The sequence below is a fragment of the Dipodomys spectabilis genome, unplaced genomic scaffold (assembly GCF_019054845.1).
Source record: "Dipodomys spectabilis isolate Male_0828 unplaced genomic scaffold, ASM1905484v1 ptg000489l, whole genome shotgun sequence".
NCBI lineage: Eukaryota > Metazoa > Chordata > Mammalia > Rodentia > Heteromyidae > Dipodomys > Dipodomys spectabilis.
The window spans coordinates 126,505-198,593 of record NW_024871166.1 but is presented as its reverse complement, the minus strand read 5'-3'; positions in this window follow the sequence as shown (position 1 = coordinate 198,593).

Below are 72,089 nucleotides of genomic sequence, written 5' to 3'. Positions count from 1 at the left end.
CAAAAAACAAAGATCACTTTGTTCCTTGATTTTCTTTTATATTTATATATTTTCATGAAAACAATGTGTACAGTAGTGTGCCCAAATCTGCAGTATGTGGCTTGATGGACTTTTCCAATGTGCCTTGATCCCTTCTCCTTCCAGGTCTTTATCAATTTCAGTTTGTTTCCTTTTTTTCCCTAGTCTACCTTTTCAGTAGAGTCTTACTAGAATAATCCTTAATATAATAATCCTTTGGTATTTTAAGCTAGCAGTTCCCTTTAGGAAAATCTGTTTAACTCTTTTGTATATGCTTTGACTTTGAAACATATTGCAAGATTCTTGTCCCTGTGCTCTTTCTTGAGCTCAAGGCGAGCACTCTGCCGCTTGAGCTATAGCGCCACTTCCAGTTTTCTAGTGGTTTTATTGGAGATAAGAGTCTTACCGACTTTCCTGCCTGGGCTGGCTTTGAACCTCGATCTTCAGCCTCCTGAGTAGCTAGGATTACAGGCCACTGGCACCGGCACTAGTGGTAGTTTAAAAATAAGATTTTGTTATAATTAAATGAGTACATTTCTGTTTTGGAACTTTGTCATCTCTTCCTATTAGCAGTACTTTTGAAAATAACTTAAAATATTTGCCTAACATGTAGTAAGCGTTTGAACAAACTCTTAAAGCTGTTTACTAGCAGAAAGAAGCATATGAACCAACATAATAGTATAAGGATGGAGGGGACAAGTAGAGAAATTAAGGTTCTTAGAACTATTGTATGATTTATTCTGTTATTGTCTGAAACCCTCATTATTATAGATTATGAGTCCAGATTTTCTATTCTGTAATGCTTACACAGATAGATACTAGGGTCAGCTCTTGTATTTGCAGTCAACTTGTTTTCTAATTAAAATGTTTTGTATTTGTACTCCTCCTCTCTGAGATTGGGACTCAGACCCTAGTAATCTGATACTTTTGTTCATTGGCTTGGTGCTCTACCACCTGAACCACAACTCCAACCCCATGTTTTTGAAATTTCAAATAGAAATGTTATTTAACTCTTGGAACATACTAGTGTTTGGTGGCTTGAAAGATTGAAAAGTAATAAAGGAACAGGTAACCCCATGTGATTCAGCCATACAATTGAAGGATGTTTTCATTATACATTTCAGAGTGGGAAGTGTTGCTTTAAACTTTTGTTAATGTCAGCTTTTACATTACTCTGTTTATGCTTTCTAGAATGTCATTTAGAATTGTGAAGTACATTGACATTCTTTTTTTTAATAAGTTTTTTATTGTGAAGATATTGTACAGAGGGGATACAATCACATGAGCAAAGGTAATAAGTACATTTCTTATCAAGCATTGTTGCCTCCTCCTTTGTTTTCCCCCACCATCCCTTCCCTCCCAACTATACCACTACACCCCCCCTCCAAATTGTAAAGTTCGTTTTTCTTTTTTTTTTGGGTCCGGTCATGGGGCCGGAACTCTGGGCCTGGGCACTGTCCCTCAGCTCTTCAGCTCAAGGCTAGCGCTCTACCACTTGCGCCACAGTGCCACTTCTGGCTTTTTTCTTTTTGCTTATGTGGTGCTGAGGAATCGTACCCAGGCCTCATGCATGCAAGGCAAGTGCTCTACCACTGAGCCATCTTCCTAGCCCTTAAAGTTTGTTTCTTGACATAGCATCTTGTACATGTCATTGTTGCAATGGGTCAGCCTGTATCCCTGTTTAAACAATTTATTTTTTCCCTTCTGCTTCCCAAATTATACCAACATCAAATACAGTGAAAACAGGTTATGCCGTGGGGTAGGGACATACAAAAAAACAAAAAAAATCATGTGGTACCTTATAAATACGTTACAAACAATAGCAAGAAAGAAAAAAAACACTTGATTCCTTATCTTGGGGTTCATTTCACTTAATATCATCCTATTTGACCTTTTCTGCTAGTCTCAGATATATACTAGTTATAGCAAATAAGGGAAACCAATGGGACCTATGTTTCTTTGCACCTGGCTTACTTCACTTAATATAAGTTTGTTTGTTTGTTTTTTTGGGTCCAGTCGTGGGGCCTGAACTATGGATGGGACTGGGCGCTGTCCCTCGGCTCTTCAGCTTAAGGCTATCGCTCTTCCACTTGAGCCACAGCACCACTTCCAGCTTTTTTCTTATGTGGTGCTGAGGAATCAAACCCAGGGCCTCATGCATACAAGGCAAGCACTCTACCCCTGAGCCACCTTCCCAACCCCTAATACAATTTTTTTCCAAGTCTTTCCATTTCCTAACAAATGGGGCAGTGTCATTCTTTCTGGTAGAGACAGAATTCCATTTTATATATAACACATTTTCTTGATCCATTCATCTACTGAGGGGCATCTGGGTTGGTTCCTTATCTTAGCTATGGTAAATAATGCTGCAATAATCATAGTTGGGCTGGTAGCTTTTGTATAGTCTTGTTTGTGATCATTTGAGTAAATGCCCAAAAGTGGGATTGCTGGGTCAAGTTTACACTCTCACCAACTATGCAGTAGGGTTCTCTTCTGTCCACATCCCCTCCAGCATCTGTTGTTATTAGAGGTCTTGATTATAGCCATTCTAAATGGGGTGAGGGGTCTTTCAATGTTGTTTTGATTTGCATTTCTTCTATGGCTAGAGAGGTTGAGCATTTCTTCATGTAGATTTTGTGAAATACTTTATGTGAAATACTTGGAGTAAGATAAGTTTAAGAATTGAGAATTTGGGGATTTGAGGAAGTTAATGGTGGTACATATTCCATGTGTTTTGCTACTGCTAGCATGGCACATAACTTTCTGCAGAGAAATCATAGAAACATGACTGCATAAAAGAAATGACTGAATTAGCTTTGATTTTGCAACAAAGTGAGTTTGAAAAAGACACCTTTGTTTTATGGAACTTCTTTGGTTTCATAGTTGGGAATATGATTTGGAACCTGTAATATGTCCGATTTTATATCTTCAGCTCTCTTGAATATGTTATCAACTTATTTTGATGTGTTGAAGTGTATATGACTGAATGATGGTAATTTTTTTTAATGTTTCTTTTAGGTAGATGAAGTTCCTGATGGAGCTGTAAAACTACCTACAAACAAACTACCCATTTTCTTTTTTGGAACTCATGAGATATAAGTCCTGTTAGCTTTCAGATGCAAATTAGAAGTTTCAGGATTGTGCATAAAATGAAAAAGTAGAGATTAATTTAAAGAGGAATAGGAAAGAAATACAAAACTTTAAAATTATGTTTGAACTTTAGAATAAAATTTCAAGCTACCTCTTTGTGTTGAGGAAGCACTATGTATCTTTTACTTTTAGATAGTAAAGGCACTGTAGGTTTAATTTTGATTGTAAGTTTAATTTTCTTAATCAGGGAAAGAAGCAAAAGAATGGGGGAAAGTTTGTATGGGAAGTTTTTACAGGACATTCAATATTTCTGTTCAGTAAAATTACATGGACTGTTTCTCCCCCTATTCTGGGATTTGAATTCAGTGTCATGTACTTGGTAGGCAGGTGCTCTACCATTGAGTCATGCCTCTGGCCCAACTAAGTGATTTCTTCTTTATTTATTTTTTTTTTTTGTCAGTCATGGGGCTTGAACTCTGGGCCTAAACGCTGTCCCTGCGCTCTTCAGCTCAAGGCTAGCACTCTACCGCTTAAGCCACAGTGCCACTTCTGGTTTTCTAGTGGTTTATTGGAGATAAGAGTCTCACAAAGTTTCCTGCCTGGGCTGGCTTTGAACCTCGATCCTCAGATCTCAGCGTCCTGAGTAGCTAGGATTACAGGCGTGAGCCACCAGTGCCTGGCCCAACTAAGTGATTTCCATAAGGATTATCTTATGTTATGCTTTAGGCCTTAGGCTATATTGTACGAGAAGATGAAATCTGGACAGTTCCTTTGAGTGTACTAGAGGCTTATGGGTAGTAGAGCCACTCTTATTTGTTCTACTGTTCCTAATGGATATGGGCACAAATTGATTTGGTGAGACAATTTTAATTTATCAAAAATTAGCTGAAAATTGAGCTGTTACTTTTATATGCATAAGATTTTCTGGGAGCTATCTAATGGGTTTCCAATGATTATATTCATATATACCTATCATTTAATAGCCTTCTAAGTACTATATAATTTGACTGGTTTTGAACTTAAAATAATTTCTGTAGCTTAGGCTTGCTTATTTGGGATGAAGAGAAACAAAGCTTGGTATTCCTCTTCTAATTATAATTATATTCCTAGAAATGGCTACAATGACAATGTCTGATTTAATGCTTCTTAGCAACCAACTTCCAGTTATTAATGTGTATATGTGGTACTGAGGTTTGAACTCAGTCTCATGCTTACTAATCAATTATCCTTCAGCCCTTTTAAATTCTGGTGGTTTTTGGAAAGGGAGTTGTATTTTTGCCTCAGGCTAGCCTTGGACTACAGTCCTACCTGCCCCTCCAGTAACTAGGATTATAATCCTGTACAATTATCCTAGCTCTCACATAATTTTTTCAACAGTTATGTTTCACTGTGATAATATACACAAAATGTATACCACTAAGTTGATTTTAATACATATTTCATTAGATTTTAGCAGTTTCTTGTATTCATGATCATTCCATTCTCTTCAGTTCTAAACAACCATTAATCTACACGGTTGAGTTACCATTTCTGGCCATTTCATGTTAGTGGTATTATAAAATACCACAAATTATTATTTTTTTGAAACTTAAAAAATTGTCTTTAGTTGTACAAAGGGATTTCAGTTCAACAAATTGATAAATTTATAAGTACAATGCATCTTTTTTGTGGGGGGCGGCCTGAACTCTGGGCCTGGGCGCTGTCCCTCAGCTCCTCAGCTCAAGGCTAGCGCTCTACCACTTGAGCCACAGTGCCACTTCTGTTTTTTTTTCCTTGGCTGCTGCAATTTGTGTTAAAAGGACACAAAGTGCCCCAGCCACAGCGATTGTTAAAGCACAGAGGGACCTGTCTCTGTCCCCTGGTTGATACTACTTTGGGATGAGGATGTCCAAGCAGGTAAGGCAGACGCTGGGGAGGAGCAATCACTGGGGGCTCATGTAGCTCCCAGACCTGTGCACGCCCCATACCAGGTGCAGGATCACAAAATAGTCACTGAATTAAAACATACACCATGCCAAGGAAGGAAGCAGCCTAGGGGAGGAGGGTATCAGCTGTAAGCTGGTGTCTCAGCTACTCCTTCAACAGGCCTTTCTACGGCTCTATTAGTCGCTCAATTTATTTGCCACTGTTCCTTCCGGGCAGGCTGGTGGGAAATCATGAACACCAGAAGCTGATAGGATGTTTTCTGGCATGTCTGATCCGTTCATCTTCTTTCCGGCTATATTGTGAAGGAGAAGTATGGCTTGTGATAAAGGTGTGTGCACACACGTGCACACGTGCTCCAGTCCATTTCGTATGAATGCAAGCTGCTTCTCACCCTACTCCTCCATGGGGATGGAAGCAAACACATTTTCCCAGCTCAGTGGTTGTCTATCTACTGTTTGCATAAGGCTGTGTCTGCAGCACAGATCCTGGTTCTGGAAACGTCCATTCCGGCGAGGTTACCTTTTCCCCATCACAGCTGTCCACCTTGACCCGCCTAACTCTCACAGTAGCTGGAGTCTGGGAAGCATGGAGACCCTGCTTTCAGGTGAGCCCAAGAATTGCTTTGCTTTAGTCTTAGCCAAAAGATGTGGTTTAAAGAAGATTCTAATGGAATACATTAGAACAGACATGTGGGTCCTCCTACTTGTCAAGTATGGCTCCTCCAATTGCACATTTAAGTGTCATAAATAATCGGGCTGGATTGGGTTAGGCCTATTTCTTCTTCTAAAAGGCCCTAAGTGACTCTCCACTACACAGCCTATTACATCCAAATGCATGTATTCCGGGCCTTATCTCAGCCAGTCAGCTTCTTCTCTAAGAGGAGAGGGTTGGTTACTAATTGTTTCTCAAGTGGACCCCCTCTCCCATTTTCTGTGGCTCTCTGCCTAGCATAGATGGTCTAGTTTCTGTTTAGTTTATATTTGCTATTTTTTTATAACAAATACCTTCACCAGGATACAAGCTCTCTGAGGACAGGAACCTTGTTGGTCAGTCATTTCCCAGGTTCCAGTGCCCCAGTGGGTAGCACTGGGGAATGGCTCAGGGAACATGTGTGAACTGGGTGGATATGTGTAATGTCACTGTCTAGACGTGTGAGGCTTGCAGAGTGTTTCCAAAATCAGGAAGAACCATGGCTGTGCTCTGTCCTCTATGCTGCTGAGAACAGGGGCAAGTGTCAGGCTCAAGAAAGAAGACAAATGTGTGCACAGACACACACTGTGACACTCACACACACACACAAAGACACACAGACAAACACACAGAGACACATAGACCCACATAGACACACAGACTCAGACAAACACAGACACATAGATCCACATAGACACACAGACTCAGACAAACAGACACACACAGATACACATAGATATACAAAGACAGACATATACATACACTGAGTCACACAGACATATATACAGATGTACACACACACACACACACACACACCACAGACATAGGCTAAAGGCCCCTGGGTGAGGTCATGGCAGACTCAGGCACTGGTTATGGCCCAGGTTTTACCCTCTTCTCTGAAGGGTGGGGGGAAGACTCTTACAACTCTCATGTGATTGTCTTAGGGTAAATGAATAATATTTTTATTTTACCCCCACTCTTGGGATAGCGACAGGAAAGTTGTTTAGCCTTTGCAAACTGATTTTTTTATCTTAAGTGCTGAAAAGTTAGTTTGCTCTTATAATAACATAAATAAACACTCTTGGAGCAAGAGCTCAGTTTTATTCTTCCCTCTTTAGCAAAGCATTAAAAACAAAATCACCTCCATTCTAAACACAGAAACCTAGAATTACAGGAAGGACATCTCATTTATTTAATAGTGGTAAGGAAAATACTTTATAGAACAAGGACCAAGGACCTTAGATAAGGGGACTAGAGCCACAGCTTCCTGCAGCTGTGCAATGAGTTACAGGCAGGGAGGGAGAGGTGGAGGCCTTGCTATTATGTGCACAGAAACACCTTTCAGTAATGCAGGAGCTCAGGGCTGCCCAGCATGCTTTGTATTAGAGTCTGGGGACACCATATTTCTTTGTATCCTTAGAGTTTCTGTTGCCTTCTGAAACTCTGATACCTCTGATACAACACAAATTGTGTGTGTGTGTGTGTGTGTGTGTGTGTGTGTGTGTGTGTGTGTGTGTGTGTGTGAAAGAGGAAGCACTTTAGTTCAAATGAGCACTTAATATTTGTAATTTGATCTAATTTTGATTAATTATATATGGGAAATACTGAAAGGGCCACAAAATATTTTATTATTACTATTTTTTAAAATAAAATGTTTTTCTCCATTTCTTCTGTCCCACCTTCAATATTTTGTTGCTTTTTTTTCTTATGAGCAAGAATTATATCTTCTCAGATTCTCAAAAATTAATCTACTTTAAAATGTTGAGAACATCAGGCCTCCTGTCAGTAAGCAGACAGGGGAAGTTAGGGAGAAGAGCATTGTTTGAAAAAGAAAACTTAGTCATCCTGTCACCTGAATGCATATTTGTATACTGCTTAGATATTGCTGCTCCAAGTGATTCTGAACAGCTTTTCAAAGTGTGTGTTGGTATGTGGCATTTCAGAGGGAGATGAAGCTTAAGTCCACAAAAGGACACATATTAATTGGGGATTTTACTTTATTTTGGCAGAGAGTTTTTTTTAAAAAAAATCACCCGGGTGGATTTTAAGGTATAGACAACGTTTCAGATCTGGTTTTGGAAACCTGATTGAGAAAGTTCTTTCTCCCCAGCATTTAGGACAGCATGTTCTCTCTAAAGAAAGCTGTCTATTTTTCTTTTCTTTGATGGACCTTCAGTTTAGAACAGACACAAAGCTGGGAACACAACCCAAGGCAGAAAAAATTCACTCCTATGTACTGTTGGTCATGTTGACTGTAGGACACAACCTCAAAGGTTATGGATAGGTGGTGGGGCCTTGTCCCTGTGTGAGCATGTTTTCTGGACTTTGGCTGGAGCTGAATTCCTGACTTCTGAAAGGAGGGATGGGTCTGGGTTTCTAGCGGGAACAGCCAATGGGAAGGAAGTAATATTCATTAAGAGTGTCTCAGGCAGGCCACACCGCTAAGGCATGCTCTGAACACACCCTCCTGCACACTGTTCGCCTGTATTTGAAATCCTTCCAGGATACTGGGGTTACTTTTTTTTTTTCCAACCAGGAAGAATACACATGATTGGATTCTTCTTTTTATCCCTTCCTTCCTTCCTTCCTCCCTCCTTTCCTTCCTTCCTTCCTTCCTTGCTTCCCTCCCTCCCTCCCTCACCCATCTCCCCCTCTCCCTCCTGCCCTCCTCTGGAGCTCTTCTTTCCAGCAGGAGCTTGAGAATAAGATTATTTTCCAATCAATTCAATAGCAGCCCATGTCAGTGTCCACATGAGCATCTGAGCCAAGAAGAGATTCATTTGCGACCTGGAAACTGAAGTCTGTTTAGGTCTGTAAATATGAATAAAGCCCATTCTCCTTAATGATGAAGGTAATTTCCAGTAATTTAATTGTCTTTCTTACACAAAAACTGTGCCTCTCATACAGTGATCTTTAAAAACACAGGGGAAATATGTCTTTTGGTTAATTGCATTTGAAAGAGCTTCCCTCCCCTTTTTTTTCTTTTCTTTTTTGTATGAGAGACTTCTTTCTCCACCACAAATTATGTGTTTTTCTAATAAATATTGTGGTGAGCTGCTGGGGCTCTTATGGGCTAACTGTGGAAGTGGTTGGTGTGTGTGGGACGCACTCCTGGCTTGGGTTAGCTTTGGTGAAAGTTACTGCTTTGGTTGCTGCTAGAGATGAAAGGCAGTTTCTTTCTGTTGCCATTGTTTGTGGAACTTTGGTGGACCTGCAGTGGATTGTGAGACGCCCCCTGCCAGCCCATCCCCTGTGAGCACAGAGCCGTTGTCTCTTTCCGTGTGTCATGTGCATTTTCCAAAACATTCAGCCTGCCTCTAAGAAAGAAGTACAGCTTCTTAAGATGGCCTAGGAGTGGAGTTGTTTTCTTTTCAATATGGTTTTGGAAAGAAATTATAGATGGAAGGTAGAAATCAAGATGTACAGAAGGACTTAAGTGTAAGCCAGGAATGCAAAGATTAGACTCACTGGTTTAGTTTGGGCAAATAACTTCACTTTGTATTATTTTCTTTTTTGAGGAAAAAAAAAGTAGATCTGTGTTGAAAGCAGTGTCTGAGGAGACCAGCTTATAACACACAGCAATTGTAGAGACAAGTTAGGTGTCACCAAGAGCAAGTGTGTCTAGGCAGTCCCTTTAAAAATACCCCAACCCCGAGGTTATGAAACCACACAGCTTCTTTGAGGAACAACGCATCCAGGGCTAAAGCAGCCTAATTTTATTCAAGGATTTGAAGAGTAAAAAGGGATTTGGTTCTTTAAAAAAAGGAAAAAAGAACAGCCTAGTGAGGATTATTGATCAGTGAGGGATTAAACATTTGCTGGAATACAAAGCATCAGGAATTATTAACATGGACATCACAGTGGCCGGCCATTCAGCACTTGGAAATGCAAACAGCCCAGTTGACCACTGATCCAATGGCAGCAGCCCGGAGCTCTTGATTCCCTGTGTGTCCACCTCTGTACCCCCTGCCCCTGGACAGGGATGAGGAGATGGGGTAGGGGTGAAAGGAAATTTACCTTGCTCTTTTAACTTCTGTCTGTGTCCCTCTGGAGCAGGCCAAGCAGAGACCAGAAAGGAAAAGCACTGAGGAGCCTAGGAGACGTCCTGAGGTCCAGAGAGGATCAGGAGAGCTACCGGGAAGCCTCAACTACCACTTCCTCTTGTTGCCAGGGCTGTGGTCCTGTCTGCATGCCGGCCCACACCTGCCTCTGTGGTTCACAAGGAAAAGGCACTTGGCACTTGTACAGTTGGCCCCAGGGAGCGGTGCTGGGGCCATCCCGCCCTTTCTGGTTTTGTCTTTTCCTTCCTGTCAGGTGCCACTGGCTTTGAACCATGTAATTGCATCAATAAGCCATCTCTGGGATGGGCGGTGTGTCTGTGTGTGTGTGTGTGTGTGTGTGTGTGTGTGTGTGTTCTACTGGCAGCCTGGGCTCTGCCACCCTGCCTCTTGGATGGCTTTGCAGGACTGAGGACATTGGTTTCGATCCTGAGGCTTATTTTTATCACCTCTGCATAAGGCTTAGCCTGTGAGGAGGGAAAGTGAGAGGGAGGGAAGAGGAAGTCTGACTTTGCACTTTCAAGAGCATGTGTGATTTTCCAGGATGTACATCATATACGTTGAAGCACATGTGTTGTGGGCTCCCTGGGGTTTGCCTGTTCTCAGTGCCGAGTGTTTGTGCACCCTGCATACATCCCACCTTTGGACTGGGGGAGGCAGTGGAAGATGTTGTATAAGAGGACCAGTGTCCTGACCCACGTGCTGGCTGGGTTAAAACAGGCGCACAGATACTTCAAGCTCCAGCCCACATCTCTACCTATCCCTGGGCAGGAAGAGCCTAGGGTCACCGTCTGCCTCTTGGAGACTCAGTTTCCCCATCCACTGTGAAGTTTTTGATAAAGGCCTTTATTTTGGGTGCCACGTTCTCATGCTAAGTCTCCTATTGCCTTCTGTTGTCAACTTGAGGAGCCTTTGAAACTTTGGGGGAGACATTCCCATCTTTTTCTTCCTTCTTCTTTTCCATACATTAGACTGTGTTGCTATTGTCAGGCCACAAGTGATGAGACTGAAATGTAAGTGTCTTGATGTGCCAGGTGGGGACATCAGGCCACCTGGCTCAAAAGCTGGAATTCTAGGCCATGTTAACTATCTGAACCGCAGAGGTGGAGAGAGCACACACAGGGCCACACTCCCTGACCCGCGAATGTCACAGATGTGGCCTTGAGACCATGTCAGCCCTGGTCCAGAGGAGAAAGGACACACTTCACCCACAGCTCTTCTTAGGGAGCTGGGTTTGAGTTCCATCTGTAAAACTGCAAAGTGTTTCTGGGTTCGGAGCCACTCTTTCTCAGACGTCAAGTAAAGACACACAAGGTTGCAATGAGGGTTATGCAAGCCTGTATGCTGGGGTTTGGCTCAGAACAAGCCCTAAAATGAGCACACTTTGCTGATTTTTGCTGTTCAAAATTTTGGTGATCCTAGGGTTAAACTCAGTGCTTTACACTTGTTATACAGATGTTTTACCTCTAGGCTTCCTTTGCTTTCTCCCAATGTTGTATGACTGAGTCTGAATCCACCTCCTCTAAGTTCACTGGTGATGTTGGACTTATGGGCCCATGTCACCGCACTGTTTTTCTCCCCCCAGAAACAGTGTCTTGAGGACCTTTCTGCCTGGTCTGTCCTAGAACCTTGATCCTCCTAATGTCAGCCTGCTAAGTAGCTGAGATGATAGTACCAGCCACCAGCATGTAGCTGAGGATGTGTTGTCCCACTGTGATCCTACTGAGCCCAAACCTTAGACGCACCCAGTGGTTGTATTGGTGAGTTGACATCATCAGATGAGCAGCATATATGGCTTATTTATTGACAGTCCAGGTCCAAGCCCTGACTGGGCCCAAAGCCTTAGCCTCACTCTTGGTCCATGGAGATGGAAGACTATCCAGGCAGATGTGTCTAAAAACAGCAATGCTGTTGAGTTTGGTGTGTGTGGTTGTTTGGGGTGTGTGTGGTTGTTTGGGGTGTGTGTAGTTGTTTGGGATGTGTGTGGTTGTTTGGGATGTGTGTGGTTGTTTGGGATGTGTGGTTGTTTGGAGTGTGTGTAGTTGTTTGGGATGTGTGTGGTTGTTTGGGATGTTTATGGTTGTTTGGGGGGGGTGTGTTGGGGGTGTGTGGTTGTTTGCGGAGGTGTGGTTTGGTTTCCTGCTCATCAGCCTTGGTGGGTGCCATCTTCTTCCCTCCCCATAGGATGCTCTCTGCTCACAGTGGTGTGACCTGTACCCCTCTGTATTCTCAGTGTGTGACCTGTATCTCCTCTCTGCTCTTGGTATGACTCTATCCCCTCTCTGCTCATGGTAGTGTGACTTGCACCCCTTCTCTGTTTTTGGTGTGACCTGTACCCTCTCTGCTCTTGGTAGTGTAACCTGTATCCCCTCTCTGCTCTTGGTGTGACCTGTACCCCAAGGCTAATTTAGACCATTGAGATTTAGAATGCAGTTGGAGGTGGGAAGGAGAGGGGACTGGAGAGGGAGGCTGGGAGAAGAGGTCCCGACCCACACCTGCTCGCTGCTCCTCAGGGCACCTCTGTGCAATCCACAGGGCTACTGTGAAGCCTGCTGGGGAGGATGGGAGCTCTATCCTGGCTGTCCAGGGTCCCGCGGAAGGAAAAGCAAGGGAGGAACGCGCTTGAAAATAACATCGTGACTGTTCATGGGGTAGAGTTATGCTTTCGCCAGCTTCATTTTTAATGAAAGGATGGAAATGTCCAGAGGCAGGGCGGTGACTAACGGAGTTGCATTGTCCTCTTCTGATTGGAGTTTCAACAGCAGGGCATCCAAGCTCACTTTCTGAGACTGCGTTCACATGGACATGCAATATGAAATGGAGTCCCTTCCACATTCACCTCTCTCTAGTCTGGAGCAGCAACTTAGTCTTCACCTGGTCTGATTTGAAGGGATGATTCTCCAGCGCCCTCTCCTTTTTTTATGTTGACAGTGGTGGTGGTGGTGGGGGGGAACACAGATTTACCTGACAAAGGACATAGATCACCTTTTTCACCTGGGAAGTACTTGTGTTTGTTTTCTGGGTAGATAAACTACATTTAAATGGCATGATGGATTAAATAAAGTGTTATCTTTATTTCCTTACCATTGTTAAGGACTAAGTACTTCTGGGTTTTCTTTTTCTTTTTTCTTTTTTACTATCTGGCAGCAAAAATGCCAGCTCATGTAGAAGTGTGGTTCAAGTGGTAAAATGCCAGCTTTGGAAGAAAAAGCTAAGGAAGAGTATGAGGCCACCAGATTGAAATCTAGGCTTCCAGTCCCAGAGGCAGGCTGTGTGTCACAGCCCATTGGGGTCACCCAGCCCAGCACTGCGTAACAGACAGTGAAAGGGTCAGGACATGACTGCCATCATTTTTTTTTTTTTTTGCATGCTAGGCTTTGAACTCAGGGCCATGCCCTTGCTAAACAGAAGTTATACTATCTGAGCAATGCCTCCAGCCATTTTTGCTTTATTTATTTTTCAAATATGGCTTCCAGGGTGACCCATAAGCACCTCTCATGCATAGTTGGATCATTAATGTCAGCTGCCCATGGCACTCATCCCCTCCCCCCTCAACTCCTTGGAGTCCAGCTGGAGGCTCACTGCGGATACATCCTCATGGCTGCTGTAAATGGAAGGGACCCTGGTCATCAGCAAATGCCAGTATGAGGCCAAGCAAGGTCAGAACTGGTCAGGAATCAGGACTGGTAATGACCCCTGTGCTTAGGGGCAGGCATAGCTCCTGATGAGTGGGTGGAGGACTGGACTATGTAGCTTCAGTGTATCTGTTTTTGGGCAGTGTGACTGTCATAGACACATCTGGATCTTGTGAGGTTTTTGAGCTGTGAGGATGGAAGTCAGCTTGAGACTCAGAGCTGTGGATGGGTTGGCTGGTCTGTCCCGTGTGCCTGAGACACCTTAGCTTGCTTTGGCAACTAGGTAACAAGACTTTCTCAAGTAGAGAGCATATTAAACTCCACAAAGGCACAAGGCTTGACTTGTCCTGGCCACAATTAGTTCCTCCCATTGTCTCCAGACAGAGCAGCACCTCCACAAATAAGGGGTGGGAGGGGGGCATGGGGAACGAGAAGGAAGGGGTGGCATTGCCCTGGAAGCATTGTACTTGTAACCTGACTTCTGGAATTGTTACCCTGGGTGCAACCCCATCAAAATACTAATAAAAAGGGAAGTCATGTTTTCTTATTTGTTATGAACAAATAAGAAAAATAATTTTAAACAACCACACTTTATAACCCATAGATAATTAGTTCTAATTTTTTTTAAAGAAACAATCATTGTTGGAGAGTTTTCTTTGAAATACAGAAACTCTCCTTGGAAGCTTATCTGTGCATTAGACAACGGAGCCCCTGAGTTTGAGTTTGCAAAGACTTGGAAATGGAGACTTTCAGGATGATTGCACTCCTTTCCGGCAGTGTGTTTCCATACCCATGCATTCCCACAAAAATTTCCTCCAGTCATTTTTGGCCCTCTAATCTTTGTTACCTAGTTTAGAAAACAAAAGTTGGGGAAAGTCATGTGAATTGAAAGTTGTGCTTTTCTGTATATGGTTAAAGAAATCTTCCTTTGGGAACTACCTACATTTCTTTGCTGTTTTCGGCAAGTTCTCCTGGCTCTTGCTGCTCTCTTTCTTCCTTAGAGGATTCTCTAAGGTCTAGCCATCATCCAGTTACTAAAATGCGCCTCAATGGGGAAGGAAAATTAGTTGGCATAGCTGAATGTTTGAAAGGAAATAGGAGAAAAGACATCTCTGACATATAATGCCTTCAGTAGGCCTCCACACATTGAACCATCTCTGATGCGCTGTTGGAAATTCATGACAGTTGGGTTGGGAAGAAGGAGGCGTACTCCACAGTGGGCTTCTTTTCAGACCCATAGCTCCTTCCAAGGTGTTCTGAGCTAATCTTAGCAACTGGGGCTCCACACATTCACACACACACACACCCAGAGGAGAAGACTGCTTGAGGCAGCTTTGTTGCTTAGCATTTTGCTCCAAATAAGAGTCAAACCAGGCAATGCAGGCATAGATGCCGAGAAATCTAGAAGTCTATTTCATAGAACTTTAAGGACCAAGGCACCTGACTTCTCAGGACCATTGCTTGTTCAGTCCTCTGATAGGAGTGAGAAGTTCTTTCTGTCGCATTTTGAATTCTGAAAGAAGTGATGAGAATATTCATAGGGAATGGTGGAGATAGGAAGGTTCTGTAGTCCCTATCTTTTGGACACTTGGCAGTGTGGAAATCATTGAAATTGTTTTCCCCTTGTTTATTCAACTCTACCTATCGTTGGTTGATGGCTCAGATTATCTCCCTTCCCCTCCCCCACTCCCCAGTGTAGTAATGCATTTCAGGGTAATGCAGAATTTCAATTTGGGGTGTAGAGTGATATGGTTTGATCATGTGTTACAGAGTTGAAGTTCTGAGACCCCCACCCATGGAGTTAGGTACTTTGCACCATGTAGTCACTCTAAGAGCACCTGTGGATTCTTTCCTAGGCTCTCATACTTAGCCACGGACCATGAGCTTGAGCTCTGCCTCTGAGGGGCACCAGTTGAGTATCCGTTTTCACCGGGAACACATTTGTGTGGGCAGGACCTTCTGTTTGGGGGGGGGGCCATACTGTGGTGGCTGTGGCAAGACAGAGAAAATACCTACGTCTGTAAAGGTTTACCTAAGCTGAATCCACAGACTTCTATTCCCAGAACGGCCTCAACTGGTGATCCTCCAGATCTGAGTTCCCTGAGTATCCAGGATTATAGGAACCAGTCATGGATTCCTGGCATGATGCCTAAATGTTGCAGCGGATGCCAGGAGTTTGAGAAGTGGTGACTGCCTTACAGGGGGTTGCGAACTCCATAGGGACCACAAATGCCTTTGGGAGGGAAGAGGAGGAAAAACCCTAGGATGTCTTTTAATTTAGTATACTTACTGGAGATACCAGGAACCACTGGAAGTGCAGAAACTTAAGCTTTTGACCTTGTTTCTCTGGCCAGAGACTATTCATTGAATTTGCAGCCCCTTATTCTGCTGCGGATATCAAATCAGAAGCCATCTACCCACCACAGGCAGCTTTATTAGATGTTCAAATTGGTTATGGAAGTGCCCTGCCCTGCACCGGCCTCTCTTTCCCGAACCCAGAGGATGTGTCCTTGCAGACACATCCTCATGGCTGCTTTGCCTGCTGTGATCTCCGCTCCTTTCCAAATGCTTGCCTCGGCAGCTTCCCCTCCATTGTGCCTGTGCCTCTCGGACTGGGTTCCCATGGTGGTTGGATATTGAGCTGCTTGCTAGAGGAGGACACAAGGGCTGTTGTGTACAATGGCAGGCCTGAACTGGCCCGGAGGCAGGGCAGACGCTCTCCGAGGTGGGTGGGCCCTGGGTCACTGTGGTGAGCAGTGGTCACACTGGAACTTCTCTCTCTCAGAGAACAGCAGGTTATGTCTGACCAGATTGTCTTCTCTAGGGAATCTTGTTCTCAATCAACTCCTGGGGGATGCCTAGGGCTTGAGTCCATGCCAGGCTCCACTCCTGTCCAGAACTTTTCATTCCAGAAGTTTCAACAACTCAGCCAACCCCCCTGCCCTTTGCTGCATTCTCTTCTCTGATTCTGTGGCTTACACTCTTCATTTTCTATGAACTGTGGGTTTCCCTTCTGGTTATCCTTGGTTCCTTCCCTTTAGTTTGATTGTGAAGCTTTTAATCAATAGGCGCCTACTTTGCTTCTAGAAACTTCTTTCCTTGTACCTCTCATTTGGGGGATACTTCACTATACTCCTTTTGGGGGATTCAAGAGTGTTTATGAATTGTTTCTTAAGTGGGCAAACTGCACATACTCTAGAGCAGTGTGTGTGTGTGTGTGTGTGTGTGTGTGTGTGTGTGTGTGTTGGTGTGTGTGTGTACGTGCACATATGTGCTTCAACACAACTTCAGAAGAGAGGTTCCTCTCCTGATTTCCTGATTCAGAGAATGAGGTACAGAAGATTCAACCCTGAATAGTGAACAGGGGAGGGCCAGGCGGCCTGAGTTCCAGACCTTGTTCTCTGTACATCGCCATCTTATGTGACAATGGTACAAGTCTCAGTGTCAGAGCAGCAAAAGTACTGAGTTGAAACATTCAACCAGGGAAATCTTTTACAGATTATGCCCTCATGAAACGGATCGATTTGGTGTGTGTTTGGAGTAACACATGTAGGAATTTATTGTAGGAATGTATTAGATCAGTTCTCTTCTCCGTCCTGAGACTTTGGGATGGTTGCCGACTGGTTCACTTGCAGGAGTTTTCCTATTCATAGCTCATGAGCAAAATGAGGGTGAGAAAGTGCACAGAGGAAACTGATCATTGACAATGATTTGGGCTCTTCTGTTCCCTCTATCTGATAGTGCCAGCGACTTCTTAACTGGCATGGACTGTTTGCTGTAAGATAGTTTCCTCTTTTCACACAAACTGGTAAACTGTCATACTGTGTCTTTTCAGGAGTATCCAAATGTAAGGCTGGATGACAGGTAGTTTGTTGACTCCTAGAAGATAATAGCTATTGTCTCCAAACAGATTTGTTTCAAAGATTCATTACCTGAGTTCTAGAGCCACTTGTGAGGTGAAAGATATCTATCAAGCTGGGAGGAAAGGCCACCATGTTGGGGGTAGCCTGCAGGGAGTAGACTCAGCCATTCTATTTGTATACCCTACATCTCTTTGTGGCTGTGAAGGACCAAAACTTTGAATGCCCTTTCACTATTTGCTTCAAAATGTCCCAGGCTTTTCATATCTTACTTGCTGAATGGCTTTGAATGGTCAATGCAATCTTAGGTATACCCATGGGAACTCAGATAAGCTATACAGGGAATTGTAGTTAATCAAAGACTTCAAACAATAGAAATTAAGAGGCAATGGTGTGTTTGTATATTTAGGTTTCACTCTGTAAAAAAAATAAAACCAAACTGAACAAAAACTGACCTCAGTGTTTAAGAGGAAAATCTGCTTTTAACAACTTCAACAAAGGTTGATCCCTCCCATCTTAAAAAGCCCTGTCAAACTAACTTCTTAATGATTTATTAACCAATAAGGAAATAATATGAGGATTACAATTCCTTTGAATTGTATAAACCTGTATAAAAGATAGATAAAAACAACAGTCCAAGATAAATGAATGTTGAACTGATCTATTGAATTCTTCTAAAACACTCAGGTAGAAAAGAAGGCTAGATCCAGGCTACCTACTTAAAAAATAAAAAGACCAGAGCTTTCTAGAATTTAGCTTGAATGAGCACAGGGTTAAGCTTAATTTCCAGCTCTTGTTGGTTCCAGTTGAGGATGTGGATGGTATGCTTTAGTTCCAGGAGGAAGGTCAATCAGCTAAATATGTCAGAATCCTTGGAGCACAGGGAGAGCTGTGTGGACAGGCCTTGGGTTTGACCTCAGAGCCTCATCCTGGGTAAGCTGGCCACCACCACTTGGCCGGTGCTCATCAGAGCCTTATCTTTTGTGTTTTGAATCTGCTTTTTGTCTCGTCATGGTCTGATGAATATTTGCTAAGTTCTTGTTACTGCTGGTACCACTGCATGCCATGGCCACTATGGTAAAGAAGACACATGCTTTCTGCCCTTCAATGGTAAGATCTGGATGAGAAAAACCACTTATTCATCATGTATCGCTACACATGCTTGTAATCCAAGCTACTTAGCAGGGGAAGGTAGGAGGATTAGGATCTGCTGTCAGCCTGGGCAAAAGAAGAGACCTTATCTAATAAAAGAAACTAAAAGCAAAAGGAATTGGGGGTGTGGCTCAAGTGATAGAGGTCTTACCCAGCAAACATGAGATCCTGAATTCAATCTCCTACACTGCAAGAGAAGTAGAAGAAGGAGGAGGAGGAAGAGGAGGAAGGAAAGGAGAAGAAGAAGATGGAGGAGGAGGAGAAGCAGCAACAGAAGGAGGAGGAAGAGGAGAAAGGGAGGAGGAAGAAGAGATGGAAAAGGAGGGAGAAGAGGAGGAAAGGAAGAGGAGTATGAGAAGAAGAGGAAGAAGTAGAAAGGAGAGGAAGCAGAAGAGGAAGAGAAAAGATGAGTGAGTTATTTCCAGATACAGAGAAGGCAGTTTGGGAACGGGAATATTCGGTTAGCTCACAAATGGATTTACTGTTACAATAAACACACTATAACTTGAAAGCATCAGAAGTAATAAATACATGAGATACCCGTTATCCACTGAACCTTACAGCTCACAGCAGCAACTGTCCACCTTTGTGGTCATGTGGCTGACTGGGGGCTTCTAACTGCGGCCCACTGCCCGAGTTTTGAGAGCAAAGCCTCTTGCATAGTCCTGGCCTGGGAAAAGATCCACATGCCAAGTTCTAAGTGGAACGAGCAGGATCATCCATCTAGAGAAGGACTGGTGTTCTGTCCACTGTATCCTGTCTTCCCTTCAGAGTAGAGGACAGATATCCTTCTGCACTGTGGTCACAGTTGGGAGAGATTGCTTTGTGGGGAGTGGAGGCATGGTGTAACAATGCCTTGTGTATGAAGACGGCAAGCTATTTTCTCTTCTGGACTCTGTGATCTGTATCATGGTTTGATTGGCTTGAAGCCAGTCTCAAGCTAAATTCCTACCCTACCCCACCTCCCCTTGGAATACAGAGGTCATTACGTGGTAGCCAGTGTGTATTTCTGTATTAACTCCATTCCTGTCTCCATTGTATGCTGCTATCCATATCTTTCTACTTTCCCGTTCTCTCCTACACCTAGTTTATAAGAGCAGTTCTGGAATACAGCAAGTTATAAATAATTAAAATGTAATTAAATTGCCTGGGCCTAGGGTAGAATTTGAGAGCTTTGTTTTGCTCTTCTCTGCTGCCGAGGAGCGAGCCGTCCTGTTGCTCTCCTGCCTTCCACTCACTTGGCCTTCCCTTATACCTCGGCGGTTTTTGCTGCTGGGTTTGCCATCCAGGCTGGCTTGTGCAGAGCATACAGGACAGGCTTGGTTTAGGTTCTCCCCGAATCTTTGTCAGTAACCTTGGTATAAGGAGCCTGAGTGTCTTTTCCCCTGAGCTCATACTTGAATCACTCCGCAGGTTTGTCTTGCCTTTCTTGTCTTCATAAATTGTAATAGCTTCTTTTGTCTTAGACACAGAGGTACAAGGAAGAGTTAAGAGCTGTGGAATGCTGGGTGCTTGCTCCCCAAATCCCTGTAGTCTGGAGCAAAAAAATAAGATTAAATTTTGCAAATCTCTTTACAAGTCCGGTTGAAAATAAGAACCTCCTTACCTTTCTTAGAGTGATAGATCTGTCTGATAGTGACCCTGAATTTGTAGCCAAAGGTGACTTTTAGAAACCTTGAGTGGTATTGAGCTCTGTCACTGACTGGTAACTCCAGGCTAATGACTTTGTTGTATGGTTTCCTTGTTCTCAGTGGAGTGTTAGCTCCTCCCCGTCCAGGGGATAAAAGGTGAATTGTTTGGTGTAATATCTAATGATCAATATATATAACTTACTACCATTAGCCTAACTTTTGCTTATTTGTTTCATTAGTTAGTTGGTCTATCTTCTGTAAAGATTATTTATAGCAATTATGGTAATTACTATATCCACCATAGAGGAACCATATGAATACAGACTTAACATCTTATTTTTTTTTCTGTAAACTTGCCTTTTATAAGTGCTCACTCCTTCCTTTCTTCCCTTCCCTCCCTACTTTTTCTTCCCTTTTTTTGTGCTTGAGCTGAGTCTTGAACTTATGGCCTCTTGCTTGTTTGGCTCTTTTGTTTATGGATGATGCTCAGTCCCTTGAGTCTCACTGACTTTATCTGTCAAGGACTTTGAACGGGACCCTTAGATCTCATGAGTTGTCAGGAGTATAGGGGTGAGATAACAGTGCCTGGCAACTCTTTGCTTTTACTTTTAAAAGCAATGTATTCTTTTATTTATTATCTTTAAGGAGTTATACAAAGGAGTTGCTATCTAACACAGCAGTTTACGAATACAATATATCTTCATCAATATCACCCCTTTCAACTGCTGTTTTGATTCCTCTTTACTTCCTTTCCCTTAACACTTCTCATGACCAATTACTGCATATTCACTTCTGTGGATTTACTGCACACACATGTGTATGTATGTGCATGCATGTGTGTGTCTGTGTTTGGTGTGCACACTCAGTTCCCACCACAGTCTTTCTAGAACATCGCTTGGCATGTCGTAGCCATGCAAATCTATATTCAATCAGTGAATAGTCTTCAAACACCACCACAGTTTCATTAATGCAGCTTTGGATGATACTTGAAGCAGAAGGGGCACTCGTTTGACTGAGGACAGAAGCTCTTCTCCGGGAAGTGGGTGCTTGAAAGACCCAGGGAAGACATGGGCTGCATCACTCTTTAAAGGGGCTGCTTGCTCAGGATTTTGTCACGAATTACCACTAGTCTTTTTGTCACCCGATTGTGGATTGCCCACTGAGAGCTAGGGAGAAACCAAATAGGAAACCTCGCAGGTGCCTTCAGAATGCTGTCCCTTTCATTTTCTGCACAGGGACAACATTTTGGCAGGATCAATACATGTGAGTATCTTAGAATCCGCATATGTCAAGAACATTTTTCATAAGCAGACTCTGATCCACTGACCCATCTGGGATTAAGAAAGCTGACCATTGTGTGTAAGCACATAGCTAACAATAATACCCTATGTCCTGATGCATAGAGGAATTCTAAGATGAAGTTGACTCAACACAGGTTCACGCTGCATACACTATGTGTGGAAATTCTGCAAATCAAGGCTGGGGCACCAAGACAAAGCCCATAGAGCTACTTACCCCTGAGGGTGAACAGGAAGCTGACATCCAGGGACAGAGACAATCAAACCACTTTTTTTTTCAGAGCTGAGGACCTTACTGTTAGGCAAGTGCACTTCCACTGAGCTAAATCCCCACCCCCCACTGCCTCTTGTCTCTATATTTCCTCAATATTTTCCTGACACTTTCACAGAATGTCTTTTTATTTTTAAAAAAAATCTTAACTGAGGATCATTTCCTTGAGTATGCACAAGTAAGGGAGAATGTTCTTATGTTCTGTATACTTCTGGAATTCTAAATGAATACATGCTTCCCTGCTGTACTCTGAATGTGCACTCCGCTTTCTCATCCATTATTTCACTGAGGGTCTGCAGTTTCATTGTGAGTCAAAAGTCACCAATTCCTAAACTGAGAAAGCAAAGCAGAGCGGTTAAGTTTTGCCCTAGGTCATTAGTGTACAAGTTCAGTAAAGGGAAACTATATTCACTTTTTTTTTTCGTTGTGGGGCCTGAACTCTGAGCCTGGGTACTGTCCCTCAGCTCTTCAGCTCAAGACTAACGCTGTACAACTTGAGCCACTTCTGGTTTTTTATGCTTATGTAGTACTGAGGAATCAAACCCACGGCCTCATTCATGCAAGGCAAGCACTCTACCACTGAGCTACCTTCCCAGCTTTACATTCACTTTTTATCAATTAAATCCTATGAGTTCTTTTCCTGCCCTTTTTTTTCTAACTACATCCTAATTCCTCAGATGTAGAGGCTCTACTCTCACAGTAATATTATAGCATCCTCTTCAAGAAAGCATATTAGCAGCAGCCATTAAATACTCAGAAAATATGGTCTACCCTACCCTGACTCCTACTGGTAACTCCTATATGAGATGAGTTCCCGGGCAGGTTTTGGACTTTAAGCTACAAGTTAGTTCTGCTATGGCAAAGGGGCCACAGGCAGGACCAAGAAGCAATGCTGCTGTGCAGACTGTGGGGAGCCTGTATGTGCTGAAGGTCAGATGCTGAGCCAGGCAGGAACAAGATGAGGGGTAAGCACATCGCCAGGCATTTGCTTTGCCTGTCTGCTTGTGCTCAGGACATCAATGAAGAAATAGATTCCTTTGTGCAACATATGTTTTAGATTATAGCCTGAAAGCTGTCTATGTGGCACTGTCGCGACTGCCTCGACCAGCAAGGAAGACACGACACCGAACTCTTCTCTCTGCAGTTTATTCAGGACCTTTGAGTAATCTTCTGACTCCAACCCCGGGGAAAATTCCCCACAGCCTTAAGTACCCGCTGGGTAGCCAACCCTGATACGCCACGTGGGATCCACCAGAAGCAAGCCAGATTCTTTGCCTTAGCCATATAAGGAGTTGTTTACCACAGAGAGCACTTGCCATCGGGAAGGCGGAGGGCGGAAGCTGGCGCCATCTTCCAGGTGTGGCCTCTCGCAGCTCTCTACAGTCCCCCCTTTTTTGTTTAAAGAACACAGATGAGAACAGAGGTCTGATCCCTGTTGTGCAATGCAAGGACTGCATACAAGCCTTCTCCCAGAGGGCGCCTTCTCTAGGGATGACTCAGCCTGTCCATTGATTCGTTTTTTACAAGTATGGGAAAAGGCGAATCGAACCCGTGTGCAATCAAACATGCTCTCCTCGAGGGCAAAACTCATGCCTCTCGACTGCAGTACTTTGTCTTTGCAATCTGTGTTCATTGTTTTAGGGTGGCAAGCCACGCTTGGGGGGACTGACCTGCTCCAATGGCTGTAAAGGCTTGGATAATCATGGCTGCACTGCGACACTGAGAACCTCTAATTTGGCAAATGCACCACAGACATACCAAGGAGGCTAATAACAGGAGGCCTGTCAGGGCTCCCAAACCCACCCACTCCTTAAGATGATTCATAGCAGCGGAGATCCATGAAGATAACCCCTCCGCCAATCCGGCATCCACTTGGGTCGAGTTCACCATGACGATGGCAACCCTGAGCTGTTCCATCAGGCTGTCGAACTCCCCAGTTCAATTACCTAAAAGATAACTAGAGAACTGTTTAGACAAATTTGCAGCGTTTTTTGAATAGGTTTTTTCCTGGGCCTGAACTCTGGGCCTGGGCGCTGTCCCTCAGCTCTTCAGCTCAAGGCCAGCGCTCTACCACTTGAGCTACAGCGCCACTTCCAGCTTTTTTTTTTTTTGGTCATGGGCCCAGTCGTGGGGCCTGAACTCTGGGTCTGGGCGCTGTCCCTCAGCTCTTCAGCTCAAGGTTAGCACTCTACCACTTGAGCCACAGTGCCACTTCCAGTTTTTTTCTGCTTATGTGGTGCTGGGGAATCGAACCCAGGGCCTCATGCATGCAAGGCAAACACTCTACCACTGAGCCACCTTCCCAGCCCCTTCCAAGCAGCATATTTCTGTCCCAAGCTGGGTTTCCCACAGCCTGATTGGCCGCAGCCTCTTCACTAGCAAATTCAATCAAAAAGGCCTTCCAATCTAAATACTGACCTGGGCTCAAACAAGCTCGTGCGAGCCCACTCCAATCACCGGGTGTCATGCAGTGTCTGTTTAGGGCCTCCACCTCGGCTACAGTAAAGGAGGCCGTGATTCCATATGTCCGCACAGACTCAGCTAAAGATTTTATAACCTTAAAATCTAAGGGTTCATGATACCGCTGTCCTTGTGGATCCTGAAATATTGGACAGGCTAGATGTAACTCGGTTCTGACCGCTTTCCACACGTCTGGGCTGAAAGAACAGCCGGGGCTGCCACTTTTGGGGTCCTCCGCATAAAGCGGCGGGGCCGAAGGTGTGGAGCGGTGCACGGAGGGCTTGCATTCGTCTTTATCTGGGTCCTCTCTCTCCTTCCCTTTCCTCCTCTTTCTTATCTTTGTTTTTTCTATTTGTTCTATGAGTGATTGTAGATCCTCTGAGTCTGTAGACTCAGAGGTCTCTAGTTCGGCAAGATCGGAGTATAACCCCCCCCCCCCCTGCTCTCCTCCTTTTCGCTGTCTGCCCTTTCCGATCTTTCTTCCTACAGCATTTCTAGGGCGGCCTGACCATTCTCTAACGCCTCACTGCAACGCTGGTCCTTGAGACAGCCTCTTATCAGTTTCCATATTGGTCTCACTCTGCTCTTAAGCGTTCCTTGTTCAGAGGCAAAATCTAGGTCCTTCCCTAGTTTCTCCCAAGAGGCCACCGTGAGGCTTCTGGAGACAGCGAACCACGGGGCAACTATGTCACATTCATTCAGAAATCTCTCTAAAGTACTCTTTTTTATTTTTAACTTTTTTGAGTGCAGTAGCTCATTGAGAGCCAAAAAAATTGGGTGCGAAGAAGAAGCGCCCATGTTTTAAAAATCTTAACCTGGTAAACAATCTTTTACTTTCACTTTTGGCTACTCTATCCAGTAGCCCCGGGTTCTCGCTCTCTCCTTATCTACAGAGAAGAGCAAAAATCCCCCCGCTCTTGTCGCGGATTCCCCTTTTACCTGGTGACTTACCCCCGCTCTTGTCGCGGATCCCCCTTTTACCTGGGGACTTACCGGTGCACCACCCTGACCGCAGAGAGTTCTGAGTCCTCATTGGGGTTATGGCTGAGTCCCCGTACGGGCCACCACGTGTCGCTACCGCCTCGACCACCAAGGAAGACGCAACACCGAACTCTTCTCTCTGCAGTTTATTCAGGACCTTTGAGTAATCTTCTGACCCCAACCCCTGGGAAAATTCCCCACAGCCTTAAGTACCCGCTGGGTAGCCAACCCTGATACGCCACGTGGGAACCACCAATAGGTTCAGGTAAGCGGAAGCAAGCCAGATTCTTTGCCTTAGCCATATAAGGAGTTGTTTACCACAGAGAGCACTCGCCATCGGGAAGGCGGAGGGTGGAAGCCGGCGCCATCTTCCAGGTGCGGCCTCTCGCAGCTCTCTACATGGCACCACAAAGATCTTGGCTGGCATAGCTAATTTGAGCGCAGGCTCATGCAAAGAGTAAGAAATTTGAACTAAAGAAGACATCTAAAAGAAATGGGCTTCAGTTATTTTCACAAAACTTATATTGGAAACATAAAAGGACAAGGGCTCTAGGAAAGTTTCTGGTGTATCGCCGGTGGAGCCCAGCTATTTGGGAGGAGATAATGGGAGGGTCACGGTCCATAGATCAGTTGGATAAAACTATGAGAACTTACCTGAAAAAGCCAAATTAAAGCTGGGTGCTGTGGCTCACACCTGTAATCTTAGCTATTCAGGAGGCTGAGATCTGAGGATCGCGGTTCAAAGCCAGCCCAGGCAGGAAAGTGCATGAGACTCTTATCTCTTATTTTCCAGAAAACCAGAAGTGGTGCTGTGCCTCAAGAGGTAGAGCTCTAGTCTCAAGCTGAAGAGCTGAGGGACAGAACCCAGGCCCAGAGTTCAGGCCTCACAACTGACAAAAAAAAAAAACCTTCAAATTAAAAGCAAAAGAATTGGTGGTGTCACTCAAGTGTCAGGACATTTCTCAGCAAGCTCAAGTCCTTGATTCTTCTAAAAAGGGGTGAGGAGCCTTTGTCCTTGAGTAGCAAATAACTGTGGTGTCATTGCATGGAAAAGCCAGGGAACCCTGGGGGGAGATGTGGTTTCTCTGAACGCTGTCTGCCCAGGCAGAGCCCTCTGCTCCTAGTCTGTTAGTATTCAGAATGAACAAATCGTTGCTGTTGGAAGAGTTCATGCAGTTCTTCTGGAATGTAAAACAATTGAGAATGCCTGGAGGGAGGCATCCTGAGCCTGTGGTGTGCACCCAGAGCACCTGGAGCTGCCACCCCCACCCTGCGTCAGAGGGGCCACCTGGGCTGGGTTTACAGGCGGATGGCTCCAGCATGGTCCCAGCTCTGTGGCATGGCAGCACAGACTTCTAAACCATTAAGGAGGAGAAACTGAACTCAGCACACCAACTCCCATTATAGCGCACACCTAAGGGAAAGAAACTCCTACTTATTCTGTGTTTTTCTTTTTCTTTGGTGGACTTTTGACCTAAGGGTTTAGCTTCACATTCTGGGCACTAAAATGAGCCATACACCTCTGGGTATCCAAGGACATTGTTTCCTTTGATCATCATGACAACCTTCTGCAGGGCAACCCCGTGAACACGGCCATCTTCCAAAAAAGAGAGGATGGGACTGGTGCAGGGGCGCAGGCCTGGTCCTGCTGCCTACACTCCCTAGGTTGCCTCTAACACAGGCTAACATGTACGTGAATTCTGCACACACCTCAGGGCTGTGTACAGTCCAGAGGTGTTCTCTGTTTGCATTGTTACAATGAGCCTAGGGGGTGAATTCCATTTCAATGCCACTTTACAGGCTGGGCACGGAGGCTCCAATAGGTACTGAAAGCTATTGAAGAGCACAGAGCAAGTTATTGGCCTTGCTAGGTTCAAGATGTGATCAGCTGGGGCTGGGAAGGTGGCTCAGTAGTAGAGTGCTTGCCTTGCATGCATGAGGCCCTGGGTTTGATTGCCCAGCACCACATAAGAAAAAAGAAAAAAGTGGAAGTGGCACTGTGGCTCAAGTGGTAGAGCGCTAGCCTTGAGCTGAAGAGCTGAGGGACAGTGCCCAGGCCCAGAGTTCAGGCCCCACGACCGGACCCCCCCCCAAAAAAAGATGTGATCAGCTTGCAATAGGGGCCACCTTCCCAGCCACTCCACATTATGGGGCCTCCTCCCCAGTCCAGTCCAGTCGATATCCTGATTCAAAGTGTGGTGTGGGCTGCAGTGGAAGGCTGCATGGCACATGGATGCCTTGTGGGAAGTGGTGGTTGGTGCTGTGTTGTTCTGTCATTGGATAGGGGGAAGTGTTCTTGCCTTGACCGTGTTGTTTGGTCCAATTGGCCTGCTTTCCACACCCACCCTTCCCCATTTCTGGTAAGTGGGGGGCTTGAGTTGTCACTCTTCCTACCTGGTGTCTGCACTGCCAAGGAGGTGATGAATGGAGACAAGTGTCCTCAGTGTAGCTCAGTCCAAATTCTACCTTTGTGCCCATGAACAAGGGGGTGGCAGGGCTGCTTATGATAAGCTAACTTGTATAGTATTATGGAAATGTAAACCCCAGTTGAATTTCTGCAAACAAAATGCCCAGGTGCATCTGTGGGCTTTGACCACGACCCTGGCTGAGCATCCGTGCACTGGCCACTTGTCCCTGCACGCACAGCATTGCCCGTCTGCCCCCAAGCAATCCACCTTTCTCTCTTGGAACTGCTTTGATTCTCATTTCACCGGCTCATTGAAGGTGAGCCCCAGCTTTCTCTGGGCGTGTCACACTTGAATTTGTAGGTGCTCTTGTCAGCCTGACCTCCCACCTGCGGATTTTGATTTGATTAACCCCTTTGACTCCTAGCTTTCCTGGTTGTCTCAAGGTGGGATCTTATGCCCCAACCACAACCCTTTCAAATTCAATTTCAGCCCCTTTGCCAACCCTGAGACCCAGCAAGTCTACACATCTGTCTTAGCATACCCAAAGCCAGCAAAGAACCTGCACAATCATTAGACAGCTGGGTAGGTCTGTCTTTCAGCCCACGTGGAGATGAACTAGAAAATGCCTTCAAGCTTCCGTTTGTTACAGAGAATTTAAACCCGAGCACTAGATGGAACATGTGGCCCTTGGGAGGGTTGGATGCAGCCACATGTTATGGTAGTGAAATGATAAACAGGTGGGGATGATGCTAGGAAAATAACCACTCCGAGAGAGTGATAATTCCCAAATGAATGAATGAACTCACATGGCTGCCTTTGGTGGCTTGGCTCTGTAGACTCTCTCTTCTTCCCACAGTCCATTCACAGGCCATGTGGCATAATTTATCAGCACTCTGTACTGAAGTTCAGTTTGATGAGGATCTAAGGAACTTGAGAGGGAGATGAGAGTGACCAGTCACTCAGGCATGGATGCCCAGTTTGGGCGTCCATTGTCTGGACTTGACATTGGCCCCGTTGCATACTGGCTTTGTGATCCTAGACAACTCACCTGACCTCTCAGGGCGTCCATCTCTTCATCTACAAAAACAGTGATGGTGACAGCGGCGCCTACCGCAGAGGGGTGCTGTGAAGTCTGAGGGGTTGTGAGACACAAAACTTCGCATGGCACATATTACCTGGCAAGGTGCACACAGCCTGTGAGTGGGAGCTGCGCTTCTTCTCGCCCCGAGAGCATGGCAGACATCCTCTCCACATCACCGGCGGATTTAATAGGTTGTCAGTTTCTAAAAGCCTCCCCGTGTTTTCTATGAACCACGCATAGGTAATGAACTTGATGTCTTCATAAAGCATGGTATTTTGTGGTGATTATTTTAAGCTCTCTCATGCATTGTCTCATTTCATTAGTTAATGATCATTATGACACAACAATAAAAAGAGTCCTTTAAAAATGCTTCTGGTGGTACAGATGTCAAACACCAATTACCATAAACGTGATGGCAAGAGTAGCATTGTTTTTCTCAGGTGATGCTGTGCAATCGTTTTCATTGAATGATTTAACTTTTTTCACTGTAGAAAAATTCCTTTTCTCTACATCCCACCTGCCCTGCTCTTGGTGGCTGTGTCATGGAGGGACACGTGCTTACGAAGTGGACACTTAGCTCCCCACCCCTGGTGGAGGCCAGGGCCTCCACAGCGCATGGCACATTCTCGATTTCTTCTTATAGTTCCATGGCAGAACTTAAGTCCTCATGTTTTGTCCAGTCTAAGTGTTGTTGGGATTCATGGGAAGGCATGTTGATGTGACTGTCCATGGCCTGTCTGTCCCAGGGCCCATGGATATTTATTTCCTGTGTGGATCTGAGAAATGTGATTTGTCATGGGCCATAGCCTTTATGTCTTGTACAAATGCTGTGATCAGATCTAAGTGGAACTTAGGATTGAATGCAGAACATCATGGTCACTGCTCGAGCCTTGGTGCGCTCAGCCTTTGAAACATTGCTGCCTGTGTATGGCAATAGTGATGCTACCCTTTGGTTGTATACTGCTAGACTGATCATTGTGTTCTATATTTCATTTAAGCAGCATGGTTTGGTTACCTTTTTTTTAAATTGCTGGTTTATATGTGGAAATCTAAGAATTGGAAGGGGAAAGGGCTAGCCATTACATGATACTTTCATATGCATTCTCTCTTTCAACCTTCATAGTAGCTTTTGAGGTAAGCATATTCCTTCCTTACTAGTAAAATACTCAAGGTTCCTCAAGAGTGTGGTGGTACATGTGTGTAATCTCAGCAATCTAGGAGGCAGAAGCAGGAAATGGTGAGCTTGAGGCTAGCTTAGGTAAGCTTAGGGAAGACCTTATGTCAAACAAGTGGTAGAGTGCTTGCTTAGTATGTTCAAGGCCTTGGGTTAAATCTCCAGCCTAGCCAAGCTATCAATTGATTAATGAACCATTCAATCAAATCTGAATTTCGAAGGTGCTAATTAATGTTTGGTGCTGGTGGCTCACACTTATAATCCTAGTTACTCAGGAGGCTGAGATATAAGGATCACAGTTTGAAGCCAGCTCTGGTAGGAAAGTCTATGAGACTCTTATCCAGATTCCAGAAGTAGAGCTATGGCTCAAGTGGTAGAGCACCAGCCTAAAAGAGATCAGGGACAGTGCCCAGGCCCTGACTTCAAGCCCCAGACCCAGCGAAAAGAAAGTGCTAATTTAGTGTATGATTGAATTGATATTTAAACACTGGTACATTGGGCAATATAACCAATATTCATTCTGTTATCTAGTGGTGGGCCAAACTGTATTATCGAATCAATGTAGTAGAAAGATTTTACTTCTCAGGATTAAAGTTGTTGTTTGAAAGCTCCAGAAACACCAAAATGAAGAACTGCTGGAGGACAGGGGACATCTTATACCAGCCCTCCTGTGCGTCAGGCCCACCACAGAGAACTCATCCTTTACCATCCCAGTGTGCGTGGTGGAGGAGTTCAACACAGACAATTCACACATGGTGGGGCTGGCATGTCTGTTACTCCGCAGAACGCCTAGCTCTAGCAGTACTTGATAGTGTAGCTAAACTCAGCACCGCTCCCCAGTTCCTCTGTGCAGATAGAATGCCACAGACCTCCAAGAGGTAGTTCAGGAATGGCTGAGGAAGAGAACAGTGGCTTTCCTCCCAGATGCTCTAATGCGCATTTCCAGGAAGTTTGCTCCCCAATCCTGAGAAATGACCCAGTTGACCAGACATGTTTTGGCGTCGGGGAGCTTTCCCACATGGGCAGTATCCTGCTTCCCCAGGTGCATCCCATCATTGCATGCTGATGAGCCTGGCCTGAAGGAAGAACCTGGGCATGTGGTCAGAGTCATTGCTTGCTACTTCAAGAGAAAATTCATTTTCCTTGAGGTTTTTTCCCCCCCAAGTCACGTTTTATGGCTGGAGTTACTCAGCAAATTACTAGGTATAGAAATGCAAAGCTCTTATTGCATTCTATCGATCTGATTGTAGTGTCATTAATTGAAAGATGGGGTGAGCATGATGGATAGTTGAGAACAGGATTTTACATTCCTGTTGGCCTATTGGAAGAAAGCCGCATGGAGCAGACAGAAGAAAGCCTTTTGGTGTGACATAAATGATTCTTTCTTTGTCAGTTCTTGTGAGAGCATTATTCAGCCCTAGTGAGATTTACAATGTGAAAGGGTGAACTGTGTCTGCCCTGAAAGGAAAAATCAAAACCCAGGTTGCTTATTTCTGGAGTTGGAAATAATCCATGTTGTAAAACTTCCTCTTAGCGATTCCTTATAGATCACATTTACAACATCCCAATCTGACAACAGCTGATTTTAATCAATTTCACTTGTAATATTGCAGTATTTGCATTCATCCTCATCCCTATGACAGGAGTATGTGAAACTTTAGGAAAGGTGGTATGTGTTTGGGGATATTTGTTTTTAACGTTATTTCCCTTATTTGATCACTTGACCTACTATTCCTTGGAATTTGCCCATAAATTCAATCGAGGAGTTTTGTGTGTGTACAGAATTGTCCCCATACATATTTCATGGCTAGTTTGTGTGTGAAGGAAAAATTCTTCAGATTGGAAAAGAATATGCCAGATTATGTTTCACCTGTTTGCAAAGGGAAAGAGCAGGGGCTGGGAAGGTGGCTCAGTGGTAGAGTGCTTGCCTTGCATGCTCGAGGCCCTGGGTTCGATTCCTCAGCACCACATAAGCAAAAAGAAAAAAGCCGGAAGTGGTGCTGTGGCTCAAGTAGTAGAGCGCTAGCCTTGAGCTGAAGAGCTGAGGGACAGCCCCCAGACCCAGAGTTCAGGCCCCACGACCGGACCCAAAAAAAGAAAAAAATAAAAAAGGCAAAGCGCATGTCTTTGCTTCCCAGTTGATTGCATGTTAATGAGTCTGGGTAGTTTTCTGTTGTGTTTCTCATGGTAAAGATTTGAAGCTTGGAGTGAATGGGAGGAACAGCTACATTTAAAGCACATCTAAATAGGCCACAGGTCTTCACCCACTCTTCCTGAGCCATGTGCCTTTGAAAACTTGCAGAGTTTGGTCCACATTCTTAATGACTCACCTCCTGTCTCCTCCTCTTGGCCCTCCCATCCATGTTGTTCAGCTTGTCTCTCTCCCGGTGTGGTTTTTTTTTTGTACCTAGCTGTTTGCAGATGTGGGTAGGTAGGATGCAGACATGGTCATGCCTGTGGCATGGTGTCTCTTTGGAGCACCTACTGAAGATGTACGGAGAGCTTTCTGAGCAGAGACAATGGGTGTTGGCTGAGGGTACCACCTCCCTGACCTTAAGTTTGGTGACAAGTGGAAACCATTTCCTCTGGCTTGTCAGCTGCTCTCAGAGTGGAAAAGAGGCTGCACTCACGTTGGGAGGCAGATTCTGTGGCTGACTGCACAGGCTGCCTTCCCCATGAGATTGTGTCTAAAAAATACCTCCAGCGACAGGCAGCCATATGCTGGCTCCTTGGCGTGAAGGAGCTCACACCTGTGTTTCTTGCTCTTCCCATCCCAGTTCTGGAGTGAGGGGTTAAATGATCCCAGAAGCCCTGCCAGGTTTTGATTTGCTATTGTCTCAGCTTCCTCATAGGTTGTCTTTCAATGGGACTAACAGGAAGTGGCCAGGCAAGATGCAGCTTCCAAGGAGACATTCCCAGCCACCCACTTCCTCCACCCAGACCCCATCATTTCCACCAGCTCCCAAGGGTCTAATTAAATCCTGAATCCATCAATAATTAGATCCACTGATCACATCATGATCCCATGAATCCACTGATGATCAGATGTACACTGATCACATCATGATCTGATGAATCCATTCACGATCATCACCCTGATATGATTGGATCATTTCAAAATCAATCACTGACATGGGCAGAAGTGAGCCTCCCCAGTCTCCCCCAAGTCTCTCCATCCAGTCAAGTTGACCAAACAATCAGGGCTAGGACTTCTCAAGCCCTATCACTGGGAGAGGAGGGAGGGGATGTGGGAGTGGTGATGAGGAGGATAGAGAAGAGGCTTTACAAAAAATGGTGTTCAGTAGACAGAAGTGGAGGAAAAGTCCTGGGAACATTCTATTAAAAATTAGGAGACAAAACCTATAGATTCAGAGCCAAGTTCAGTGAGAGACTGGTGGGAAGTAAGGGGGCAGAGGGTCTGCAGGTCTGGAGTCCCAGGCACTGAGCACAGGGCAGGAAGGCAGGACATCCTGTCTAGGGGCATGGGCCAAGATGGACACTGCAGTCCAGAGTGAAACTGCTCTAGGCCTCCCTGAGAAGGCAAGGAGAGGAATTTATTCTACACAGCTCCCCACCACATGGAAAACATATGTGTGAGCAGCTCAGGCAGCCAAAGCCATGTCCCACCCCACTTGAGATGGAGGACTGCTGGGGATCTATGGAGGACTCTTCCAAATGCAGCCCCCAAGGCCAGCACGTCAGCTGGGTCCCAGCCAGAGTGCCCTGCTAAGCCTTTTCCATAAGAGCTATTGGTCCATTTGGCTGTCCTCAATGTATTACTCGGTATGTATTGATAGCACAATTGTCAGCCCAGCAAACATTTCCCATTTTAATAGTTCACATGAGATGCTTCATTATTGATCTTACAGCACTAAATAAAAATCTCCTTTGTCAAGGGAACATGAAATGGCTTTTAATGAACACAGACAAATACCTGCTACTAGTTATGGGAAGAAAAATAATCAGCCTGATAGAGGAGATTTGGCTTGGGGATTTTCTGGCCTTTTGGTGACACTGAATATTCCTTCCCCAGCCGACCATCCAAAGGCTGACTCTCAGTGAGAGGAGAAAGAGGAGCCATTGGCCCGAACTTTGCAATGTGCAGGTGGCATGTTTTCTATGCCTCCTCTTCCATAGGTCCCCCCACCTCCCTGACAGCCCCAAATGCATGATTCTATCCCCAATAAAAGCAGCTAGGCACTGCAGACTTTAACTTCTCACTCCGCCAAAATCTGTTAGTGGATGGTTCCAGGATAGATCCTTCCACTCCTTGGGTTTAGAGCTCTGAGTCCCTATCTCTGCTGTCCTCTTGATTTGATCAACTGGTCCATTAGGACTGCAACCAGACATCTCTGCCATCCCTTTATGTCATCTTCTTCATCTGGGAAGCATGAATAGGGTCCAAAGGCTCCTGGGTTGAAAGCTTGCTGCCATCTGGAGATGAGAGAGGTGATAGGGTCATAGAGGTTCTGACTCCACCAATGGGCTCATCCACCAGACATCATAGCTGAATGAACTGTCAGGAGGCAGGGCTTTGATAAGTGATTGGATTTTGAGGTCTCTGACTCTACCAATTGGTTCATCCATCCAGGATGTCACATCTGGGTGGGATCCGGCTCCTATTTGAAAGACAGGGATCAGGAAGCTCACAATTTATAGCTAGCTCAGATACACACACACTCACACAATTGCAATCAATAAGCAGGTTGTAGTGGCAGCTATGAATGTGGGAGTATCATACAAATAGGAAGTTCACACCAGCCCTGGCAACATGAGACCCTATTTCAAAAGTAAACACCCCATCCTTAACCTAAACAGTAAGAACTGGGACATGGCTCAAGTAGAGCATCTGCTGAGCAAGCAAGGCCCTGAGTTCAAATCCTAGTACCACCAAAATATAACAATAACTTAAGGTACCCTTGGAAAGTCTTGATCGATGTATGTTCTTCCTGGACATCCCCCCTGGGCTCCTCACTGAGGATAGGGGACAGCTTGATTTCCTGAGAAGGTATTAAGAGTTGTGCAATCTCCCTGGCCTTAACTAAAAAAAGACACTGAGCAGATAAATTTTACAGCAATCAATCTCATCATTAACAAGTGGTGGTCATTTATCTCCACGATAAATCTCATCATTATAAATTGTTTCTTCTCCTTATGGAGCTGTTGAGTCATAACTCAGAGCTAAGGCTACATGTGTGACTTACATAGGGCAACAACAGTCCTGGCATATTATTTCCTAATGGAAGAAACCTGCCAAGGACTCTGGAACTTTACAAACGCAAATAGACCCCCTGAGGCAGGAGAGATGCAGAAACAAGGAAATCGTATCATTTTTAATAAATATTAAAAGTGTCAAACTCAGAAATCAGAACAAAAAGTAGTTAGTACCCTTCCACCAACTCCATTAAGATGTCAAAACACAGCCAGGGCACCTGTGACTCAGACCTGTAATCCCAGCTACTCAGGAGGCTTTAATATGAGGATCATGGTTTGAAGCCAGCCCAGGCAGGAAAGTCCATGAGACACTATCTCTAATTAACCACCAAAAAGTTGAAAGTAGAACTGTGCCTCAAGTGGTAGAGCATCATCCTTGACCAAATGAAAAAAAAAAAATAACTAAGGGGCAGCACCCAGGCCTTGTGTTCAAGCACCAGGACTGGCACGAAGAAGGAGGAGGAAGAAGAGGAAGAGGGCAAAGAGCAGGAGAAGGGAGGTGAGGAGGAGGAGGAAAGCTCCAGTGACTGAGGGATCCTGTATAGTTCAGACCAGAGGCAGGCTCAGCTGACTCCCTGACAGAAGAAGGATGTTTCAGACTTTTATAAGTAGCCCAGCCTGTCCTAGAACTCTTGATCTTCCTGCCTCAGCCTTGCAAATGATAGGATTTCTGGTGAGTGCTATCAAGCACAGCCCAGCCTCCCCCCCTTCCCTCAGGATGGGTCACCATAAGCAGTGAGACAGGCTGAGCCCATTCTAGTATCATCAGCAAGCGGCTCCATGAGCTCCCAGGGAGGAGAAAGGATAAAGTATGAAGGTCGCTTTGGACCCTGGATCTCCCAAGGTCACACAGTGCTTAAACCAGAGCCAGGGGCCCCAAGCCACAGCACCAGGAGCCCCACATTCCATAGGGCCACTAGCTCCTCTGAGTCAAATAAAGACGTGTAGTGAAGGGCAGAAAAGGGATGTCTGTGTCAGGTAATAGATAATGACAGCTCTTCTGTATGTCTTCGGTCATCTTTGGAGAGAGATGTTTGCTTTAGGTTCAACAGAAAGAATCAGGGCGGGAGGAGAGGAGGTGAACAGAGGGAAAGCAGGGCCTGGTCACCAGTGCGTTCAGAGCTGGCCAGAGGTGGCTTCAGAAGTGGACTGACAGTTCGTGGTCTTAGGAGAGGTCAGGTGGTGGTCCATGGTCTCAAGAGGGGTCAGGTGACAAGCAGCTGCACCTGGCTTTTCGGATGTGAGGAGCCAGGGCCCTGCTGGTCATTGTGAAGGATGATCCCTACCCACTGCCATGGCCACGGTGCTCCAGACTCTATACCCACTGTCACTCCATGGCCACACTCTCCTAACTCCTGACCCACTGCCATGGCCAGAGCACTTCTGATTCCCCAACAGGTGACCATCTTCCTTGATAGCTGTTTGCAGCCATGGGCTCTGACCACCAAGCCCACCCCAGTCCCAGCCCCCCTGTGTGACCCTGGTTCCCATCGCCAACCCCTGCATATGGAGTTTCTTCTGGGCAGAGCTCACCCCTTCTCCCCGGGCAGTGGCTCCGAGGACCTCATCCGGGCACAATGGATACACTAAGCGGACACCGAAATGCATGGGCTGGTTTTCCGCAGACCTCATTTATCCTAATGGAGCACTAATAACCATGTTTTAAATGTGAATACTGTACTATATGTCTCCATTAGCTTGCTGTGAGCAGCAAGCACATGAAGGACAGGATTTCAGGGCATAGAAGGATGGGGAGCAAAGGAAGAAGGAAGCCCCCTGGTGGGGGAGGGAGAGTCTCAAAAGAGCCACGTGGAAAATTCCTGGGTTTCATTACTCTAACAGCTGGGCCTCAAGGACCTCCTGTCCTTACAGGAACTGCCAGTCTCAGCCAATTCTCCAGCTGCTGTTTCTTGAAAGTGCATCTTAATACCAAAAATGGCCCTTAGCAGGGCTAAGAACACAGAGGTCCCCAGGGGCCCATTCACTCACCCGCTGGCTTGGGGCTGAGTGGGGGAGGGAGGGAAGGGTGCTGTTTCATCTCTGCTATTGCATTAAAGCAGGTAGAAAAGAAAACGGTGGCAAAGAGTGGACCTCTGTTCTGTCTAGCTGTGTGTGTGTTTATGATTGCTCCCCACCCCATCACCCCAAGCAAAGCTTCATTACTTAGTGGGGATAAAAAAAAAAAAGCTAGATCAACCTAACAATAGTCTATAATTACTTTGCAAATGGTTTCGCAGAGCAATTATGCCATTAGTCCAAGTGCCTTTGACTTCAAAGAGTTCTCTCTGGCTCTCCTCCACACTGGGAAAGGAAGCTCCAGAGGAGCATAAATGAGTGGCAGGAGACCACAGCATGACTGCCATCCCTACGCACATACACAGGGGCACAACATCCTGCAGAATCCCCCATGGGAAGGAGACCAGCAGTGGCTCCAAGTGACAGCCCAGTAGGGGCCTCAGCCCCTGGGAATTTCTGGCCACAGGACAAAGAAGGTGCCATAGGTGCCCTGCCCCCAGCACAACTCTTCCATCATCCAGTAACTGGTCTTGGCTGTTCACACAAACTCAAGCTCAAATGCATATATATATATATACATATATATATATGTATATATATATATACACATACATAAATATGTATATGGCACATACATATATACGTATATATATGTACATATCCTGTAATTCTGCAATTCCAGCCACTAGGGAGGTGGAGTTAGGAACGTGGCTCTCCTGAGACATAGACACTGACACTGCTCACTGCCCCCAGAGCTCGGCACATGTGGCAGGATGGGAGGGATCCAAGCAGATGTTCATCCCCTGCATCACGGGCAGGGAGGTTGTTACATGGAGTACCAACTGTTGAATGTTGGGTGCTACAATCATAGTATCTACTTATGTGGTAATCTCCAATCAGTGTAAAAAAGGCGGCACAACCACACTACCTTGACTACTAAGATGGGAGCCTATCACCACCAATCCACCCACCCACCCATTGATTGGTTTGGGCTAGCTGTCCTCTGGAAACCAGTGTTTTACACCCCAGATCCAAACCCCAAGAGCTCCACTCCAAATAAAGGGACACGGTGAGGGCATGTAAAGGACAATTCTTCCATGGTGGCCATGGGGTGGAAGATAGCTTGGGCACATCTTCAGCTATCTTTGGGGTACAGACATTTGCCTTAGGTTAAATAAGGAGACTTGGCTGGGAATGTGGCTTAGTGGTAGGGTGCTTGCCTAGTATTCATGAAGTCCTGGGTTTGATTCCTCAGTACCCATACACAGAAAAAAACAAAAGCAGTGCTGTGGCTCAAGTTATAGTGCACTAGCAAAAGAAGCTCAGGGACAGTGCCCAGGCCCTGAGTTCAAGCCCCAAGACTGGCAAAAAATGAAAAATAAGGAGACTTGAGGACAAAGGTATGCCAAGTTAAAATGGCCACCAGTCCCTGTGTGGCCTGGGTGGTGATCATTCTGGTCCTTGTTTCTGGTGGATTCTGGAGAGGCATGATGGCTGTCTCAGCTGGTCAGGATGAGCATATCCTGTGTCCTGTGGGGTGATCTGTCCTGGGGGACTCTGCCGGCCCTCAGTGGTGGCTTCATCCCTTGTCATTAAGAAATTATCAATTTGTCTGGTCCTTCCTGAACCCTAAAGTGATTGCAAAGCAATTGCTGGAAAAATGGTTCAGAGCAGAGACACATACAACATGAATTAGAGGTGCGAGACTCTGCCCCCACTTTTAGTTCATTTGTGAGCCCAACAAAAGTGGCTTTGAAGCAACTGTCACTTGATGCACAATGGGAATTAGTCATTTTTCTTTTTTCTTTTTGGCTGGTCCTTGGGCTTGAACTCAGAGCCTGGGTGCTATCCCTTCACATTTTTTTGCTCAAGGTTAGTGTTCTACCACCTGAGCCACAGCTCCACTTCTGGCTTTTAGGTGGTTATTTGGAGATAAGAACTTCATCGATTTACCTGCTCAGGATGGCTTTGAACTTCAATCCTCAGATCTCAGCCTCCTGAATAGCTAAGATTACAGGGCACCAGGGCCAGCAGAATCACACACACACACACACACACACACACACACACACACACAAACACACACACACACACACTATATATATACATAAATGGGCTTGTCTGAAATGTTTTTCGGGGCCATACCCCCCCTGAGATTGTACTTAGGGCCTCATGCCACACCCAAGCTCTCCACTCCAATTATCTTTGAAATGGGGGTCTCAACCAATCAGCTGGCCTGTCATAGTCAGTGGCCCAGCTCATGCAGGCCACTTCCCAAACTCCTGTAAACCTCCTTTAACCCTCCATGGACACCATCTGAGGGCTTCCTAAACCGGAGAAACTGATCCTTTCTCTCTCAGCTGCACATTTGAGTGATCAAGCTGAGCAGGACTGAACTTCCCACAGCCCCATGGAAGGCAGCCTGGGAGACTCCTTCCCACCAGTGGCCTCAGGGGGACCCTGAAGCAGCCTTGCCCTTTTGGCCCCACCCCACACACAAACCCCTCTGAGAATGTCTCTTTCCCCTTCCTGTCAAAATCTACCTGGGGCTTGACAGGGAATCTGTCAGTGTGAGCTATAATCCCAGGCAGGCCTGGAGTCTAAGCTAAACTGCCAGCACCACTGTGATGATGAACTCATTCTGCAGGGAATTGGAAATCAATTTTTGTCATCACCCAACAGAGTTCCTTTATCAGCAGTTCCTGATAATGCAACCGACAAGGAGCTGAAGGGACACATGGAAATGAGGGGAGGGGCAGGAGGAAACAAGCCTCCATGTGTGTGTGCACATGTGTGTGTGCATGAACTTTATGTGTGTTTGTGTCTGCACATGTGTATATGGATGTGTATATGTTCATGTGCATGTGTGCATGCTTGTGTGTGCATGCATGTGTTTTCATGTGCTTGCATGTTGTATGTATGTGTGTGTGTATCCCAAAACACACCCTGATCCAATGCTATCCCACGTGCTCCTCAGTCTCCCATCTGTAACATAGCACCTGAGGCAATTGGCCTACAGGATGAAAGGTTCCGTTTTGTTCTGGCCAACTTGGCCCTGTTTCTTTGGGTTGTGGAGAGGTAGAACCCTGTGGTGGAGATCACCAGGTGGGGCAAAATGGCTCCTCCCCCCCCCCCCCCCGAGACAGACAGAGGAAGAGCAGGGCTAGGCTCCTAACAGCCCCTGCGCGGCCACACTCCAATGACCTCACTTCCTCCCTGCAGACCTCACCCCCATTAGCCTTTCTTCTCTAGGCCACACCCCTATGGCCTTACTTTCTTCTCTAGACCCCAATGCTCTTACTTCCTCCCTCTAGGCCACCCCAATTCACGGCATCTCTAGGCCACTTTCCCAATACCATCACTTCCGCCTCTAGGCCGTGCCTCTTACAGGTTCCACTGCCTGCCCATGGTGTGGGGCTGCTGGCCAGGCTGTCAGCCCTGGGCCTTTTCGAGACTGGGACTCAGGCCTTGCCCAGCCTCCCCAAGGGGCACCTGGGTGGTGTGGCCCATGCCGAGCCCACTGCAGAGTTGGTGTCTGGAAGCCAGCTGGGCTGCCTTGGCAAGCATCCACGCCCCACGCCCCACTGCTCCTAGGAAGCGGGGCAGGGCAGGATGCCAACCATCCAGGCCCATATCATCTCAACTACCGGCTGAGAACCCTGAAGCCCAAGGTGAAGGCATCAGCCAGGCCAGGGTCAGCCAGGCTAGGAGCTGCAGGGACAGTGCCTAGGCCCTGAGTTCAAGCCTCAGGACTCGTCCCCATCCCTCCCCGCCCACAACTAATCTTCCCTAAGGTTCATTAGCTGCTGCACTTGGATAGGTAATTTGTCTCCATTGTGCGTGTTATGCAATCCTCGTAGAACTGTGCTCATAGTAGGTCTGCAAGGAATATCCATGACTCAATAAAGAAGAGACCAGGCTGCAAAAATAAAAAATAGCAACACACACAGGGCCAGGAGCAGGGCCAGCCTTGGCTGTTCTCCTCCTCTACACACACACACACACACACACACACACACACACACGGCTAAGCCTTCCAGCCTCCTGAAGCAAAATCTGTAACCCAATAATGTCAGCCCCAACAGGGGGGATGAATTTGATCCAGGAAAAATACCATCTCTGGCAACCCTGAAGAATATTAAGGTCTTAACAGCCCTCGGTTTAGAATTGTCTTGAAAGGAGAGCTGGAAATAATTACACACCTGTTACTCAAAACTCAGCAGTAAAAAGGAATTTACATGAGTGTATAAATTACCTTCCCAGCGATATAAATTAGGATTTGAGGCCCGAATGACAACAGTGTAGGCTGAGATTTCCCAGGAAGTCAAGTGGCTGGGGCCCATCCCCCAGGCACCAGAGGACCTCAGCTGAGGGGGTATCTAAAGGCCACTGTCACCAGCCCTGCTGGAAGGATCCATAGTTCCACAGACCACCCTTGGAGAGGAGTGCTGGCCCCTCAAAGTCCAGCCTGAGCTTGGCAGAGAACAAAGTAGTCTTCCTCCCTCTCCTCCAGTCTCCCCTGGACAGAGATTCCCCCAGGGTTTTTTACAGCTCTATGTTCACATTATCTACACTTCCCTTAGGGATGCACATCCTCATTTCTAGAGGGCTACTTAGAACAGAAGAAAGGAATAGCCATTAAGTCTCTAAAATCCAACAGAGTAAGCAACATTAAATCTCAAGGCTGGAGATGGGTCATCTTTATGAGATTCCATTTTGTGGACACTCAAGGCCTCAGGAAGACTTTCCTAGGTGATGCTCAAGGTTTCGCTCATGCTGAAATTTCATGCCTATGACTTGTTTAGGCTGAGGCTGTACATTGTAGCTTTGTGCTTATGTGTGTGTGTGTGTGTGTGTGTGTGTGTGTGTGTGTGTGTGTGTAGCTAGGTCTTCCCATCAGTCCTCTCAATATTGTCCTAGCAGAGATCTCGATAAGCCTCCAGTGTCACAGCCTGCTCTCTATAGCAGCTCTGTTCCTGAAGTAGGACCCTGCCTGATCTTCGAGGCTTTTGCAAGCGTCCTTTGAAATCTGGCCGGAGGAAGCCATGCCTCCATAACTCCCACCTTCAGATTGCCTGTGGAATTCACTGTATGTGGACACTATACAAAAAGGCTTGCATTGTGGTGGCCTGAGGCACATCTTGGCCCTCAGAGCCACAGCTGGGGGTGTGGCAGAGGAGTGCTGTGGCAGAATGTAGGGATCAGACACTAGAACAACTCTGGGCAAGGAGCCCCATAGGTCCCACAGGTACTCTGGGCCTGTGAGGGGATGGGTAACCCTAGAAATCTCTGACATGCCTTCTAGAAGCTTCTTTCAAGCCTTTGCTAATCTCCATATGATTTCTTGGTCACAACTTTGCTTTTCTGTCCTCAGCACACTTTCTGTATGTGTGTGTATGTGTGTGTGTGTACGTGCACACTTGTATGCATGCATGTGTGCATGCTGGTCTTGGGGCTTGAACTCAAGACTTTGTGCTCTCACTTAGCTATTTCACTCAAGGCTGCTGCACTGGAGCCACACCTCCATTTTTGGTTCTTTGCATGGGTACTAGGACTTGAACTGAGGACTTTGAACTCTTGCTTAGCTTTTATGCTCAGGGCTGGTGCTCTAACACTTGGGCCACATCCCCACTTCTGGCTTTGTTTTTTGGCTGGTTAGATGAAGATAAGAGTCTCATAGATTTGTATATCCAGCCTTGCTTTGAATCGTGATCCTCAGATCTCAGCCTCCCTGAGTAGCTAGGATTACAGGTATGAGCCACTAGTGAACCGTGATCCTCAGATCTCAGCCTCCGTGAGTAGCTAGGATTACAGGTATGAGCCACTAGTGCTCAGCTTGAACATGCTTTTTTGACTCTTTACATGGACAGTCTCTTTGGAAAGAACTTTCCAGATCTTTCCATGCTCATTCCCTCCTGAGTGTAAATTCTGGGCTTCAGATCATTTGATAATTCCTCTCTTCTTGCATTTTACAAGAAGCTATTCAGAGAAGCCACATAGATTCCTGAACCTTTGCTGCCTGGAGAGATTTCTCCTGCCTGATTCCAGAGCATCACCCCACACATTCTGCCTTCTATAGCATCTGAAGAGAGGGACAGAACTCACCCAGCATCTTTGCAAGGTCAGAGCAAGGCTGGCCTTTCCTCTTGTTTCTTTCTCACACTTTGCTCAGCATGTCTAACTGAGGCTCCATTTCAGCTGATTCTAAGTCCTGACTGCATCTGCTGAGAACACAATTGTTTTCCCTCCCTACCACTTTATTCTCACAGAACCCATTGCCTAATGCTTCCTTTACAAAAAAGCAAGACTACTCATGGCATTCATCTCCAAACCCTTCTAGCTTGGGCCCTGTATCCAGCTCCAAACCCACTTCCACATTGTTAGATACTTAGGAGAGCTACCACAGTGTACCCCATGGCTCTGGGACCCATCTTTGTCGTCTTAGCCCATTGTTATGACTATAACAAAATACCAGAGGCTAGACACTTTATTAACAAGAGAAACTTGTGTTTTATTGCCTTGAAAATGGAGACAAGTTCATGGCCCAGCTGTCAGAGGCTCAATTGTCAGATGATGCTACAGTTGGCTTCCAACATGGTGCTTGGAACACAGCATCTTTGGATGGGGACGGACACTTGCTGAACATGGACGCCAGTGGTCAGACTCCCCTTAGATTGCTTTCTGATAGCATCAATCTTTCCACAAGGTCAGGGCCTTCCTGGCCTAAACACCTCCCCAAGTCACCACCTTCTAACACTGAGAGGATGGGGATTAAGTGTTCAGTGTGTGTGTGTGTGTGTGTGTGTGTGTGTGTGTGTGTGTGTGCATTCAGACCACAGTGATCTCACTTTCTGCATTCTCTGATATAAAACATTCTGAGTGCTAAACAGGTATACTAAGGACTTCCATGTGAAATCATATGAGCACCAGGAAACATGCCAGGAACTTTAGATAGAGGGAGAAGGGATGATGGCTAGGATTTTTTTTTTTTTTTTGCCAGTCATGGGGCCTGAACTCTGGGCTTGGGCACTGTCCTTGTACTTTTCAGCTCAAGGCTAGCGCTCTACCACTTGAGCCACAGCACCACTTCCTGTTTTTCTAGTAGTTTATTGGAGACAAGAGTCTCAAAGACTTTCCAGCCTGGGCTGGTTTTGAATCGTGATCCTCAGAACTCAGCCTCCTCAGTAGCTAGGGTTACAGAAGTGAGCCACCAGCACCCGCTTTTTCTAGGATTTTTATCCCTTTCTCCTGACTAGAATTAAACACACTGTGAACAAAAGTGTCAGTTTGTCCTCTGTATCTTGATATTATTTCCAGGCCATCATTGTGATTTCTGAGTACTGGGATAAAAAGATTCATGAAGCCAGCTTTCCAAATATATAGCCTAGAGCTATATTTGGTGATGTCCATTCAAACAGCATAAGCTCGTTTATGAATTCTAATTTGTATTTCACTCAGGAATCACATTGAATTAGACACCAGATTAAGATGAGCTATATGGAAATGAAATGGACATCTCGAGACTTCAAAATTCTGTTGGTCAGCCAGGCCCTGGGGGCTTATGCTTGTAATCCTAGCTACTGAGGGGGCTGAGATCTGAGGATTGCAGTTCAAAGCCAGCCCTGGTAAGAAAGTCGATGAGACTCATGAACCACCACAAAACTGAAAGTGGTGCTGTGGCACAAAGTGGTAGAGCGCTAACCTTGAGCAAAAAGAGCTCAGAGACAGCATCTAGTCCCTGAGTTCAAGCTCCACAATAGACCAAAAAGAAAAGAAAACAGAAAAAAAAAACAAGACCAAGGATACTAGCCAGGCCCTGAGTTCAAGCCCCTGGACAAGCACAAAATAATAATAAAAATAGATGCAATCATGGTTCTAATGTCTGAATTAGCTCTTACTTGTTGGAATTCTCTTTATGAAGGGATTGAGCTATTAAGGGATACTGAGAGGTGAGGAGTACAGAAGTCAGGCCATTCTCAACGTTTTTGTGTGACCCAACACTCAGTTCCATAACCTTGATGGCTGAGCTGTGGGGTGAGTTTTATAGTCCTTGCCTTCCCTCTCAGGGGTGCAAAGCATTCATTGAGTTCTTCAGGTAATGATGGTAGTGTGCATGCTCTTAGGAGGTCTCCTCATCTCTATCATCATGTGAATTAGAAATGGGTTTCCACAGCCTTGCAAAACCACCTCCACCAGCACATTGACCCTATGGGAAGGTAAATATATGGGCAGTAATAACACTCAGGCTGAGTCTGAAGCAGTGAGACAGAGGGCCTGCACCTTGCACAGCTCCCCTAGGGTGGAAACCTGCAAGCTGGATTTCTATCTCTATCAACAGAAGACTTGACTTCCTACAGGGTCTTCTCATGACAGACAGGGTTGCTCCTGGCACCTGTAGGGTCACAGATCAGCTCCACAACACTGATTGTTGGTTTAAAGTGGGTCTAGTAAAAAAAAAAAAAAAGGAGACAAAACATTCTCCTCCCTTTCTTCCTTTCTTCCATTCCTCCCTTCCCCTTTCATCGCTCCCTCCCTTCCTCTCTATTTCTTTCTTCCTTTCCTCCCTCCCTCCCATCCTAGCTTTTCTTCCTTCCCTTCCCTCCCTTCTACCATCCCTCCTTCATTGTTTCCTTCCTTCTTTGTTTTTCCTTTTCCTTATTTTCTCTTCCTCTTCCTCTGTTTCCTTCGTCTTCTTTCCTTGTTTCTCCTTCCTCCTTCTTCCTTCTCCTCCTCCTTCTTTCTCCTCCTCCCTTCTCCTCCCACCTTTCTCTCCTTCCCCTTCTCTCCTACTCCCTCCTCCTTTTCCCCCTCTTTTGTCGTCTCCTCCTCCTCTTCCTCCTCATTTTCTTCTTCTCTTGTTCCTCCTTGTCATCTTTCTTTCTGTGTGCCAGTCTCAGGGCTTGAACTCAAAGCCTGGGCCTTGTCCCTTCATTTTTTTAAACTCAAGGCTAGTGCTTGCCACAGCTCCCCTTCTGGTCTTTTGGGTTGTTAATCTGAGATAAGTGAGTCTTACAAACTCCTGCCAGAACTAGCTTGGAACCATGATCCTAGGTCTCAGTCTCCTGAGTAGCTAGGATTACAGGTGTGAGCCACCAGTGCCTAATTCTCACATTAACTTTTAGCCCACTTAAAAAAAATCTGAATAAAGAATTTGGAATTCTCTCACATCTATTTTCCCCCTCTGTTTTCTCCCAACAGTGGCAGCTATGTGCTGCCTTAAATCAATGCCTTGTTACAGAGTCCTGGGAGAGAAGATGAGGCAACCTCCTGCCTGCTTCCTTGCCTCTGGTCTCCATGGACCTTCCAGTCATAAGCTGAGCATGGTTGCTAGACTCCAGTTTCTACAGCTCCCTCCCTTCCTTCTTCCTAAGTATTCAATAACTCCCTATTGCTGAAATGAAGAGTAAACTGTAGAGGAAGTACATGCCAGGTTCCAATGTCTATCTCTAATTTTCAATTTTCATCTATCTATCTATCTATCTATCTATCTATCTATCTATCTATCTATCTATCTATCTATCTATCTATCTATCTATCTATCTATCTATCTATCTATCTATCTATCTATCTATATTTGTTCTGGTATGAGGACTTGAACTCACGCCCTAGATACTGACCCTGAGCTTTCTCACTCAAGGCTTGCATTCTACCACTTGAACCACAGTTCCACTTCTGGCTCTTTTGGTGGTTCAATGGACATAAGAATCTCACAGACTTTCTTGCCTGGTCTGGTTTTGAACCACGATCCTCAGACCTCATCTTCCTGAGTAGCTAGGATGACAGACCTAAACCACGGTTCCCAGAAGATAATATTCATTTCTATTCTTACCTATAAATAGACTTATGGACTGTAAGATGGGAATAGAGCATTGTCTTCGGAGTAATGGCTTTGCCAAGATCTAGGAAATGATGGAAGCATGGTCTCTGCTAGCCAGCCTCTAAAGAAAGCCCTTCTTCTGGCTTGCTCACACTAGAGATGAGAGTAGAGGAGCTCGAAATGCTGCTCCAGGAAGGATGCCATCATGTTCTTCTGTGAGGGAAGAGATGTGGCCCTCTAGTGGGCTGTGTCTTCCTGGGAGAAGAAGATTGTCTAGCCCAAAGCCCAGGTAAACATCTACTTCTCCCACCATGCATCATTATTGACTGCCAACAGTTTTTATGAGTGAATAGCTAGGCGTGGTGATAGTCATGGGAGAGCCTGGGAGAGCAAGTGAGGGCCTTTGGCCGTGTGTAGTCTAACCCCCATCCCCTTCTTACGGGGAAACTGAGCTCCTGAGAGGTGCCTCTGTTCTGTCATCTTCTCTTTTCTTAATCTGAGGCACTGAGGGGTTGAGATCACCTTGAAAAAGCAGAGGGCTGTGTTGATCTGCTCAGCCAGGGGGAGAGAACACTCCAGAAATACTCCTAAATCCAAGGAGAGCAGAGGCAGAGAAGAGAATAGGAGAGGAGAGAATAGGCATGCCTCTGTTTCAGAGAAATAGAGTGCAATCTCAGAGCAGAGACAAGAACAGGAGAGACTTCAGAACCTATGTGGAAACTTCCTCGCTTGCTTGCTTGCTTCCTTGTTTCCTTCCTTCCTTCCTCCCTCCCTCCCTCCCTCCCTTCCGTTCCCTACCTTTCCCTTCTTTTCTGTAACTTTCACTCCCTTCCTTCCTTCCATCTTTCTTTCTTTCTTCTTTCTTTCTTTCTTTCTTTCTTTCTCTCTCTCTTTCTTTCTCTCTTTCTTTCTTTCTTTCTTTCTTTCTTTTTTTCTTTCTTTCTTTCTTTCTTTCTTTCTTTCTTTCTTTCTTTCTTTCTTTCTTTCTTTCTTCTTTTTCTTTGGGTCAGTGATGGGGCTTGAACTCAAGGCCCAGGCTCTGTCTCTAAACTCTTTTGCTCAAGGCTAGCTAGCACTCTACCACTTAGAGCCACAGCACCACTCTGGTTTTTTGCTGGTTCATTGAAGATAAGAGTCTGAAGGACTTTCCTTCCCTGGCTGGTTCTAAACCACAATTCTCATATCTCAGCTTCCTGAGTAGCTAGGATTACAGGTGTGAGCTGCCAGCGTCCAGCTTAGAATTTCTTATTATAAGAACAGAGTCAGGGGCTCGGAAGGTGGCTCAGTGGTAGAGCGCTTGCCTTGCATGCATGAGGCCCTGGGTTCAATTCCTCAGCACCACATAAGCAAAAAGAAAAAAGCTGGAAGTGGCACTGTGGCTCAAGTGGTAGAGTGCTAACCTTGAGCTGAAGAGCTGAGGGACAGCGCACAGGCCCAGAGTTCAGGCCCCACAATTGGACCCAAAAAAAATAGGAAAAAAAGAAAAGAACAGAGTTAGGGGCTGGGAAGTTAGCTCAGTGGTAGAACGCTTGCCTTGCATGCATGAGGCCCTGGGTTCGATTCCTCAGCGCCACATAAGCAAAAAGAAAAAAGCTGGAAGTGGTGCTGTGGCTCAAGTGGTAGAGTGCTAGCCTTGAGCTGAAGAGCTGAGGGACAGCGCCCAGCCCAGAGTTCAGGCCCCACAACTGGACACCACTCTCCCCCAAAAAAGAACAGAGTCAGGCACCAGTAGCTCACACCTGTAATCCTAGCTGTTCAGGAAACTGAGATTTGATGAACATAGTTTGAAGACATCCCAGGCAGGAAAGTCCATGAGACTCTTTTCTCTAATGAATCAGAAAAAAACTGGATGTGGAGATTTGGCTCAAATGGTAGCATGCCAACCTTGAACAACAACAACAACAAAAAACTCCTCAGATACAGTGCTCAAGTTTCAAGTTCAAGGCCCAATAGTTGCACACACAAATGAAAAAAAAAAAAAAAGAATAAATTAAGAAACAGTGATTGCTTTCTACCGAAAACCTGAAAGGGATGAAGAGGTGAACCTGTTAGGAATCTGTGTACCAGAGTTGGAAGTGTGGCTCTAGTGATAGAGTACCTGCCTATCAAATGCAAGACCCTGAGTTCAAATCTCAGTTCTGCCAAAAAAAACCCATCTAAGCATTGCTCTGGGCAGTATTAAGTTGATCAAAGTGTTTGTCAAGGGGAGTGTTTGTGCCTTGAATCACAATGGAGGCAGGCATTCTCTGTCATTAAAATTTGAAGATAGATAAACAGTAAATATTGCTGGGGATAATTAGTGCAGTGAGGAAAGACATGGAAGTTCCAACTCTGGCTGGCCCAAAGCCATAGTGCCAGGGGTATTTATCTAAAGCTTAGCCAAACCATCTGAGCTGCAAAGGTGAGGTACAATTTGGAAGGCACTCTTTTTACACAGTTATGTTTGAGAGGTGTAATAATAACAGTTTGGCTGGATGCTGGTGTCTCATGCTTATCATCCTAGCTACTCAGAAGTCTGAGATCTGAGAATCGAGGTTCAAAGACAGCCCAGGCAAGATAGCCCATAAGACTCTTATCTCCAATGAACCACCAGCAAAAGGAAGTGTATCTGTGGCTCAAATTGGTAGAGTGCTAACCTTGAGCAAAAGAGCTCAAGGAAAGCACCTAGGCCCTTAGTTCAAGCCCTGAGACTGACAAAAGAAAAGAGAAAGTGGGGGAAGGGAGAAAGAAAGGAAAAAAGGAAGGAAGGAAGAAAGGAAGGAAGGAAGGAAGGGAGGAAGAAAGGAAAGAAAGAAGGAAGAGAACTATAAGAAGAGTTATTTTCATTCATGGAGGAAAGTGGCTTGAATGGCAGAATGCTCATCGGATGCAGTCTTAACCACTGACTTTGGGAAATTACTTAATATCTCTGACGTTGAACGTCATGTTTACAGTGTGTGAATGAGCCCGCTGCATATCAGGATCATTGTGTGGATGGGCAGCACACAGTAGGACTTCAGTTGATGACTGTCCCTCCTCTCCAACTATCTGTTGTCCACAAACTTCCACCAGTACCTCTCTGAGATGTCTGTCTGTCTGTTGATGAGCTGGCAGAGAGGCCTCTCTGCCAACTTCCACAATGCTATATTATGGGATGCAGAAACAGCTTTCTGCCATTAAACCTGTGAGGAAAGAACACTTGCTCATTAGAACTGCTCAGTGTGACTCACCCAAAGGTCATCTTGGTTCTGCAATCCAGACTTGTAGGTTCTTGACATAGACCACTTTGTGCCTCTTGACCTATAGAAACAAAAACCTAATACAAATATCTAAATCCAGATCTAGGCTGCAGAAGTAATTTTCCTTTCTGGATGGATGGCACAGTCCCAGGTCTTTTGCAGTTACAAACAAATGGAAAGCAGCAGAATTAATCAAGAATGGGGAACTTTTAAACCCACAGAAGTTAAAAGCAGGGGAAGGGAAGTTGACTCACACATGTAATGATAAAATCTAGACTATTTTGGCTTCAGGTATGGCTTGATCCAGGTACTCAATATCATAATTTCTTAGCATTAAAAGTCTTATTGTACTTTTGATCACCCAAGGTAAATACAACTACTGGAATTGACCCATGAGTTATTAGGCTGTTGAAATTCTTCTGTGACCACCTGCCTAGATGGTCATTGTCTTCCCAATTGATGGCTTTGATGAGATCGCCTCCAGGTCTCATTAGAATTTTAGAGGAATCTCACTGTACAGAAACATAAAAGATATGATACTAGGGTAGAAAATGTCAGTGTACTACACACCCCCACACCAAACTCCAATAGTTTCATAGAGGATTAAATCGAGATTTAAAGAAGTAGTGATTCCCTCTCCCACCCAATATACAGAAATTCTATGACATATCTGGTGTTGTAATGTAGATTTCTTGATCCTAATGGAATCAGCTTTTTTTCTTCTATATTTTTGCTGCAACTGGGGTGGAAATAGGGTTGATAATAATAGCCTCTGGAAGATGAAACTAGCTGTCTTTTTTTTTTTTTGCCAGTCCTGGGGCTTGAACTTAGGGCCTGGGAGCTGTCTTTGAACCTGTGTGTGCTCAAGGCTAGTGCTCTACCACTTGAGCCACAGCTCTACTTCTGAGCATTTTTTGGAGTAATTTATTGGAGATTAGACTCTCATGGGCTTTCCTGCTCGGGACTGGCTTCGAACTGAGATCCTCACATCTCAGCCTCCTGAGTTGCTAGGATTACAGACTAGCTGTCCCATTCGGTTCCTTTGCTGAGAATTAGGACTCTTCTGGAAACTCTCAGGAAACAGTAGTCAGCTGTGGAGGGCAGTGTTGGCTGATGGCAGCAGGTGGATGTCAAGCTGCAGAGCACAGGGCCCTGTCCATGGTGCTGACCCCTCTCCCCTGTGAGCCAGATGCTCCTAGATCTGGTCTGACTTGTTCCTGCTTGCACTCTCCAACACGTCTTCCATTAAATGATAATATTGTCCCCACATCATCCACGGTGGCTTTGAACACTCAGATATCGGTTCTGCTGTGCAGAAAGACCTACAGGGCAAGAATCTCAAATGTTGCTTCCATCTTGCTTTTGTTAGCATCAGGACTGAACCTCTTTGAGGGCTCACTTGGTCCTTTTAAGGGATCTTTTACTCAAGATCACCAGACAAGAGAGACAGACCTTCCTTCCTTCTTTCAATGAATTATCTTCCAGCCTTCCTTATCTTCTTGGGGCTCACACCTGTCATCCTAGCTACTCAGGAATCAGAGACCTGAGGATGATGGTTTCCAAACCAGCTTGGGCAGAAAAGTCCATAAGACTCATCAACAAACCACTCAAAAGCTAGCAGTGAAGGTGTGTCTCAAGCAGTAGAATGACAGCCTGGAGCAAAACAGCCAAATGAGAGTTGGAGGTCTTGAGTTCAAGTCCCAGTACTGGCACATACACACAAGAAAATTTGTCTTGTAGACTTTGCCACTTGAGTCTGCAAATTGGTTCTTCATGGGAACCTAGTGTCGTATTTCTAGCCTTGGGTTTGCCTCAGGTTTGGCCTTTTGTTTTCAACATTTTGACTCTTAGATCTTAGATCTGTAGTTCCTTCAGAGAGAGAGATCATATTCCATTCCATTGCAACCTCTAAAATACTACACAGAATGCCACATTCATCTCAGTCACAACATCTTATCACATTTTCACAGGAAAAATGACTTCGTGAAGTCTAATTTGCTTCAAGTTCTGTTTGAACTGTGTGTGTTTGTGTGTATGAATCCTGGGGCTTGAACTAAGGGCCTAGGCACTGTCCCTTAGCTTTTTCACTCAAAGCTCAGTACTCTACAACTTGAGCCATATACCTCACTTCTGCGGGAGTATTTTTGGTGATTCATTGAGAAATAAAAGTCTTACAGACTCTCCTGCTTGGGCTGGCTTTGAACTGTGATCTTCAGATCTAAGCCTCCTGAGTAGCTAGGATTACAGGTGTGAGCCACTAGCACCTGGCTCTGGCCCCATTTGAACTAATTCTGTCTACGAGAGAGAACGAGAGAGACAGACAGACAGACAGAGATAGAAGGAAAGACAGAGACAGAGAGACAGAAAGAAACAGAGACAAAGATAAAGAGAGAGAGAATGACTTCTCTTTGGCTCCACTGAGCCTTCTTGGGTTAGAAGCAAAGTTTTCCCTTTTTGTTTTGATTTTGGTTTCTGAGGAGTTCGCAGTAGGTCTAATTAATGTCATCAAAAGGAGAGCATTTAATTAACTAAATAACATGTTGAGTCTAATGAGAACATACTTCAGCACCCACTAGGTGGTAATGGTCTCTGAGGCTAATTCCCAGGAGGCCTGTGATTGGATACAGAGAAATCTCTGTCCACCAGTGTCAGGGATCCCCCTAGAGTTGCCAGAAATGGGGCAGCCATGGTGCCATGCAGGCAGGAGAGGTCTTGGCTTTGCAGTCCCCGTCTGGAGAGGGCAGTAGGGGCGATGGTGGCTTCACTTGGAAACCCACAGGCATGTGCAAACGAGCTTTGCTTCTCAAAAGCTCTTTCTATTCCTTGGTGTTTTCCAGTCCCCACTGAAGTCTGACCATGACCTGGTAAGGAAGGGGCTGTCTGTCTGAAAGCTGTAATCACCCACTCCATTCCCTTTGGTGCTGCTGAGTGTGTGGATGTGGGTGCCCTCTGCTGGACACTAGCGGATCAACACCCACATTTCTTCAGACCTCAGAGCCCTTTTACCACCTGGGGTTAAACGTTCTGAATAAGACCTTTTAGGGGGCTAAAATAGGAACTACCATGATGCATTCATTAAAAGAAAAAAAAGAACAAATGATAAGGAACCTCAGATCTTTTCAGTCACAAACAGACTCCCTGAAAGGATATCCCAAAGAAATGAACTCTGTGTCTGGGGAATGACATGCATCTGTTCTCCCTGCGTTCATGTGTTTACTGAGACCTCCATCTTGGTCTCCCATTTTGTTTCCCCACAGATGTGAGAATCTTTTCCTATAATGTGATCCTGACCCATACTTTGGAGTCCTGGGTCCTGGGTTTGACTTTGTTATGTAAGGGCTGTGTATAGGGTTGTTGTTGTTATTATTATTTGCAAAAGAAGAAAGGGGTTTGTTTAGGATCTTCAGAATTGCAATTCAGGACACTAACATCTGCATAGCTCTACAGCCAATTTCTGCAGAAAGCAGGAACGTGGGGGTGGAGCCTCTATTGAGCAGCTGATGTTGGTTTCTTGCTAGGTGAGGGAAGTTGGTTCATGGGAAATCTTCTATTGGAGTTGGGTGGAGAGACTGTGTGACAGGGGCCATATTACTAATTGGAAGGAAACTCAACAATGACGATACATAGCCCAAGGGCCAGAAAAGTAAGTAAAAAGAAAGCCTTGGAAGGCATTTTGAGTCATCTTGGCAGCCAGTCTTGTTCTAGATGAGAACACAGAGGTGGCCCGAATTTACCTTCCCATCAGTGGCTGGTGTTCTGCCTAAGACCCGCTTCACAATGGTCTCCTGATTCCCTTTGGGAAAAACCTCTTCCAATGACATCTTCTCCAGGAGCCCATGGCTCCTGTCTGTCATCCTAGCTACTCAGGAGGCTGAGATGTGAGGATTGTAGTTCAAAGCCAGGGTAGGGCAAGAAAGTCTGAGAGCCTTAAAAATCTCTAATGAATCACCCAGAAAGCCAGAAGTGAGCTGTGTGGCTAGTGGAGCTAGTGGTAGAGCACAAGCTTTGAGTGAAAAAGCTGAGACACAACATCCAGGTCCTGAGTTCAAGCCTCAGTACTGACACCAAAAAAATTTTAAGGTGATTTTATCATGATTTTTTTCCTATTTTCCTCAAATGGAAGCATCTCTCTGAACACCTGTTTCCTTTTCTCAAGTGTCTCAGGGGAGGAACTCCGCTGATGATTTACTTTTCCCAGATTTCCCCGTTATGATGGTGCCATAAAAGCAGCCTTGGTGCCAGCCATCTTCTCAAGAATCTCACATCGAATAGTTCACTGGTGGTATCTCAGGCCCAACTTCTAGCCAATGTGAGGTGGAGGAGCAGAGGTAGGAAAGCCAGGGCTCTCCAAGTGCCTGTGTCAGTGTCTTTGGTTGACAACATGCTGGCTTGAGAGATCTCAAGCATTTGAGGCAGGGAAGAAGTTCAGCATCATGTCTGACTGATAGAAGGTGCTCAGTGAAATGCCTTATTCCTTCTAGGACTGGCCATTGGATTCACTGGAAGGCATTGCCAGCGGTTCTGTCAAAAGTTCTAGAATAAAGTTCATTTTCAACAGTGTCTTGCACAAATAGACACTGTAGAACATCCAAAGTCTTCTAATCAAATATGGAAGTGTGCCCTCCTTCCAGGGAAGGGGATTCTGAGTGAGAGGGAGGAGTACAGAGAGTTCTGGGAGATTGTTTGAGTGACTGATGCTTAGGCTTCAAACTATGGCACACAGGTGGCAAGGAGTCTGGTGCTAGCAGGTGGGCAGCTTTCAGTGCAGGGTGTAGCTGATTCCTGCATGGACTGAGGGGGCTCTGGCTGGTTACAGAACGAGGCCATTTCCTCCTTCCAGTTCCCTGTATGGTGTTTTTTTTTTTTATAACTGGGATGCAAAGGCTGACAATCCTGCCTGCCCCACCAATGATAGCTGTTCCTAGCATGCATGTGCACACAGACATGCCCACCATCAGCATTTTCAGTATTCCATTCACCTTGGCATTGTCACCAGGGAACACAGTGTGGCTCCCAGCCATGGCAAAAATGAACATTGAGGGCTGGGAAGGTGGCTCAGTGATAGAGTGTTTGCCTTGCATGCCTGAGACCCTGGGTTCGATTCCTCAGCACCACATAAGCAAAAAGAAAAAAGCCGGAAGTGGTGCTGTGGCGCAAGTGGTAGAGTGCTAGCCTTGAGCTTAAGAGCTGAGGGACAGCGCCCAGGCCCAGAGTTCACGTCCCATGACAGGACTTCCCCCCCCCAAAAAAAAAATGAACGTTGAGCCTAGTTGTCAGGGTCGCCTGGAAGAGGTGTGTGTGGCTTTTAAATGAAAGGTTGGGGTGGGGGAAATCACTTGGGGAAAAAATGGAAAGATGTTGGTTATGGGGACTGAAAGGAGGTACCCATCGCCTGGACAGGGGGGATGGGGAAAGAGAGCTACCTGTCCACATCAAGGAATTGTCTGTGGGCAAGGAAAGCTTCTGTCCCTTCTGCTCCCTGAGGGTACACACAGGCTCCCGCTGCCTTCCTTCTTCCTCCTTTTGTGGGTGCCCCAGTATTGGGGCTTGAACTCAGGGCCTAGGTGCTATCCTTTAGATTTTCCTGTGCTCCAGGCAGCTGGTGCCTTACCATTTGAGCAAAAGCTCCGCTTTCAGATATATATATATATATATATATATATATATATACATATGTATTTATATCTGTATATATGTGTATATACATATGTACAAATACATGTATATGTATGCATACAGATATATTCAAATATATATTATGAAACCTTTATTTAATATATTTTTTGTAAAGATACTGTACAGAGGGTTACAGTTACATGAGTAAGGTAATGAGTACATTTCCCATGGAAGCTTTGTTACCTTCTCCTCTGTTTTTTCCATACCATCCCTTCCCTCCCTACCTCCCCACTCCTCCCTCCCCACCCCCCACCAGAAGTTGTAAACTTCATTTTCAACACAGTTTCTTGTACATCTCATTGTCACAATGGGTCAACCTGTTTCTTTATTTCAGCATGTTGTTATTTCCCTTCCCTTCCCCAAATTAGAAAATTGTATATACAAGATGCAGGGCACTACAATCAGTGAACCAGGGCTTATACCATGGGGAAAGAACAGACAAAAGAAACAAAAAAATCACATAGTACATTATACATACATTAAAATAACAGCAAGAAAGATAAAACCACTTGTTTCCCTATCTTGGGGTGGGGGGGCGGAGTTCATTTCACTTAGCATCATCTTATATGGTCATATGACAGGCTGTTTTTTAACCTGGGCTTTGAACTACGATCATCAGATCTCAGCTCAGATTAAAAGTGTGAGCCACCCATGCTTGGCTTTGCTCAGAATTTTTACCCCGAGGGTCTTCTGTCAGCTCTCATTTGGCTGGGGGAGGAGGAGACACCAGTGGGAAAAGGAAATGTGAGCTTTTGGTGGAGGGGGCTAGTGAAGCTCAGTAGAACATTCTGGAAGATGGAGTTCTGTATCTCCATCAGGGCTTCAATGCTTTGGACTTCCAGTATCCACAATCACTTTTTTGGGGAGCTATAAGTGGGGCTTGAACTCAGGGCCTGGATGTTGATCTTTAGGCTAGCACTCTACTACATGAGCCATAGCTCCACTCCCATCATTTTGGTGTAAATTGGAGATAAGAGTCTTATAGATTTTCCTGCCTAGGCTAGCTTTGAACCTTGAGCCTCAGATCTCAGGTTCCTGAGTAGCTTGGATTACAGGCCTGCACAACAGTGCCCAGCTTACAATGACTTTTTAGCGAGAGGTAGCTATAGGCAGCCTGTAGGTAGATGACTTGTTAGATGGGTTTGGTTTAGTACCAGCAAATTGTTCCTGGAACTTAAGCTTGGGTGCTGTCCCTGAGTTTTTGTGCTCTGGGCTGCTGCTCTATCACTTGAGCCTCAAGTCCACTTGCAGCCTTTTGGTTAATTGGAGATGAGAGTCTCATGAATTTTCAGGATGACTTTGAATCATGATCCTCAGATCTCAGCCTCCTGAGTAGCTAGGATTACAGGCATGAGCCACTGGTGCCTGACTTTAAAATGAGATATTTTCACATGCAATTCACATGTGTTTCTGGCTCTTCTAGGACACCAGATTTTTTGATAACATTGGTCTTTTTTTGCCAGTCCTGGGGCTTGAACTTAGGACACTGTCCCTGAGCTTCTTTTGATCAAGGCTAGCATGCTACCACTTGAGCCATGGCACCACTTCCGGCTTTTTCTATTTATGTGGTACTGAGGAATTGAACCCAGGACTTCATGCATGATAGGCAAGCACTCTACCATTAAGTCACATTTCCAGCCAATATTGATCCTTATACGTCTTCTGTAGTATACTAGGAGAAATTGTGGTGTGTGTGTGTGTGTATGCATGCAAGCATGGGTGTACATATGTGTGTGTACATATGAATGAGTATACACCTTGCTTTGCACTTGCCCAGAGCTCTTTAGTTCCAGACCTCTTGATCTGTCTAGCCATTTTAATACTTGATGGCCCAATTATTTATGACACCTGATCCAGGCAATCATTTTACCTTAGAAGTAAGTACATGAGGCCCAGATAAGGTGTGTGACTTTATCAGAGTCACACAGCCTCCACCACAGACAGAGTAGGCATTGTTTACATAATATGAAGTGGCCCTGTGGCTCAAGTGGTAGGGTGCCAACTTTGAGCAAAGGAAACAAAAAAGCCAAGAGCAAGTGCAGGTCCTGAGTTCAAATCCTAGTAACGGCACAAAAGACAAGGCTTTCTCTGCATCTCTATGTCATGGCGTCTCATTTACCTCAGAGATGATCGTTCTTAAGATTCCTGAGTGCTTACTTCAACATTTTATTTGGATGAATCTAATAAATTCTTTCTCCCCCAGTATTGTAACACAACAGTGATTAGGCCACTCATGGTGTGTGCAGACCTCTTCCATTTTTGCTTAACATTTTTGCTTTCATTTCAGCACACAGGACTCTTTCATTTATCTCTTTTTTGGCCGGTTGTGGGGCTTGAACTCTGGGCCTGAACACTGTCCCTCAGCATTTCAGCTCAAGGCAAGTGCTCTACCACTTGAGCCACAGCACCACTTCTGGTTTTCTGGTGGTTTATGGAAGATAAGCCAGCCTAGGCTGGCTCTGAACTGCCACCCTAGATCTCAGCTTCCTGAGTAGCTAGGATTACAGATGTGAGGCACTGGCACCTGGCTTTATTTATCTTTGATGGCTGCTTATGACAGATGAACTTTAGGCTATTAGTCAGCACCAACAAAGTTAATCCACCAAGAAGCACAGACAAGAAACATCTTAGACTTTGTGTATCCTAGGATCTCTGTACCCACTCTTCTTCCTTCCTCTTCTTTTGAACACTGCTTTAACAATGCAAGGATTATCACTATCTCACACCAACAGTCTGATGGGGCTACTACCTCTGGTCTTGAATCACAGCTCATTTACTCAGGCCTAAGGTAGAAAAAACAAAATGTATCTACCAGACACTTTGGGGACACATTTCAAGCAAAATCATGACCAGTCTTGCCTCAACCTTTGCATCTCTGAGTAAGAGAAGAAATCATGTGGAGACAGTGATTCACAGACTCCAGGCTATTCAGTGGGTACAGCAGAGCTGCTGGAAGCTCTTCAGTCATTCCTTCAGAGAGCTCTGTCCATTGTGCTGAAGATTCATCCCCTGCTAGAGGCTTACGTGGAACTTGTCTTGGAATACAGAATTGGAAAGACTCACCTTTTTCTCAATTTGAGAGGGAGGCTCAGAGCATAGCCACACCCCTCCTCCCAATGCTGCTTTATCTCTTTCCTCCTTTGTTTTTGGTCCCACTTCTGTTGTTCACAGTCTTTGGTGATAGCCCTGCTGCCCACACTTTTAGGGCCAGTGAGTGGATCCAGTGGTCAGGAGGGGAAAGGAGTTGTTTCATCACTTTGGAGGCTTCTGGCTACCATGAACAGAACCCCGTGGCACAAATGAATTTAAATAAACAACATCAGGTATATACCACATGTAGGTACAGAAGGAGGGATGTGTCAAGGTAAGACGCAGAGAGTAGCTGGGTGGGGATGCATCATGGTTTATTTTGGCATATCTATTCAACATATTAAGTCCATATTTGAGAATAAGATGGGTGGCCTTGCTCTAGGAGACATTGTCTGCTGCTGCTTCACAGAGATGGGAAACTTCTCCCCTCTTCCCTTACACCCTTGACATGCATTCCCTCATTGGCCAGAACTGGGTCACCTGGCCAATTGCTGAGCCAATCATTGATAAGAGGAATTTAGAAAACCAGCCCTGGCTGAGAAAAATTCTCTGCGGTTGAACAGATAGCTGTTTGGGCTGCCACTGCCCTTTTTAAAAATTCAGTGTATTTTTGTTTGTCAAGCAGATCACATCTGGGACACTGGCAGACAGGAAAGTGGGAAGAACTTTTCTTCTTCAGGGGAGAGATAGGGAGAGTTCTTTCTCTGCAAATCCCTTATCTGAGCAAACCTAGGTCCTGGTGATGAATGGACTTGGAGGAAGGCATTAGAGTGACAGGGAGGAAGAGGAAGAGGTGAAGCTTCAGAGTGAAGCCCTCCTCCTACTTCCTTTTCCATCTTTCTTTGCTTTTTCTTCTTCTAAAATTTCTGTTCTCTGCAGAGACCCAAGCATCCAGAATAGAAGCTCCTAATAGATTTATCTACTCATTTATCCTTCTCTGGGAACAATTGCTTTATTAGCATTGAAAAGATTTATTCACCCCATCTTTGTTTTCCTTCTTGTGGGCTTTCTGCTTATTATTGGTTGTTTTTTTGTTTGTTTTCTTGCTTTTTCTTTTTGTACCAGTCCTGGACACTGTCCCTGAATTATTTTTTTGCTCAAGGCTGGCACTCTACCACTTGAGTCACAGCTCCACTTCGGGTGGTTTCTTTTGTTTAATTTTTTTTGGGGGGGTCTGGTCATGAGGCCTGAACTCTGGGCCTGGGTGCTGTCCCTCAGCTCTTCAGCTCAAGGCTAGCGCTCTACCACTTGAGCCACAGTGCCACTTTCCAGCTTTTTTCTTTTTGCTTATGTTGTGCTTAGGAATTGAACCCAGAGCCTCAGGCATGCAAGGCAAGCGCTCTACCACTGAACCACCTTCCCAGCCCTGGTGGTTTCTTTAGGTAGTTAATTAAAAAGAAGAGTCTCACAGGCTTTCCTACCCAAGCTGGCTTTGAACTGCGATCCTCAGATCTCAGGCTCCTGAGTAGTTAGGATGACAGGGGTGAGCCACAGGCACCTGGCTCTGCTGATTATATTTTAAGCTTAAAATGGAAAAGCTTCTCTTTGAAATCTTTGCTTATGTATGTCAAATGTCACTGGAGAGTTGGAACCAATTTACCATGTGTTTATATCATTTCATTCATTCCCTAATGCATTCATTCATTCATAATCCTGTAATATCATAAGCACAAGTCCAATGCTGGCCCTTCTTTCTTGCCATAGGGGAGATTTGGGCATGCCCTTTGAGGCCAGACTCCCAGGAGAGTCAAATGAAGAAATACCAAGGACTGAGGCTAGTACTGAGAAATATAGTCCCCAAATTCCTTCCATGGAATTTTGCTCCAGAATCCATGCTGCCTGAATCCTGGAATAGGTCACCTGCCTAATCTTGTTTCACAGACAAAGTTGGCACAGGTCAGCTGATGCTTTCTGTTGATCTCTCCTCCACATCTTCAGGAAGGAGACCACATGATTACATGACCAGAAGATCATGTGATCGTGTGACCACACGTCTCTTTCACTGCTCCAAAGATGGCAGACACGTGAGATGGGAACCACATTGGTTTCTGCATCAGGCTGACTCATTTCTTCTGTCTCTACTCCTTTCCAGCATCACAACTCTTGAGATAATGTTTGCCTGTTCTTCAGTTTTCTGGTCTACCTAATGGGAACAAAGATAATGTTTACCTCACAGGGTGATTGCAAAGATAACTCATGGGAAGTCTCTGGTCTAGGCCCTGCCTCTAACAGTGCTCAATACAGTGTATTCTTTTACCTATCTGAAAGTGTATTTTAGTCCCAAACAGTACTATTTTCATAAGCAGAGAAGCATGATCATATGCTGTTGCTGTTTAGAAGGAGGTCATCAGCAAAATGTTGTTGCTCAGACTGGGTCTCTGTCCTGCCTGGGGGCTGGAGTTGTTTGGTCACCCCATGCCTGTCGCTCCCTCAACATGTTAGAATTGAGCTGCATGTCTCACTTTGAACTATGATTATTGCCAGTAAACACTGGGCATAAGACTGCATTGGAAATGATTCTTGAAGAGTTCAGTGGGACAGAAAATACACAAGTGCAGAACATAGGCAACTAGACTAGGAGCCTTGACCGTTGCCAAACGTAGAGTAGCAAAGAGATCAAGGAGAAAACTCCATGATTATTTCATCCACAGAAATACCAACTGGTTGTGGAAGTTTGGGTACATGGGTCTCTCTGCCTTCGGTTTTGTGTGTGTGTGTGTGTGTGTGTGTGTGTGTGTGTGTGTGTTTAAAAGAGACAATATTATGATGATATTATATTGTGCTATAGATCCCCCAGATTGGTACCCACAGATGGTTTTGCTTGACCCACAGAAGATTTTAGACTTTCAAATTAGTTTGTCAGGTCTGGTGCCTGTGGCTCACGCATGTCATCCCAGCTACTCAAGAGGCTGAGATCTGAGGATCAAGGTTCAAAACCAGCCTGAGCAGACCAATTGGAGAGGCTCTTATCTCCAATTAACCAGCAAAAAAGCCAGAGGAAGAGGTGTGGCTCAAGTTGGTAGAGCACCAATCTTGATTTCTTTATAAAAGCTAAACCAGAGCATGAAACCCTGAGTTCAAGTTTCAGTGCCCACTACCACACACAAATTAGTTGTCAACATTTAAAGAATAGATGGTTACATTCTGCATCTGGATGAATAGATAGCTGGAGTTGAAAATTGCTAGCATTAAAAAATGTCCTTGTAGCCGGGAGCTGGTGGCTCATGCCTGTAATCCTAGCTACTCAGGGGGCTGAGATCTGAGGATCTCGGTTCAAAGCCAGCCCGGACAGGAAAGTCCGTGAGACTCCTATCTCCAATAAACCACCAGAAAACCGGAAGTGGCACTGTAGCTCAAGTGGTAGAGTGCTAGCCTTGAGCTGAAGAGCTGAGGGACAGCACCCAGGCCCAGAGTTCAAGCCCCATGACTGACAAAAAAAGAAAAAAATTCCTTGTTATTATAAAGATGATGCACAGAGGGGTTACAGTTCTGTAAGTCAAGTCATGAGGACAGTTCTTCTTGGCCAGTTGTCACCTCTTCCCTTGCTCTCTTGCAGTGTTCCCTCCCCTCCCATCTCCACCAATAAGTTGGATAGTTCACTTAAAAGTGTCCATTGAGTACTGTTACAGCATTGGTTCACCCTTTGTCCCTCCATTTCTATGCCTCCAACTTCCCACCATTTGAAAGGCCAGAAAGGTGATTTGGGGGGGGCAGGGGAAATGGGGCGCTACATTTCCTGGAACTTCATCTCCACTCACCCAGATGGCTCATTGGAGTTTGCTGCCTGCATTCCTGAGCAGATCATCTGCTTAGCATGATCCAGATTCTTCTGAGGGTTCTAACTACAGCAAGGCTTGCTCCATTCTTCCAGCCAAAAGGGGAAATAAAGGCAGATTGATATTTTCCTGTCTGTCTGACATTTCACCCCCTGTCCCAGAAAGAATGTGTGTCATTAACTTTATTGATCATAACACCCATTATTTAGTAGAATTTAGGATGATTTCAGCACCTTCTCTCAATGGATTCTTTTGAGTTGTAGGCATTAACTTCTCCCACTTGGTAGAAGAGGAGACAGAAGTTCAAAGAAGCTAAGAAATTTACCGGGCCAACCTCTGATGCAGATTGACTGACAAAACACAACCCCCTGCCCTGGAACATTAAGTAAATATGATAAACTGTACTTCTCCTCTTCTGTTCTTTATCATATCTAAACTGCTACCGGCAAAAGAAATGATAATCCTTGGAGAAGTATAAGATGTTATAGTTGTCTAAAATGGTTCTCATATGGGGCTGGGAAGGTGGCTCAGTGGTAGAGTGCTTTCCTGCATGCATGAGGCCCTGTGTTCTATTCCTCAGCACCACATAAGCAAAAAGAAAAAAAATCTGGAAGTGGTGCTGTGGCTCAAGTGGTAGAGCGCTATGCTTGAGCTGAAGAGCTGAGGGACAGTGCCCCGGCCCAGAGTTCAGGCCAATGACCAGACCCAAAATTTTAAAAAATAGTTCTCATACAACAAAAAGGGATGACTATAAGGTCAACAATGAAATTAAAACAATCTTTTGAAAGACTCATATTACTTAAAGAATAACCTAGATAGTCATGTATTTACTACTGAAATTAAGTTTTGAATGTATAAAGATGGCACTGAAGCAATAGAGAATGGCCCTAGTTCTCTCTAACCAAATAGACTTAGGGTCCCGTATGCAGTTCCCCCACGAGATAGACAACAATGAGAATCACAGGAATTTGCACACACAAAGATGGAAAATCTCAAAGTCCACCCCCCAACCCCTCATGGCAGTGCTGTTGAGCATTGAAAGGGGCCCACTGCTTGCGTCTTTAGGAACACCAGCCGATCTCAAAAGGCAGACACAGAAAACTCTCATAGCACTGGACACAGACCGGGCAGAGACCAAGACTAGAGACCAGGCACAGCAACACCCAGTCAGAGACAGCTCCCACTGCCCCATTGCTCAGCCCACAATTGATATGAAAGAACATAGTGGCCTAGCAACCTGAAATCTGCAACAATAGATACAGAAATCTGCCATAGCACTGACAGTCAGCCAAAACCAGTTCTAGGATCAGTAAGTATCCTGCTGGAGCCACTCGCCCCACACAGGAGACCAGTACTGCAGCACTGGTTAGTGACCCACAGAGGTTGATCTGGACCTCTGTCCCTGCTAAGAAGGAACAGCACACTTGAAGCACACAGAGGCCTGAGCCTTCCATATTCCCAGCACCCCATCTGTTGGCTTCCAGTGGAAGGCTACAGGGACTCCAACTAGACAGGTGCTAGAACCCTGTATCCCCCATAGCACTGGCTATCCAGAGAAAGGTCAGTGTGAGCACCAATGTTCACTCACCTACAGGGACATGCCCCCTCATCCCAGAGTAGTCCAAATCTCGGCCCTCCCTGACAGACAGGACAGGCACTGGTAGAGGGCTGTCCTGTCAGAAAACACAAACATGTGTGCTAACCAGCCACCTGCAGAGCATTTCCACCAGGAACAGCCAAGTGAATGCATGCACCAGCCCTATACAGGAGTGCAAGCTGCCTAGGTGCCAAACCCTGATGAGAACTGCAGGCCCATGAAACACTTGCAGGTCAAATCACAGGTACATGCTGTCCACCAACAGAGCACACCCTTGTTGGTAGCTGCATCACTGAACCCTGCCAGGACCCACTGGTCCCTGTCTGGAACTGCAAAAAGAGTAAATGTATGAGCAACAGGTAGAGCACATGTAAACACATACAAGATGCACCAGACCAACTGCTGGTCACTTGTTGGAAGAGAACCAACTCAGGGCCAAGGCACAAAAAAACCCTGTGCACAGTGAGGACCCCAATCCTTCTGAAGCCAATGCCTAACCCAGACTCCTGAAGCTAACTTCAGTCCCCGCTGCAGACCAGACCAAGCTCCTTTCAGTTATCCCAGGGCTGAGTATGCACACAGGTGCTAGCCAGCTTGGGGACCCTGCTTCAGTTAGCCTACCCAGTGTAAACCAGCCCAGGCAAAGTGAAGGCTGTTGGTACCTGACCAGCAAAGATTGGGCCAACAGACAAAGATTAGACTACAGCACCGACAATCCCTGAACCCAAATGCATATACCAAAAGGAAAGATTACAAGAGTCATGGACAGTCAAGAAAACAAACCAAATGCAAAAGCCAGCAGCAATCCAGGAAAGAACTACAGTAAGAAGGAAGAAGAAATGGAGGACAAAGGAACCAGTAAAGAAATGATGGCCAACATGGCCAATGAAATAAAAGGGAAGATGGAAAAGCAATTTCAAGAACACAAAAAGAAATATCAAAGAAATTCCAACACTTCAAAAAAAGATACAGACAAAAATAGACACAGTATATACCTCATTAAAAGATAGAATTAACAATGAGACCTGATATAGGAACCATAAGTTGTCAATTTCCACAATGCAAACCATAATAGAAGCTATAGGTAACATAATAAGTGAGATGGAAAATAGAATATCAGGAGTTGAGGATAAAACAGAGAATCTGGAACAGCAAGTAATAGGTATGGAAAAAAGAACTCAAAAATTACCAAAAGGAAATCCAAGAATTGGCAGAAAAAGCCAAGAACTCAAATCAACATATAAATTGGGATAGGTGAGATGGAAAAATTTCAGAAGAGTTATGGAACACCTATTCAATAAGATCATTACAGAAAATTTCCCCAATCTTAAGAGAGAAAATCTCACCTGCATAACAGAAGCATATAGAATACCTAGTAGACACGATCCTAGAACACTTCTATACACATCATAGTAAAACCATTAGACTTGAGTAGCAAGGAACTGATTTTAAATGCTACAAAATCAAAGAATGAATTACATTACAATGGAAAAATCAAAATCGCTGAGGACCTTTCCACATAAACCCTCAATGCAAAGAGAGCCTGATAATGTAGTTTCCAACAACTGCCTACTCAAATTGGTGTACCCAGAGAAGCTATCGAAATTAAAACCTTTCATGACAAAAATTAAAGAAATTCATGAACACTAAACCCACACTGCGAAAAATAATAAAAGAAGAATACAATCTGAAGAAAACAATTAAGATCAGGGAATCATATCAGAAAGAAATCACTAGAAGATCAATTTAGTAAGCACAGGGAAAGGAAAGAAGCAACAAGAAAACAAGAAAATGGCAGATAACATAACACATCTCTCTCTAATAATCCTAAACATTAACACACTCAAATTCCCCAATCAAAAGAAAAAGAACTACAGACTGGCTCAGAAAACAAGATCCATGGGGGAGTTAAGGGGTGAGGGGAGATGGGAAGGAATGGGAAGGGATGGGAAGGGGAAACAAAGGAGGAGGCAACAATACTTGATAATAAATGTACTCATTACTTTGCCCATGTAATTGTAACCCCTCTGTACAGTATTTTCACAATATAAATAAATAAATAAATAGCAAAAAAAGAAAGAAAACAAGATCTATTAATTTATTGTCTCCAAGAGACCCATCTCACAGCCAAAGTAAAAACAAACTCCAAGTCAAGTTATGGAAAAGATCTTCCACCCAAATGTACCCTGTAAGAAGTCAGTAGTTACCATATGGATATCTGATAAAAACAGACTTCTCATTAAAATCAGTACAAAAAGACAATGTAGGTCCCTACATATTAATAAAGGGAATGATCCATGAAGAGGAAATCATAGTGGTCAATGTCTGTGCACCAAACAATAGAGCATCTAAATGTGTTAAACAAAAACTCTTGGATTTACAGAACAAGAAAGACCCAAACAAAATAATAGTGGGAGATTTTCACACTCCATTCTCACCAAAGGAGAGGTCAATCAAACAAAACAAGCCAAGAAGCCTCTGAACTAAATGACACCATAACCTCTTCTCAGTAGCTTGTGGAACATTCTCCAAAATAGATAATTTTATAGTTCACATAAAGAACCTAAACAAATAAAGAGAATTGACATAATCCCTTGCATCCTATTAGACCATAGTGGAATTAAACTAGTTTGTAACAACAAAGCATACTGTAGAAATTAGTCAAATACATGGAGGCTGAACAGCACACTACTGAGTAACACCTGGGTCACAGAAGAAATTAGAAAGTTCTTCCAATTCAATGAAAATGGAAACACATCACAACAGCACCTCTTGGATACGGCAATAACAGTGCTGAAGGGAAAGACCTAAGCATAAAGAAAACAGAAGCAGCTCAAGTAAATAATCTCATGATATAATTAAAATTGCTAGAAAAGGAAGAAAAAAATTAAATCTAAAGCTACATGGAGAGAGATGTTAAAAAAGGTTATGGCAGAAATCAACGAGATAGAAATTTTTTAAATATACATGAAATTAATACAACAAAAAGCTTCTTCTTTAAACAGTGATTAAATTGACAGACCACTTGTGAGGTTACCAAAAATGAAGAAGAAGGAGAAGGAGAAGGAGGAGGAAGAGGAAGAATAGGAGGAGGAGGAGGAGGAAGAGAAGGAGGAGGAGGAGGAGGAGGAGGAAGAGGATGAGGAGGAGGGGAGACAAAACAACAAGATCTGGGATGCCACATGAAAAATTACAAAGTAGGCTTCATCCCACAGATGCAAGATACATACACAAGATATATACATACATACCTACATGCCACATATGCAAATCCATAAATGCAATTCAGCACATCAACCGAGCCAAGATCAAGAACCACATGATCATCTCAACAGATGTACAAACAGCCTTTGACAAAATCCATCCACTCATATTCAAAGAATATAAGGAACTTATATTCAAAGAACATAAGGAAAATTCTTTAAAGCAACAAAAGTAATATATCATAGACCAACAGCCAAAAGAATACTACATGGGGAAAAACTAAAATCATTTTCCCTAAAATCAGAAACAATGCGTAGATGCCCACTTTCTCCACTCTGCTTCAATATGGTTACAGGATCCTTAGCCAGAGAAGTAAGGCAAAAAAAGCACATTCAAGGGATCCACATAAGGACAGAAGAAATGAAACTATCCTTATTTGCAGATGACCTGCTGTTATGCCTGAAGGACCCCAAATACTCCACTCCCAAACTCATAATAGACCACTTCAGCAAAGTAGCAGGATATAAAATTAATCCACAAAAATCAGCAACCTTTGTGTATGCCAATAATGTTCAAGCAGAAAGGGAAATCATAAAAACAACACAATTTGCAATAGCCTCAAATATATATATAGGAATTAACCTAACCAAAGATGTAAAAGATCTATTTAGTAAAAACTATGTACATCTAAAATAGAAATCAGACACTAGGAAAGTGAAAGACCTCTCATGTTCTTGGAGAGGTACAATCAATATTGTGAAAAAGGCTATACTGCCAAGCACCAGTAGCTCACACTTGTAATCCTAGCTACTCAGGAGGCTGAGATCTGAGGATCACAGTTCAAAGCCAGCTCAGGCAGGACCAAGGCCCCGAGTTCAAGCCCCATGACCAACCAAAAAAAAAAAATGAAAAAAGAAAAAAAATGGCCCAATAATATAAAAATTCAATGAAATCCCCGCCAAAATCCCAATGATGTTCTTTACTGAAATAGAGAAAACAAATAAAAAAATTCATGTGGAACAACAAAAGACCTAAAATAGGCAAAGCAATTCAAGTTCTACAAGGAGCCATGGTAATAAAAACAGCTTGGTATTGGTACCAAAATAGACCCAAAGACCAATGAAACAGATTAGAAGACCTAGAAATAACACCACATACTTTCAGTTATCTGATATTCAACAATGGATCCAAATACATACAGTAGGGAAAACATAGCCTCTTCAACTATTGGTGCTGGGAAAACCAGGCAGCCACATGCATGCTTGTCAACATGCACTAACATCAATTCAAAATGGATTAAAGACCTCAACCTCAGACTCAAAACTCTGAAACTACTGTAAGACAGTGTAGGAGAGACTTTAGAACTTATAGGCTCAGGCAGGAATTTCCTAAATCAAATCCAGGGGAACTACAGATTGGAGAAAGACTCGACAAATGAAAAGACATAGGTACTAAACAAGGAAGACAGCCAATCAAGTGGGAAAAATCACTACCAGCAATAAATCAGACAAGGCTTAATATTCCATATAAACAGGGAACTCAAGAAACTAAGCCCCTCCCAAGTCTAATAAACCAATCACTAAATGGACAATGGACCTAAAAGGGGGTTTCTCAGAAGACAAGGTAAAAATGGCAAAGAAACTATCATCCCTGGCCATAAAGGAGATTTAAATCAAAACAGTCCTGAGATACCATCTCACCCCAGTTAGACTGGCCAATATTCTGAATTCAGACAAAAACAAATGCTGGCAGGGATGTGGAGAAAAAGGAACCTATTGCACTACTGGAGGGTGTAAACTAATACAAACACTCTGGAAAGCAGTCTGGAGGTTCCTCAAAAAACTAAACATAGACCTTCCCAAAATCCAGCCATACCACTCCTAGGCATTTACTCTGAGCATCATGAACCAGAATATGAACAGGATACCTGCACATCCAAGTTCATTGCTGCAATATTCACAACCTCCAACAAGAAGCACTCAGATGTCCCACAACAGATGAATGGATACAAAAAATGTGGTACCTATAGCCAATGTAATTTTAAACAGACATTACAAAGGATAAAATAATGGCATTTGTAGGGGAATGTATGTAACTAGAACAAATCATGTTGAGCAAGGTAAGCCAAGATTATAGAGACAAAAGGTGCATGAGCTAGGCGTCAGTGGCTCACGCCTGTAATCCTAGCCACTCAGGAGGATCACAGTTCAAAGCCAGCCCGGGCAGGAAAGACCGTGAGACTCCTATCTCCAATAAGCCACTAGAAAAATGGAAGTGGCCCTGTAGCTCAAGTAGTAGAGCACTCCCCTTGAGCTGAAGAGCTGAGGGACAGCGCCCAAGCCCAAAGTTCAAGCCTCATGACCAACAACAGCAACAAAAAAGGTGCATGTTCTCTCTGATATGCAGATGTTAGATTTAAAGCACAAGATATGATCAAGTGTACAGGGTTCTACACCAATATACAGTGAGACCAAAAGAGGATAGCCTTAGGAGAAAAGCACCAAAATGTAATACACAAGCAGCTCTTCATATATATATATATATATTTTAAATTTTATTTTATTTTATTTGAGAACATACTGTACAGAGGGGTTACAATTACATGGGCAGGATAATGCATACATTTCTTACCAAGCATTGCAGCCTCCTCCTTTGTTTACCCTTCATCTCCCTTCCCAGCCTCCCCCCTCCCCCCCCACCCAATCATACCCCCCCTCCCCCCTCCACCGACATTGTAAATCTGGTTTTGACATGACATTTTGTACTTCTCATTGTTGCAACAGGTCCACCTGAATCCTTAAATGACTTGTTTGTCCCCGTCTCCTCCACATGTTATACTGACATCAAATATAGTGAAAGCGGGGGTTACACTGTGGGGGAGGGACATACAAAGCAACAAAGAAATAATCTTATAAATGCGTTAGAAACACATGCATGAAAGAAACAAAAACATTAAAATACATATTTGAGGGTTCGTTTTCCTAACATCACATTCTCTGACTTTTTCCGCTTGACTCATACCTATACTAGATATTGCAAATAAGGGAAACCATGAAATCATAGACATATATATAAAATCATACGCATATTGAAAAGAACTCCAAAGAAAACGAAGGACCTTTTCTTAATTTGTCTTATCATTTTTAGATGACTCTATTTTTTTACCTCATATATGGTGTATTCACATGCATATGTGAAAGAAAGTGGGGACAGGGCACAGAATCAGTGGAAAACAAGTGAAAATATATAGCAGTGGGGCTCATCAACTGCATTGGACATTGATGTAAGTGAACCAAGCAACTCCTGGAGGAGATGGAAAGAAAGGAAAGAGAGAGAATGAGGGAACAGATGATACTAAGGAAAAGGAAAGAAATGTACTTATCACCTGACATATATAAAGGTAACCTCACTGTATATCACATCTAAAACATCAATAAAGTAATTTTTTAAAGCTATGTATAATGGGGAATGGTAATACTCAGCATAATACTCAGCACTGTGGAGGCAGAAGCAAGGGGACTGCAAGTTCAAAGCCATCTCTACAGTAAAATTTTTGTCTCAAAAAAACAAAAAAAGGATATGGATGTTACAGGTCTTGATAGACCATGTGAGGTTCTGGGTTAGATCTCTAGCACAAAACAAAACAAAACAACAACAACAAGAACTAGACTTTGTATAATTAATTTACAGTGATAATTACTGAAAGAAATGGCCTATATAAATAAAAACCAAGAAAGAAACCAACTAAAATGGTGCACAATAGAATCTGGCAGGGGGGAAAACTACAAAGGAAACATCACATCTGCAAAATCTGGTTTCAAGAAACATTAGTATGTATAAAAATCTTCAATATATAATTAATTTTTTAAAAAAGTTTTGAAGTCCTCCTAAAACCTTCTAGACCAATTTTTTTTTTCACTGAAGAATTCTGTCAGGTGATTTGGACACAGTGAATAATTTTACAATAAATGATGTCCTAGGAGTTGGCACTTGTAGTTTTAAAACGTGGCTTGGGAAAATTGGGAGGGAGCAGAGGAAGGGGTGATATTGTCCAAAAGAAATGGACTCATTAATTGCCTTATGAAATTGTAACCATTCTGTACATCAACTTTATAATTATAAAAATATTTTTAAATATGCCAAGTTTTAAAAAAAACCTCATAGATCTAAACATAACCCACAAACTACAACACTTTAAATGAAAGCACATGAAACTTCATGTATTTGTGTTGCTTTGAAAATGACCTCTGTGTACACTTTAGTGGGTTTTTTTGTTTGTGGTTTTAGTTTTGTCTTTGAATGGTTGTTCTTCCGTCACTGATGTCATGAAGCTTGGACTCAGCCTGGGTGCTGTCACTGAGCTCTTTAGTTCGAGGATAGTGGTCTAACACTTTGAGCCACATCTCTAATTCCAGGTTTTGAGGACTGTTCTTGAGTGCGCCACTAGCACCCGGCTACACTTCCGATTTTATTATTTTTTGTCGGTTGTGGGGCTTGAACTTTGGGCTTGGGCGTTGTCTCTTCAAAATTCTACCACTGGAAACAGGGTCAATTCCGGTCTTCCGAAGATAAGAGTCTCACGGACTTTCTTGCTGGCCAATACTAATACTGTGTCTTTGAGAAATCATTAACGACAGCCCGAGATTTCTCTAGGTAACAAAGGCCTGGATATTTTTTCATGACAAATTGATTAAAGACAAAGCATTGGGGAAGCTTTACAGATATTTAAGAAAAGGACACAAAACACC